The following is a 56089-nucleotide window of genomic DNA, read 5'->3' as shown; positions in this document are numbered from 1 at the left end:
TACTAGGAAATGGTGAAAACAAATCATTTCCTAATGTCAAGTAAGGTAAGAAAAACAAAAGAATAAACAACAATACAAAAATAATATTTCACAACCTTTAGTTGACTTGAAATTATTTTTATACTGTAATATTTGGAGTAAACATCAATGCCTAATATAGATTGAAATTTACAGAGGGTCGATCAATACAACCATTGACATATTCATTTATTTACGTGTACATGTGTATATAAATTTATTTCCTATGTAGCGTGTAACACGAGCTTTGATTGGTTACAGAGTTGAGTGTAAATTTCCGTTCACCCGACTTGAGCTGGGAATAAATAAAACGAGACGTCACAATGCATACTTTCTCTATGATAAAAACCAAATGACATTTGACCAAAAGATGCATTAAAGTACATATCGTTATCTTATCAATAAATTGAGACACAGTTGATTAGACTCTGATGTTTACAAGGAATTTTTATAGGTACTTAAAACTAAATTCGTTATCCATGCAGGTTCAATCAAGGGTGTATGGGGATTTACCAAGGGTGTATGGGGATTTACCCTGGGTTGTATTCCATACACCCTTAGGACTCAGGGTGTATGTAATAAAACCTGGGGTAAATCCCCATACATGCTTGATTGAACTTGGATAACTATAGTAATATATACATATATTGCAGAAACCATCACTTGCCCTCAATAAAGTGCAAGCACCAGGATTTCTAAAATATGACTTGAATAAAATACCACCAAAGTTAAGGAGGAAAGGCAATGTTTGTGCTGCAAACAGCAGTTCTGCTAAGTATGTCAAGAAATCAGCTCCATTGTCCACATTCAATGAAGACATGGTATTTTCTTTCTCAAATTAGATTGAAATTAAAATAACAATAGGCGAATTTTTCATTAGATTTACATTAAGAAGTTGTTGCTTATATATTTTTAAGCAAAATGAAGTTCCTCCGATTATGGAAGAAGTTTCTGTAGCATCCTGCAGTATTCCTATTGACAACTGTTTCAAACTTGATTGTCTTGGAATTGTTGAATCACTGTATTTTTGTCCGTGCAATGGCAGCATGACTGTATTTGCTCTGGCTGACTTCGATGAAACAACAAAGGAACTTAAGGTATACTTTAATATTCTTGCATTTAAAGATATATTTTTTAACGTTGGTAAACCAGCAGAAGATACTGATATTTTGTTCTTACTTTATCAAAAAATATATTTGTCCGAGACATTTTTCTGCATCCACTTGTCATACAATATATGTTTATGTTGATTTGTCAGATCTTTATGTTGATTTGTCAGATCTTTATGTCAACTTGTCAGAAATAATCCACCATATGGAAAGTATTTTTGAGAATTCCCCATAAATTTGAGAATTTCATAATGAAGATTGATTTTTCAGAAGCATCAGATACAAACTGTTAGAAGGAAAGCAGTCAGATTTGAAGGAGACACTCGATGGATTTGCTTCTGCTCCTGTAATCCAGTTCATGCAGAATTTGTGGATGCATTGTCTGCAAATCTACTTACTTCATCTAAAGGTTAAATATGTTATACTGTTAAATCCCTATTAACCGCTCCTTCCCCTATAACCCCCCCCCCCCCGGTCTTTTCCAATTGTCAGGAAATAAAGGTCCTCAGTACAGTGATTAAAATTATCTAGAATCGTATCAAAATTCTGCAAAAAAAATGAAACTTGTTTACTATCCGATTTCTTGTTGGAAAATGATTCATTAAGCATATCTTCATTTAAAGTAAAGTTGGACATTATATTGGAAATTCTTTGAATTTATGTTTTTTTTTCAAAATATTTTTTGAAGCTAAGATGTGATATATTACAAAGAGAATACCAAAAGAATTGCCCCCTTCTCGCAATTTTCTAAGCACCTGAGGCGGTTAATAGGGATTATATGGTATTTTAACTATTATTTAACTGGATTTAAGACCATGGAACATTAACTGGCAAGATTGGAAATATGCAGCTTACTTCATTTCTATCTGTTAAAATCAAAACATTTAATGATAGACAATGAAATGGGCGGGTACAATTCGACGCGGACGGCCGTGAAAACACTGGATTGCAATTCTAGTTTGAAATTCATTTTCACTGCAATTTTTTGTAAGAAAATTGTGAACACCTCTTAGATCCATAAAGTCTGTGAATTGGCACCTTCTCTGAAAAACCCAGCGGGGGGTATTTGTCCCTATTGGAAAGTTCTCGTTTAGTTTTGTCTTCAATGAAAAATGTTTGACAACTTATTTATTTCCAAGATCCTTAACACACCCCCACCCCCCACCCCGCACACATACATAAATTATACAGAAATCAAATATTTGTCCATTCACATATTTCTTTAAAACGCTGGACAGAAAATTCTGATTTATATATTATTTTCAAACTATACCGAAATTGATATTTATCTTCTGGGTCAATCAGTACTAAGGTGCCTTCTAGCGTAGCTGAGGTGGATTGGAAATGAATTTCAAACCAGAATTTCAATCCAATGTTTTCTCGGCCGTCCGCGTTGAATTGTACCAGCCCATTTCATTGTGTATCATGTAATATATATATAATAGAAATTTGTACCTGAATGAAACACTTCATTTTTAAATTTTCAGACTTCTCAGAAACGAGGTGTATGCATGTAAAAATGGTTGAAAAGTTCGCTGATGACTTTGATGATATTTCCCCAGATGTGTACTTCTCAGGTCAGTACATGTATCCTTTTCATTAAACTAATTGACACTATCTCTTAAACAGGTCGTGACCACTAGATTTTCTGACGTCAGCATAAATTTGCATGTAAATTAGCTATCTGTTTACTTTACCTACTGCTGAATGAGCCGCAATGCATTGTGGGCTACTACAAGTACCCAGCTGTGTTAAAAAAAGAGCAACTTGAATTGTCCCTAGGAAACTTATTTTCGATTTTTTTTTTTGAGATTTGTGAAAGAAATATTTAAAATGATATATAATCCTTCATTTCTATGCTCACATTTACAAAATTTGCTTTATGAAGCCTTATATCAACTTATAATACATCGGCCTAACCCCATTGTTCAAAGAGACGTAGGTGCTATCGTGTCGATAAAACATTGAGTTTTTTTCACGTGATATACGTGTACATAGTTTTAGCAGGTAGTATATAGGTCCTTGGTTTTAGACAACAGGAGAAGGTGTGCAATTATTATTTAACCCCTCAATATTATCAAAAAGTGTTTTATGTACATGCAAATGTCAAAGCGTTTGTACGGTATTCGAAGCAACTATTAATCATCTAAAACAACTCCAATATTAAATGTGAGCATGGATCAATGCCTTTAGAATATAATCTTTCAATTTTGGTCTTATAAAGTGATAAAGAAACTCTACAGTTTTTCCGGTGACGAGTTAAATATTATGCAGTAAACCGACGAAAACCACGTGTCGCCATTGAACCGTAAACACATAGTAGACTGTCATGCTTTGGGACTCATTCACTTGATTGGAGAAGGAGTGTGACGAAGGCATCGTCACGTGTTGAAAATTGCCTTCCATATAAGGTAGTGGTCTCGACCTGTTAAACACATAGTAAAACATGCTTGTAACAAACCAAAATCCTCCCTCTCTGGCACTCCTTTATAAGCATGTATTACTGTATTCTTTTTTATGTCTATTTATGAAACCTTTCATGATGAGAATGTAATGTATTGAGTAGAATACTGTAAATTCCTTATTTTTCATGAGTACATGTAATTATCGCAAAATGGCTCTTAAACGTCAAATAGAGAGAATATGTATTCGCGAGTGGACGGATGATCAAGAGAATTGACTTGGATTTCAGCACCATATCAATAAAAGCGAGTAATCTTATTTTGCGAGTGATGCATCTAGCGAAATTACATGATAATAATTCCAATCTTAATTTTATTTATTGATTTCCTGTGTTTTGATTGGACGAGAACAAATTCAAGAAAAAGTTTACACATCGATAAATTCTCAATCAGAACTACTTTCTTGACATAGCTTTTATTGTAAAAAAAAAATGAAACAAATCGTTACTTCTATTCTGTGTTTTAGCTTAACAATTACAGAAACTTGAAATTAAATAAAAACAAAACTGACGAAAAAGCTTACACATCGATAAATTCTCAGTCAGAACTACTTTCTTGACATAGCTTTTATTGTAAAAAAAATGAAACAAATCGTTACTTCTATTCTGTGTTTTAGCTAAACAATTACAGAAACTTGAAATTAAATAAAAACAAAACTGACGACATACAGGACTGACAGACGGGAATATTATGTTTATGTCACTGTCAGATCACGAGTGTGAATTTTAAATCTCTGAAATATTCGCGACGTTCCTACAAAACAAATCAGCTCAGTTCTCGGTAGCGCTGTGATAGGAAAGAGAAACGTACCTTAGACTCTTGCCTTATTAGCATCAAATTCATTTTTCTACACCCTATATTCTGTCCCGTCTTTGAACAAACCAGAGCAAATCAAGGTTGTCGTCGGTCTGCTTCTTTCGTTTTAGAGCGTCGGTCGTTATGTCAACATGTTCAAGGACTTATTTTTGAAGTCTACTTGTATTTACGATATTTGTTGACTTAAACAATATTCGAAGAGTTTTTATAAGCTTATTTTATTAAATGTTTTGACAATTAAAGTTGAACTTTCTAGACGTTCATCTCGATTGCGATTCATTTCCACATCGCGGCATGAAGTATTCCTACGCTGTACAGAAATAACAGTTTGTATGGAGGCTCCAAAGAGAAGTAATTATAAAACTTCGTAATTGGAATTATAAGAATTAAACGTTCTTTTTTCAGAATTTATCGATGTGTAAACTCATGCCTTTGTACTCACAAACTTTACATAAAAGTGCTTCGCATATTTTAGCAATCAGAAAAGCAAAATCGATGGAAAATGAAATCTTACTGGCAAATGCCAAATCTCACGGACAAATCTAATCAAACGATAAGGGTAAACAGGTCTCACTGGTAAAATATAGTGATCATTGTAATAAGTTACATTTGTAACCAAGCAAAACGTCCATTCCTTTTAAGATTTTTTTAAGATGATTAAATTGTATATTTAATAGATTAGTGTATTTTTTGTTACAGATGCACTCTCTATGCTTAGTTCAACATTTGGATGGAGGAACTAGCAGATATGGTATCAATGCAGATGGAATGTCGTATGTCAAATTTAGACATGCGTGGTACTCATATCTCGCTTTACTTGACATCAACTATGACCTGGGATTCCAGTGTGACATCTGTGGCCCATCACAAAGCACCATAGTCTGTGATAACACCAGCTTGTCTTTTCGCAAATATTTTGTTCAGTGGGAAAGCTTTAATGGAGCTGAAAAGACCACAACTTTGATGGAAGGAAGATAATTATCTAATAAATGTCAAGCACAGAGATAAATACCGGTATTAATCCTTGAAGGTATAAGTGGAGTAGACTACAATTTCATTTTTATGGAAAGTCAGTTTGTAATGCTGTAGATGCAATAGAATACTTTAAACAATTTATTACTTGCATCATGTTTTATATCGCTATCTCTCAGTTTGAAATCAATCCGCGGCATTTAATTTTCATGACAAGAAACATTCTCTACAAATACCAATTAAAATAATTGGTTCACATTCATTAATATTTGCGAGTTAATGGAGGTCACGAAATTTGCGGATATTTCTCCCACGCGAATGAAAGTTGGTTTACAGTAGAAATGTCTCTTTTTCTGTGATTTGATTTGCAGTGGTGGATGGTTATTTAATGGTTCAAATATCTATATCACCAGGGCTCTCGATTCTCTATAATTGGGGCCGTGTATGGGCCCCATTACCAATTCAAAAAAGGTACCTTTTTTCCCAATTGAATGTGTTAATTTTTCCAAAAGTTATTTCTCCCCAATCTAAGCCGAGGTCAATATTGATATTTTTCTGGTGAATAACAAACCATATTCAACATCAAAAGAGTCCATAATTGTTTTATTATATAGTTTGAATTTGAATAAATAAGACATTGAAGGCTGACGACGCCACTTTCATTTACAAACTTCCGTCGTTGAAAATCAAAAAAAGAAAATGTCCAGATTACAATTTGTAACTTCCGTGTTTTCCTTTCCGAGTTTCACTTTGTGTAAGACGTCCAATCTTTAAGAATAATTCTGTGATAGTTTTTTTTTCCCTGCTCTGAAACTAAGCTGGCTGCAGCCGTTGCAACCATTGTTTACAACGTTGTTTGAGATGTTGATTATGACGTCACAATGCCGCTGCATGCGCCCTGAATCTCCGGTGAATATGTAGTGTTATGAACTGTTTGCGCTTGTATAGATTATATAGGGAATATAAATAGACTATATCATAATACGACTTATATATTTTAAGCATTGCACACAAAAATATATTAAAAATCTTATTTCATCTAAAAGTTAGTAAAACTTCAGTCGGGTTTGATTGACACATCCTTGCACTTTCACAAATTTTAATTTTATTCTTAATACTTAGGAAAAGTGGCAATCTTGTTGTGTGTAAATGAAAAATATATTTGTGTCTTCTCTTCAATACTAGTCACAAAGGGAGAGTGGTAATAAAGAAGAAGAAATACAGACAAAGTTTAATGCAGTACTGTTTGGGAGTACCACCCCTGTGTGAAGCTGATTTTACCTCTATGAAGAAAAGCATCAGCAGTTGTTTTCCTCCATTAGGTCCTCTTCTCAACATAATGGAAAACATTGGATGTTTTGAAAGCTGCCCCCAGAGCATCGTCCCCTGTTAGAGCTTCTGGCCAGTCCATCACCTGCATGTGCTCTTATTCCATACAATACAGTTAATGAAAAGATCCTTTCTAAGATTTTTGAGTCTCCAAAAGACATATCAAGGGATGCAGAACTTCTGAACAGTATTCAAATTAACATTCCTTTACTTTTTGAAATACTAAGATCTGTGTCATTTGAAATTTCTTCAGAGTATAAAGAGATAATTTCCAAAGTATTTGCCAAATCCAAAGCTACATTTCCTAATCCAAATACATCAGACCAGTTTCATAATCCAAAGACTGAAGATCCTGTGACAAAGGAGGAGTTAGACAATGCCGCTCAGATTGCCTTTTTCCCAAAGCTTGAACCGATCCGTCAGAGGGGAAGGTATGCAGCAGACAAAGGAAAGTTTAATGCTGAAAGCTGTAGGAAAGATTCAACCAAACACCCAACATTACTGCCAGGGATTTTCACTGTCTTTTGTCAACATGGTATGTACCATTTAAAAGAACAATTTGTAATTAAAGTTGTTACTTTATAATGAGTTCTTTTCCCCAGAACCACTTCTTTGTGATAAAGAGTGTCATTTAACATTTTTATGCGCCCGGATCGATAGATCGGGGGCGCATGTTGTTTTTGTCCAGTCTGTCTGTTGTCAACTTTAACCTTCACTATAACTTTTGAACCATGAGAGAGAGAGACTTCATATTTGGTATGCATACTCCACTCATTCATTTCTTTCAAATGACACAAAGGTCAATGACCTTGTGACCTTGACTGTGACTTATATGCTAAAAATAGCTTTTTCGAACTTTGTTGCCGCCGGGTGCATAATGTTTCACAAACACATCTTGTTTTAATTTTTAACTTGGATGTAGGGAGTGTTTAATTTTATTTGTTATCCCTGTAGTGAGACATATAAAATGAATTAAGAAAAATATGCAGTGGTTATATTTATTGCAAAGATCATCTCTGTCTCTAAAAGATGGATATACTTTAAAGCACAAAGCAGGATATGACTTAAAGACATGGTCTTATTATACAAATGAACATGGCACTAAAACTGCATAACTACTTATATTTAAACAATAAAATGCTCTCTTTGGCTGTTAGGAAGGAAATTAATTTCGCAGCTGTTGCGGAAAAAAGCCTAAAATGTTTTCTGCATTAGCTACGGCGTTAATTCCCCTACTAACAACCAAAGAAAGACATTTTATTGACTATATTTATATCTAGTATATAAATAATCATTTAGAGTATGATAAAAAGATTAACTAGATACTTATTGCCTAGGCAATAACAGGTCTTCCGTTGTCTTGACTTCTTTGAAAAAAACCTCACAATCATCTCAATAAGATTACTCTAAATAATAACAAAAGTTATCTCAAGGCTTCCAAAGATATGTAGATACAGAAAAAAACAAACGGAATTACTTTTCTGTTTTCTTTATGTACTTTGTCATGAACGAAAGTGCTCCAAACGAATAAAATGTATAAAAATAATTTGCATGGTCATGGTATATTTAACATCTGCATTAGCCAAACATTTCTGCAAAAAGAAAAAAACTTTAAAAATTCACTTTTTTTGCATCGCTTTCTGTCACGACCGGAAGTGACGACACGATTTTTATATGATGTAGATACTGTATTAACTATAAGTTCTGAAAGTTTTTGACTTCAGTCATGTAGTGTTTTTTAGCATTTAGGTGAACAAAATCTCAACTTGAGGACAGAAAAACACGCGACCGGAAGTGCATTTTCCTAAGATGGTTGACTTCACACTAGACAATTGCAGTCTCAATAACATATGTAAAAATCATTTCAAAAACTTTATCAACAAGTGATAATTTTGGGAATGTTAAAAATCCCAATAACATAGTTTCTCTCTTATAACCGGAAAGAGAGAGACTTCATATTTGGTATGCATACTCCACTCATTCATTTCTTTCAAATGACACAAAGGTCAATGACCTTGTGACCTTGACTGTGACTTATATGCTAAAAATAGCTTTTTCGAACTTTGTTGCCGCCGGGTGCATAGTGTTTCACAAACACATCTTGTTTTAATTTTTAACTTGGATGTAGGGAGTGTTTAATTTTATTTGTTATCCCTGTAGTGAGACATATAAAATGAATTAAGAAAAATATGCAGTGGTTATATTTATTGCAAAGATCATCTCTGTCTCTAAAAGATGGATATACTTTAAAGGTAGACACAAAGCAGGATATGACTTCAAGACATGGTCTTATTATACAAATGAACATGGCACTAAATCTGCATAACTACTTATATTAAAACAATAAAATGCTCTCTTTGGCTGTTAGGAAGGAAATTGTTTTCGCAGCTGTTGCGGAAAAAAGCCTAAAATGTTTTCTGCATTAGCTACGACGTTAATTCCCTTACTAACAACCAAAGAAAGACATTTTATTACTTATATTTATATCATTTAAAGTATGATAAAAAGATTAATTATTGTATTATTGAACAGCCACTGATGAATAAATTTGTACAGGTGATATGCTTAGTCTTGTTCATGTACTGATAAACTGCAATGGTTTTCTTACGAAATGAAAAAATATTCAGTGGATGTAAATATATATAAAACATGGTTTTGAAATATAATTCATATTTGGGCAAGGAAAAGACAGCATGGTAGAGGGCGTTATTTGCTGAGCCCATCTTCATATTTTTGACCCAAGCCCAAATATTGTTTATATTTCAACATAGTTATCATGCATTATGTTTATCCTGTAATATTTTTATCTCACCTAAGATGAAGGCTCAAGTGAGCTTTCTGATCACCCATTGTCCGTCATCTGTCTAGCTGTCTGTCAGTCCCTCCACCTGTCCGTCTGTAAACTTTTCACATTTTCAACTTCTTCTCAATAACCACTGGACCAATTTTAACCAAACTTAGTACAAAGTATCCTTAAATGAAGGGGAGTTTAAATTGACAAAATGAAGGGTCTAGTCACCTTGCAAGGGGGAGGTAATCAAGAAAAGGCAAAAGTAGGGTGGGGTAATTAAAAAACCGTCTCCTCAAAAATCACTGATTTAGAAAAGATGAAACTTAAGTGGAGGCGTCCTGGGGCAGTGTAGATTATAATTTCTCTAAATCATGGCCCCAGGTGGTAGGATGGGGTCACAATAGGTTTTACAGGGAGGAAATCTGGTGAAGATCAGCGTGGCAAAAGTTACTCAATTAAGCGATATAGCCCATTTACCTCTTGTTTTACATTTGAAGTCCAGAACAAGCTTTTTTCAACAGACTTAAGCACATCGCTGCCATTGAAACTCCATTATGGCTCCATGGTCAAAACTTTGCAATGTATATGACATCACAATGTTTTTAGAATATTAGAATACATGCATGAGGCTTTATTAGGGCATTGACTGAATATAGCTTTTGTTTATTACGTAACCTTTATTTTTTTTATTTTATCTTTTTAAAGGAATTTGCTATGGATTCCAGATAATGGAGAACAACGAGTCACCCAATGTTCCATTTACCTTCATAAGAACGAGGTTTTTAACAGGTGTGTAGGTGTATTTATTGAGATTGACATATTTAGATTTAATACCATGAAGAAAGGCAGAGGAAGTAGAATTAAAAAATCTAGAATCAAGATTGTTTTTTCCCCCAAACATTTACTGGGTAATTCATATGCAATAGGTGATTGAAGCTTTTGTTGTGTATATAAACTAGTTTACAATTCTAGTGAAGATGATATTTCACTCTTACCTTATTTATCACCAAAAATTCTGTTTTTTATTAACAGCACCTTCTGTTGTGATATATGATAATGTCTGCAATCTGCATGCATACTTCTTGAACAGAGACCCTTTATTTGTTCAAAATACTACTTTTGCTGTAGACAACTTGCATTGGAGAAACCACAAGTGCAAGTCAATAAATTTTATGCTTAAATTACGGGAAGAAAGTACTAGTATATTATATTTTTTTCCTTTGACACTTTGAAATTGAACACGTAGATTGAGGAACTGCAGAAAATAGGAAATGTTGCTACTTAATGAGAAAATATAATCTACACAATCAATTTAAGGCCATGCAAAGTTAATTTCTTGGTTCTCATGCCTTTTTTTTTTAAAAAATGATGAGGGAGGGAGGCATTTTTTTTTTTACTTTTTATTGCCCCCAAAACATGATGAGGCAGCTTTTTACATTGTACGAAACCTAAAAAAATGATGAGGGAGGTGATTTGTTGTTTTTTTTTTATTGATTTAGCAATAAAAAAGGTCAATGAGGCACCCTCGGGAGGGCCTGAGAACAAAGAAATTTTTTTTTGGCCTAAACATTTAACGCTTTGTAATTCATTTAACCATTCAAAATGCAGAATTTACCTTTTGATACAACCAAGTATCGAACCTGCCAATTTCCCAGAGAACTGCCAAATAAGAAGGCATCACAAATATGTGATGTGAATCCTTCTTATTTTGAGTCAACATTAGCAAAGACAGGTATGCATCAATAACCTACAAAAAAATATAAATAAGGCTTGCATTCTAATTACGTTCAAACAAATATTCATGACATAACATAAAGACCCATGGCCATCTACACTTATCACCTATATGCAATTCGTCTTTCTCTTATTGATAATTCCTTTAGTACACAATATGAAATACTGTGGAATAATTTTAATTTGTGGGGGTCAATGTTTGTGTGAAAGCAAAATTTTTCCTGTTCGTGGGTTACTTTAAATATTATGGTTAAATGAATCAATATGTTAACACAATAAAGGTTTGTGGGGATGTAAATTCGTGGGTAAGGGTGACCTACGAAATCCACGAACATTGATCTCCCAAAAACAATGATGATTCTACAGTAGTTTTGAAAATTCTGTAAAATGTAAACCTCAGGCAGGGAAAAAAGTGAACCTAACAATAATATTAAAGTCTTCTAAATGATATCTTTTAAATACCTTATCATTTAACCAATTTTGGTTCTTAAGGGTATTGAAGTCGAGGACTTCCCCACACACATGGTATCGTGTCCCAGGCTTGATTCTGGGCACACCTCTTGGTGCAGAACCCAAGATTGTCTTTATAATTAAAGAGGGATCTGAAAAATGAATAGCAATTAAAGAGGTAGGAATCTTTTGTTAGTACTTTTAGGAATAATACTGTAAAATCACATATTTTCGAGGGGTCAAATTTTCGTGGTTTGAGGAAAATATATTGGTTCATGGGGATTTGATTTCGTAGTTGAGGAATTCTTCAGTACTAATATATGTGAAAAATTGCATTTCATGGTGAACATAAATTCGTGGGTCTCTTCATACCTTGAAAACCACGAAAATTAAACCCTCAGGAAAATTAGTGATTTTACAGTACACAGGAGATTGACATTTCAATACCTGTATCCTCTGTGCAGCTGTGCGAGGGGTTCTACAATAAGAAAGAACCGCTAGTTACAAAGGAGGATAAAAATCATAACATTTTAGATTTTATTAAAACCAAAAGACATAAATCTCCTAAGGCTAGGTATAACTACATTATATATTCACTTACATCAACATATTCCCCCTTTTCAGTCCTGGGATCTTCAGAAACGGGCTCCTAGCGAAAAAAAAAACAGAATTAACGTTCCACCAATTAAAATCTTCAATAATTAGCTATTCCTGTCAAAAAATAAATTCCATTTAAAGATTATAAACAACAATCTTAATTTATAGGTCATATACTTCAGATTTAAAATATTATTAAAACCAAGAAACATAAATCTCATAGGTATAAATGCATTATACATATTACACAGTAGAACAATACATATGAACAGCATAAATAATGCATAGTGTTAAGTATGAATGAATAAAGCATTAAATTTTATAATTCCAACAATTCATTTCTTACTCTGTTTGCAAAACATTTATATTTTCCAAGATTACATATTCCTTTAGTATTTGAACTTAGACAACAATTGAATTAATTTAAAAACACTTGGTTTAAATGGATAATAGTTTTTTTAAAATATATTTTTTCCTACTTCAACATCCATCTTGTCTTCTCTTTCTGCCAGACATGGCTCCTAGGAAAATAACATCAGAAGAAATGAAAGTGATTTAAGCCTGATTTTACAATTAAGGAATAACTTGATTTGAAGATCATTAACAAATTTCTTCATCTACAGTCCTTACATCAACATTTATCTTTTCTGTAAAACAGGCCGCCTACAAGAAACAACAGATGGATGAACATTTATTTTTCTTATTATATAAGCCTAATCTAAATGGCAAAAGAATTTTAAAATACCTTTTTATTCAATTTAAACAATAAAATGATTGTGGGCCAAATTCTAAGGTCAGTGTCAAAAGGTGAAAAATATTTATAACCTACTTAAGGGTCTGGGGCCCGTTTTACAAAAGAACTTAATACTAAGACCAAAAACTTCAGACGATTGTAAAATTTTGCAAAATTGATAATTCTTTTTGAAATTGTGTAAAAATATCTTTTCACAATCCTTTTAAAAAGGTTAAAAAATTTTTCGACATACTGTTAATAAAAAGTTACATGAATTAAATTTGGACTTAAGTCGTAAGTCCTTTTGTAAAACTGGTCACAATGAATACACCTGTGAAGTATGAAAGCCCTAGCTCCAACTGTTCAAAAGTCATGGCCAAGGTGAAGGCATGGTATTTATTTTTTGTAAAAGTGTATCAAACTCCAAGATCAAGAGGTTACAAGGTATATATTTGTGAAATATGAAAGCCATAGCCAAACCCACTGAAAAGTTATGGGCAAGGTTAATTTTTTTTGCAGACAGACAGACAGAAGGAAAGACAGGGCAAAACTATATACCCCCCAAATTTCGTTTACAGGGGCATAAAAACATCCCATAATGTTCTCATGTTAAAATTACAGAAGTATGCATGGGTATTGCATGTATATGAAAATTGCTTTTTGCCTGTACTGTATAACTTATACTGTAAAACTTGTACTGTATAAAGACACTAAGATGTACTGGTAAATCATATAATTGATGCATTAACTACCTGTGCTCTTTGAGTCTTTTCTGGCAAAGCTGGAAGATTTTCCCTAAAAATTAACAAAATACACTATAGCTAAAAAATATTACGGTAATGAACAAAGCTTAAAATGGAAGTTTGTTTGGTTCCTAATCACAGTTACTTTTGTTGCTAAAATGCTTCATTATGAAATGTAATACATAAAAACCAAGTGTCATTTAATGCTTTTGTAAAAGAAAGTAAAGGCTTTTGTTTGAAAGATGTAATAAAAAAACTTCAAAATTAAAAAGAATTCTCTTGTTGTCATTGGGTGAAACGAATAGAATGTCTTTAGGAAATATATGGTGATAACGAACATTATTCAAGCTCAAAAGTCCATAAAACAATACAAAATAGAAGCAGAGCAAACACGGACCTCCAAACATCAGAGGTGGGATCAGGTGCCATGGTGGAGTGAGCATCCCCTGCCGACCGGTCACACCCGCCGTGTGCTCCTTGTCATGATCGGGAAATAACGGAAAAATTCGTCGACAATTCATTGTGTAAATAATGGCTTAACAATTAGTATGAAAAACGTCAGTCAGCATTTGACTCAATGATAAATTGTATTTGCTGACAAGGTCATTGTATCGACCATAGAACTTACGAAATGATGACTTTAAACGAGACAGCTGATATTCTTGTCTCATCAACTTATTTGTCAATAATTTACATCGTTTTAGAAATTGTACATACGTAGAGCATGCTCTTGCGTATCGAATCAGCTGAGAGATATATACCCCGTATGCAGGTGATGAAGGTATATTGCTGCATAAGTATATTACTATTATACCTCGAATTGGACAATAAATCGAATGGTCAATCGAAATATTCTCTGTACCAGCTATCTTTTATCAGCATTCGCGTGTAAAAAGTAGAACGTACATGATTTATTCGAAAAGTAAACCCAACTGGATCTAAGCTGAATACACTGAACGGTCGCAGACAACTTTTTACATTAAACTAACGGTTTCCTTCACACTGAGCTTGTAAAATGTGTATTGAAAAAAAAATTAAACCCTCTCTGCATGTAATTATCTAAGGATGATGCACGACCAAGCTTTACGCACATTTCCTCTGAAATTTTTGTGGTTGCTTCCAAACTTTCTGTAATCCGTCAAATCTACATGTGACACATGAACGGCATCTAACGAAGGTGCGTTGATTTATCCAAAAAGCGACCCAAATGGACTAAATAATATGTTAACAAGATGTGTTTGTGAAACACTATGCCCCCGATGATAACACAATTCTTAAGTGGGACGTAGACTATAGTGCAATAGTTATGGCCGGTGTGAAAGTTTTTCAAATGTAGGTCAAAGGTCACAGTTGAGGTCACATGATCAAACATTTATTTACCAATGGAAAGGTCTTGTCATAATGAACACTCGTGTGACCACCTTAGCTTAGTATACACTATTGATTTAGGATAGCTATCGACATCTTGGTAGAGTTTATCTATGATTGGGCCCATTAGCTCATCAAAAGCATCCTCAGGTGTGTTTCTTCCTCCTGTGGAAGGTAAACGCTTCCTGACGATAATTTTTACATTCTCTCTATCCACATTTATTAAAAACAGCAAACACATTATGTAGGTTATTACACATGGAAAAATAAAACAACTGCTCATTATTAGTTTTCCAGTTTAAAAAGTGTGGAAAAATCAAATAGCAGTTTTTAATGAAAAGGAAAACTATTGAGAAATTTTGATAAATTGCTTGAAGTTTGACAAGATTTTTTCCTAAATCTAAGTGCATTGTGTGTAAAATTTAAATTTTATTGAATTGTTTCTTAATTACATTTATCACATTATTATGAATTTTTCTATTCAATGTACCAAGTTTACTCTGGAATTGATTTTATTTCTCTAAAATAGTTTTGGAGAGAATTATGATTGGGATCGAAATTCTGTATATTAAGTACCCAACTTTGATGATTCCAAATTTTTTTCTGTTTTTATTTTAAACAGTTGTTAAAACTAAGCAGGTGCATCCGGTTTCCTGTATTACTTTTTTTCATGTAGTAAACATGATGACCAATCACTATCTATCTGGGTGGTTCTTCTTATATAAGCATTTTTTTCTTTCATTTTTTCAGCTTTTACTGTTTTTCAAATACTAACTTATAACAACAGAGAATACATTATGCCACATGAAGACATAATTATTATGTATAAACAAGTCAGTGTATGTTGGTCTCTGCTAGCAATGTCCTAAAACTCTCAACATTTATAGATAAAATTACAAATTCATTAAGTTCTTTGACTCCCTCTAAATCAAATTACATGTATATGAAAGGAATATAAAGGATTTTGTTCAACTGCAGAAAATGATGCGGCTGCAACATTTGATTTACTGAACCATTATATGAGCAACAATATGATATTTTTAAATTGCATATTTAACAAATACGTCATGTTGTTCAACATACTAAACTAAATGTTTTAATATGAAAATTTCCAAGTTTATTCTTAAGAAATCAACAATGACCAATTTGCAAAAAGGTTTCACATGTTTATTAAATGTTAACAATTTATAAATTACATTGTACATTATACAAAGATGAAAATTGTAGAAGAAAAATTATTACAATATCAGTTCTTTATAATCATCATTCCATCCCATGCTATAAAAAAATGCTTTTTAAACTACAGTACTTTTCAAGCAGACATGCACATTCAAAATTCTGAACTTGATCAATTTAATATATGGACTTGTGGTGCATCTACTTTTGGATGGTTTCTGTTGTTTTCTCATATAGTACTTGCCACTCTAAATCTCAACTGGTATGCTATTCCCTTTGTTTACATAAGTTAATGAGCAATGTCGGACTAAAGTTCTACCTACACTATACTGTCACTAGCTTTTATGATGGTTAAACACAACAAAAGGCACCAGATTCACTGCTCAATGTGATTTTCGAAAATTCTTTCATTCATAAAGTTTGTTTCCTCATTTTTCACTAAATTTTGAAATTTGGACAGAAGAAAACCTCGACTGTTTGAGAAGACCAAAGAACTCTTCTGCAACTTGAACTTGTCTGAAAAATTAAATGCAGTGGCATATTACCCAGTATTTTAAACTCTGAATAAGCATAAAATTTAATATTATGAAACAATTTAATAACTTATCTCTAAAAAACATTTTTAAAGTGTTCAGCAAGATATTTTTTTCAACTGGTAGTTAAAATAAAATAAATATCTATACCCATTTTATAAAATGGGGTTCGCCTAATTCATAGGAAGGAATTCCGAGAAGAAAAAAAATTACAACCCAACTTTGAAATAATTTTGAAAAAGACCAAAAATTAAGGCACTTAAAGCTTAATGGAAAAAAAAACTTGCTTATTATTTTTGGTGGACATCAAAAGGGTTTTCCTCACTGTTAGCTTAAAAAACTACTTACTTGCACATGTTGCATCACATGAACTCCTTTTTTGTGAGAAGATAATTTCCATATTTCAGCAGGATTTCGGGAAATAAATCCATTAATGTTAGATATATAATTGTGTCTTGAAATAACCACAATCAAGTGTTACATAGGCTATGTTGTTGTTCTCAAATCGAGTGTCGCATGACTCGAATAAGTCCGCATTTCCTCGCCAACACGACTTTATGATTGAGAGTTTCAATAAAACTGCTGTTTGGCAACGATTATTTAAAGTGCGTTGTGTAACGCGAAGACCAATTTTCTTTGAAGTCTGTTATAAACTCTTGTGCATCTTTGATAACGCAGCCAAACTGTAAAACTATAATAATCCTGCCCAAATCCGCATATGACAACAGACAAGTTTCGAGCAACCTGAACCCGATCAAATTTGACACCCACCGTATCGCTAGATTTCAAAAAAAAGATGTTTAGTTTGAAGTTAGACATTCCTTAATTTTCAGTAGATTAATTAAACCAAAATAAAATGCCAAATTCGATGTTTAATCAATTTGATTCTGTTTGTTCGGCATCAGCGTACTTAACAACGGAGCGCCCTCAAGCGACAAATTAAGTCATAAATCAAGAACGATAACTTGAAATTCACTAATATTGGAAGTAATTTTCTAGGTAGTAAACGCTAGACTTGCAATTTTCCAAACTTTTTAAAATTTAAAATTATAATTTTTAAATAGCTGTTCCGTTGTTCATTATCACTTTCTCTCATAGCGTTTGCTGTTTTAATTTTTTAAGGTTTCAATATCCACACCATTGTATAGATTTGTACTACTCAAGTTCATAATATTTTTCAATATATTGCCTATTAAATTAGAACAAGCCTGAATATTTCCAAATCATTGAACATATGTAATATATATGTCCTGATGCATAACCATGTGAAGTTTCAAGTCAATTCTCAAACACTGACTTATCACGAAAATTTGATTTTGCCTGATTCTTACGTGGACCTGTACTTAATATTACTTGCAGTTATTACATGTATATATATGAATTCTACTAAGTAATGTAAATATTGCCCGTTACCTTTTCTGCTAAGAGAATTTAGAATTTTCCCGTCAATCTTCATAGCATTGGGTCCTAGTCTCTGCACTTGCTCTTGGATAATTGCATTTAATGGAGTCACAATTAAAACCTTCGAACAACATATCCTCAGTAAAAGTTCAAATATCAATGAATTACCATAACCAGTCGGTAAAATAATCATACAGTCGCTCGTTTATGACTTTTTTTTTATAGCAGCACTTTGTAATGGCTTCAGGAAATTAAATTCCGTCTTTCTTTCTTCATTTATTGCTATTAATCCAGTTTTGCTTTTAAAATAAAAATCTAAAATCTCTTCGAGCGCCTTCTGCCTGCACTCCATTACTCATGTGTTAAACTTTCAGCACTGGATTTACGCCAGTCTAAATATAGATTTTATCGTCAGTGCTATTTCCTATGACGCGTAAAAATGGCAGTGTTTACCTGTCGTTGGTTTTTTAGGGCGCTTGCGACCGTTAACCAATGTCAGGGTACCAGTCTATGAGACTCTTTCCTATTGGTAAATTCATTTATTTTTTGGACATCATAAATAAAGTGACATAATGAAAAAAGTTAGTTTGGGTCCATTTTGATTAATCAACGTGCCGTGTAACAATAGCATATTATAGTTGGAAGCTTTCAGGAACAAGAGGCCTAAGGGTCTTAACGGTCACCTGAGTAGAATATAATTGCTTACGACTGCCAAGAGTTGTCTTCTGCTTCTAACAATGAATTTATACAAAGAACCTATTCCTCTATCACACTTTGTTTTACGACTGCTAAGACTTGTTTTCGGTTCTAACAATGAATTGGTACAAAGAACCTTTTCCTCGTTCACACTTTGTTTTACGACTGCTAAGTATTGTCTTCCGGTTCTTACAATGAATTTATACAAGGAACGTTTTCCTCTTTCACACTTTGTTTTACAACTGCTAAGTATTGTCTTCCGGTTCTTACAATGAATTTATACAAAGAACCTTTTCCTCGTTCACTCTCTGTTTTACGACTGCTAAGAGTTGTCATCCGGTCTTTACGTCACTGTAATTGTTGTTCATTGATAAAGCTCAAATATACTGGTGATGATTTTATTATTTCATCAACGTTAGAACTGTAAAACAAATACAAAATTTATCAGTCGTTACATAACAAGGAAATCTGAAATTACAATTAGCACACAAACAGCACTAATATGACCTTTAGTGTAATGTGTAGACTAGAATATTCAATATTGTCAGCCAATTGACTAGTAGTATGTAATATGAATAGGAACTATACATTTATTTAATTCCTTACTGAAGCTCAATAAAATTATTACCAGTAACAATCAGAAAATACAACTTTGCTATTTCACTTAAAACATGTAAACAAACTTGGCGCTTTACCTTGCATTACAGTACAAAGGGGAATAACTCTAAGTTAATAATGACACAAAGTTTCATGTGCTCAACAAGTAATTTCACAAGTGACAATTTAAATAATAATGAAGTCTATTTAATAATAAGAACGGTATGGAATATCAAAGTACAAATTGCTATGGGATCAATTATTATCAATCAACATTTCACTACTTGTGGGTCAAATGAAATATATGGTGATAACGAACAGTATTCAAGCTCAAAAGTCCATTAAACAATACAAAATAGGAGCAGAGCAAACACGGACCTCCAAACATAGAGTTGGGGTCAGGTGCCATGGAAGAGTGAGCATCCCCTGCCGTCCCTGTCCCTAAGAATGTGTTTTATAATTAAAAGCTCTGTTGTAAGATCTGAATGCTTTCATTATATTTAGAAAAAAATGTGTTGTATCGCAGACATTCATACCGCTTTATGGTGATTAAAATATTGGGGTATATATTTTATGTCTGGAGGCATATTAGTTAGTTTGCGATATTTCTATTATTAAACGGCGTTTTATCATTAGCGGTTGCTACAAAGCACAGTGCTGTCAAAGTTTAAAGTACTAATAATGAATGTAAGAAAGAGTTCGTATAAGATCACCTTCAATTTATTATGGACCTAGAAAATGCATAATGCTCTATTTTCAATTGTTTAAGATTTGTGCAGTCAATATTTAATGAAAGGATGGCTGGACTGTCTGTCCTCTTTTATGAACCCGTTTAACGTCGGCGATGTGTATTTTTGTTGAGCGACTTTAGCGTGGGAGAGAAGCGATCTCGTTTAATTCCTTTGATGTTATGACAATGTAACGTAGTATTTAAACTTCTCGATAGGCCAAGCGCCAGCACGTCACGAACAGTGAAATCCTTAAGGTGTCATGCAAAAAGCTCTATATAATATCTTAGAAATAGCTATGTTTTTACGATGGTACATTTTTCAAATATTGTTAGATTTCGTCTTCTTCAGACTCAAAGTATTTTTTTGAAGTTTTTCAAGTTTACTTGTCCAAATTTTTTCATAACATTAGACTTACCAAGTTATCATGCCCTAAATCAATACCGAGGTATTTTACTCTAGTTTTCGCTATTTTAATGCCATCAATATATGTCTCATTGGCGTACTCGTTTATCAGTGAGCCAGTTAATAGACATTTTGTTTTTGTTAAATATATCTCGGTCCAGCAACTTTAAAATTCTGAAATTATTTTCAACGCTTTTTTTAAAGACTGTGTATTTCTGAACATATTTGTGCAATCACCGGCTTATCTTTAGATCATGAGTAGTAGTAACATTTTTCTGAAATGAATGTCCTTTGATATCATTGTCGTTTCTTACTTGAATAGCTAGTATTTCTAGTACAAAAATTAACCATTGAGCAGATAACGGACATCCTTAACGGATTCCTCTTCGCATTGTTTTATGATCCACCCATTATTTTACCTTAAATATAGGTGTATTATAAAGCGTTTCTATCATCTCAATGAAATTTGGTCCGAAATTGTACTTCTCTAAGGTTTTAAGCATAAAATTACATTTAATAGAATCAAAAACTTGTTCAAAATCAAGGAAAAGTAATATTCCTTCTAAATTTTTGTGAATATATTAAAAAACAAGCAAGATCAGTCGTGCATTATTGCCAATATATCGTCCTTTAATATATTCTCTTTGTTAACGTCTTATAATTTTATCGGATATCTTTTGTAAACAGTTGGCTAATACATGCTCAAATGTTCGAAAGTCAACATTAGTTAGACTTAGATGTCTGTAGTTCTTCAAGTTGTCGATTTCACCTTTTTTTATAAACTAAAGAAATTAACGCATTTCTTTGTGAAAATTATTATATTTCGTATATAAAACCGCCATTTCACATTCATGCATAGTAATTAATTCCTCGCACGCTTTCTTCTCGTTTTCTGAGATTTTTGGAAATTGAATATTTTCAGCTTAAAAATAGCTTAAAAAACAGCTTAAAAACTTACGACTTTTCAACTTTATACACAACCATTCCCCACGATAAATTGAAGTCCAGGCTTTTTGATATCATTGACAGCTGCTTTTTCAATAAAACTGAAACTCGTAAATTTACTTACCTAACATTGGTCATTTGCAAAATTATTTTGTTAAAAAACATTCTGATTGTACACACAAGTACTCTGAAGTTTACATTAAAAAGATGCTTGAGTTTCTGATTGACAATATCTATGTGGTATTTGGAGACCAGGTCTTCCAACAATCTATTGGAATTTCCATGGGTACCAATTGTGCCCCGTTATTAGCAGACCTTTTTGTGTATTCATATGAAGCAGAATTTGTCCAAAATCTTGTACGTGAAAAGAAGAAAACACTTGCTGTGGCCTTCAACTCGACATTTAGATATATCGACGACGTGTTGTCAATTAACAATGGCTATTTCCATTCTTATGTCGATAAGATATATCCTGGTGAGCTTGAGATAAAAGATACCACAGAGTCTGACACATCTGTTTCATATTTGGATATTTTACTTGAAAAAGACGTTAATGGTAATCTAACAACCAAGCTTTATGATAAACGTGATGACTTAAACTTTTAAATCGTCAACTTCTCTTACTTATGCAGCAATATACCTTCATAACCTGCATACGGGGTATATATCTCTAAGTTGCTTCGATACGCAAGAGCATGCTCTACGTATGTACAATTTCTAAAACGAGGTAATTATTGACAAACAAGTTGATGAAACAAGAATATCAGCAGTCTCGTTTAAAGTCATAATTTCGTAAGTTCTATGGTCGATACAAAGACCTTGTCAGCAATTACAATTTATTATTGAGTCAAATGCTGACTGACGTTTTTCATACTAATTGTTAGGCCATTATTTACACACTGAATTGTCGACGGATTTTTCCGTTATTTCCCGATCATAACAAGGAGCACACGACGGGTGTGACCGGTCGGCAGGGGATGCTCACTCCACCATGGCACCTGATCCCACCTCTGATGTTTGGAGGTCCGTGTTTGCTCTGCTCCTATTTTATATTGTTTAATGGGCTTTTGAGCTCGATTACTGTTCGTTATCTCCATATATTTCATTTCAAGATAAGCTTGAATATCTTGATCAGATATATCATTGCTTGTTTATAATTTTTCATAGAACTTGATAGGACAATCCATAATTCCTTTATTATTATCTGTTTGTTCTGTTTGATTTTCATCTTTTACCTTATTTATGGTATTGTTTGATTGTTGCTTTTTTTTCAAGATTTAACAAGTAAGAGCCTGCTTCTCCGTTTTCTATCCATATCGATCTGGATTTGATATAAACTCCGCTTCTAAGTCGTCGACCTCCATCTTCAACAGTCGTTTATTATACATGTTTTTAAGAGAATTTTTTGGATTCTTGTAGTTCAATAAAATTAATACACTTCTTATATTTAACTAATTTCTTCGAGTAATTTATACAGAAGTTTTTTGACATTTGTTTTAATATGTTCCCATTTACTTAACTGGTCTTTAACCACTTTAACTTCTGAATTTCTTCATGCATGAAGATTTTTTTTAACAAAATGTTTCATTCTGTAAGAGTGATATATTTAGCTGTTACCTGCACCTTTTAAATTTTCACATGGAAAAAAAAATGTAAAACTAACGGCTGGCAGGGCATGGCAAGACTCAAAATCTAAATGAAGACCTCTTCCTGTTGGGACCACTCAGATGGTGGAACACTCCTATCTCAGCCGCATTCTCCTAGAGCCAGAACTTTTGGATGGCGAAGTAAATGTTGTAGTAAGATCATCTTCTCATCAGTTAGTGTGCTGTAATGTTTTGGGTGTACTCCTACAGCGACTCTCCAAGGTCCTTGCAAAATGAATGATGTGTTCGGATGCGTCTCGGGTTCGCTATAGACAATGATCCCTCCAACAACTGTAACAGGAATAGTTGGCTTGGATGACACAAAGTTTAAATCACTATAGCAAAACATAATCTACAGTATGTCCCTTGTTAACTCCTCAGGTTTTCTTACTTGAACGATCCAAGTGAAAGTGGTTATCAAACACGGCAGGTAAATCGCCCTGTACGGCTACTTCCATGCCATCAGAAGTACTTCCCGTCTAGCAAAGGATACTCTTCCAATTCTGATGGCACTCCTGAGTCTGATTGATGTCGAAAAGGCTGAATATTTAACGAAATAGGGGTATTAGATAAAATGGGATTGCCAAATGGAATTGATATTTCACTGACTGGTTTAAAATGAAAAAAAACCTTCTGTTGACTTTGGTTGCATTTGTCCAAGAGCACCATGATGCATCTCCAAAACAACAAAACAGCTGGAGATTTCAGTGGGTGAAGAGTGAACTTTTCAGGCTCTTGTACCTCTAAAACCGACATGCCTGACGGAATAAATCTGAATGCAGTGGGTTAAGAGCAATTGTTGGAAGAATTTTACTTGCCTGATAGACTGTTTGCACTGCATCATCTAAGGTGGCTCCTCCTCCTAAGGCGGCTCCGGTAAGGCATCTTAATGCTTGGACACAATGACCAACATTGTTGAAATCTGTTGAAACCATCTGGAACATTGACGGCATGTGGCTCTTGGTGCAATAACGTCTTATCCTTTTATCCAAAGAAAAACAAGTTAAAAGCATGCAATACTCTAACCCAGACACTGTCAACTTTCATGGAAACCCTTGGAATATCAGGCCCCTTTCTTCCCAAATTTCGCTTTTTACACCTTCATCGTTTATCAGTTCTTTGATATGTTGAGCGCGTCTGTACTTTTTCACTCATATGGAGACGCCACCGCTTGCCGGAAATTCAGGGAAAAAAAACCCTTAATTATTTAGGAATATCATAAAACCTTACTCCTAAATTTAAAATTTATGGCCTAATAAAATTAACAGGAGCAAATGACGACGACAATTTAGTCTAAATGCCACTTAATTTCACTGCACTCGACCCATCCATCCAGGAACTGGACCCAAAACAACCAGCCTATCTCCCCACCCGAACCAAAAACATCCACCCAGCGGTCCTACCCGAACCCAAAACACCCAGTCAGCGGGACGCTCTACAATTACTTAGACTCATACAAATGTAAGGCTTGTGCTTAAAGCACGTTGTATGGTTTCATAAGATAGAGCATAATTCAAGAAAACATAGCATTATTCATTAATTGTAATATGTTTTAAATCATTTTTTGGTATTTCACTTGAATTGTAATATTTCTAGGACTTATAACATCTTGAAAACAGTCTTGCATTATAGTCATATCCATGCTGGGTAGTATAAGGCGCCTAGATAGGCGGGTCAACTGAGTGCACTTTTGGGCCCTGAAGGGATGGCCGGGTCAACTGAGTGCACTTTTGGGCCTCTGGGGCGATGGCCGGGTCAACGGAGTGCACTTTTGGGCCCTGGGGGGATATCCGGGTCAACAGAGTGCACTTTTTGGGCCCTGGGGGATGGCCGGGTCAACAGAATGCACTTTTAGCCCCCCTAACCAGCCAGGGTGTTCAACCTTTTACACCCCGGGGGGGGGGGGGGGGGTCAAAGTGCCTGAAAAAAAAAAAAAAAAAATCCATGTGAGATCCTACCTAGCCCTAAACTTGGCAGCGATTCAAATCTTGATTATGACGTCATTCTAGTCCTTCATCGCCTCTCTGGCTGCTTAATTTTGACACTTTAAAAACACAGCTGATCTCCAGCTGTTATTCTAAAAAGAAAAACAAGTCAATGTTAAAGTTTAACCTCTTTTTATTTAAGTATGATACAAAGTCAATTCTTCTTTTGAAGTTTCAGGGACTTCTTGACCTCTTCCTTGTGTTTTCTTTTCTTAGGCTGGTCCAGTGGAATCAGATTTTCTTTGTTCTCCTGATGTACAATAGCTTCTACAGGAATGTTTAATAAATTATCCTGTTTCTCCCCGAGACTCATGTTTTCCTGCGTCTTTTTTTTCCCTTGGGCTTGGGTGGTCTCTTCTCAGACAGTTTGTTTTGGTCACACTTATCCGCCCAATGTCCAAATTTTCCACATTTGTAGCATAGGTCTTTCTTGGGACATTCAGGCGCCCAGTGTCCTAACTCTTTGCAGATGAAACAGGGGTTGGTCTCTCTGGTTTTCTTTGGAGCTTCTGTGTCTGTGGGTTCTCTACCTTTGCCTTTTTCTTCTATTTTCCACACTTTATCCTCCAGTTGGGCCATTTTGTCTCTCAGGTCAACGAATTCACTCATGACTTTCTCTTCAAACTTATTTGCATTCACTTGCATCTTGTTTAGTATGTTGACTATCCCCTCTAACGTGTTGGTTAAAATACCAAAGTCCTCTTTGGTCATGGCCTCTGGGAAATTATACAATCATAAGTCCAGTCCTACAGGATCCTGAGTCTCTGGCATGGGGGCTATGGCATAGCCTTCAGGTGTCACATAATTAGGGTTGTCTTTGGTATTCATCATTGCTTGTGCCATGGTATACACGTCTGACTTCTGAAAAAAGTTATGACTGAAAATGATGACCCATACACTCTCTGCGCTGGTTTTTATACCTTTTTTTTAAAGGAAGGGGTCCTGGAAAAACCCGCACGCGCTCAGCACGTTCTGAGATCTGGAAATTCCTGAGATATGAGATGTGAGATCTGGGAAAAACCCACACGTGCTTAACACGTTCTTACTCTATTTAAGTCTATTGGTTTTTCCAAAGTGTAAAAATAAATTAAAAAAAAAAATTAAGTCTATTGGTTTTTCCAAAGTGTAAAAATAAATTAAAAAACAGGGGTATAAATAAGATAAATATCATGTCTTCTGTTCATAATCAATTGTCATGTCAAAGCAATACCACTCTTTGATTTTAGAAGGCTATGATTTGTTAATGCAATGGATAGAACAACACGAACAACCTCTCCCTCCCGAGGCAGAACAAGTGTTTCAGAGAGCCACTACCATCATAGAAACCATTCAGGACTTATGGTTACAATGTCTGGCCCTGTTACATCCTCCCAACCTGGGGAGACTAGCTACACTGCATTTTCTATGTCAACGCATGAAAGAAACTCTGCCCCAGAAATGGTATGGGTTAAGCCTGACCCACTATCTCGGAAAGCCTTACACTTTTTTATGCCATCCCCAAGCAAGGAAAGTGATTTTACTCTGCCAGGAAATAGAATCGATGGAGAAAATATGCATTCAATACGGGATGAAATATCTGGAAATTTCAGAGATACTAAGAAATGTGTGACTTTTAATACAGACTTGAATGAAATTCATTATTTACCACCCGAAGATCGGAAAAGTGAATGGATGGCTCTAGTAGCCGATCGAATAAGATTTCAACGCAGAATTCAACATTTGGAACAATTGTTAAACAAAAAGAAATAAAAATAAAAGAATGAAAAGACACTAAGCTTTTTGTTTGTTTGTTATTATTTTCTATACAAATGTGACGTCATCATGTATCCGTTAGACTCTGAGTCTATAAAATCCTGGTTTATTTAAAAATCTAAACTTTCCCACTGCAAATAAAGTGTATACAATTTGTTTTTAAACCAATCTGATTCTATTCATCTCAAAATTTTTTTTCTGAAAAGGTCAGGATCGAAAAGATTCTTATATTCCCTATACAAGTCTTATACATTGATTTTCTGAAAATGGCTGACCTTTGACCTCCCTTGTGTTTATCCCGAAACCGACGCTAAGTTTATTTTTACACTTGTAACGATTCTTTTGATCTGAAAACTATACCGACACTCTTCCCTAAGTTCAATCTTATTGTGTGCAATAAGTTTTCTTTGTGTTACACTCTAAAAAGTCTAAAACGACTTATTTTATGTATTCGGGTCAGTCAAGGTTAACCCTTCGCTTCGGCATGAATGAGCCTGTTCTAAACAAGGGAACAATGTCATGTATGAAAAATACTGTGAAATCATTCTCAAAACTTACCTTCATTCTTTTACTAGAAGGTTTGAATGTATATATAATCCCATAATATGTTATTTACGCCAATAGAGGTATTCACAAACACAAATAACACAATTTTGATTTTTCCATGATTTTCTGAGCTCTTCTTCATCCGGGCTTTTAGGGTGCTCTCTTTTCGGCTCGCGATGTGTGTGTATAAATACCGACGCTGATCAGCTGTTAACTGTCATTCGTTACCTAGCTGATTTCGGCCATACAACGAAACCATCATGTCTCTGTTTACCGAGAACATTGCCATACAACCTGGGGTGGAGGTCATCTTGCAGATGGTTGTGAGGAACCAGGACACCGGGGAGGAGTTTGCCATATTTAATATGGGGCGGATTCGTGTGGGAGATCTCAACAGCTTCATCGCCACCAACACCCGGAGATCCAGACCCACTCCTTATGCCAGGCCATCACCAGCAGCAGAGCGCAGAAGGGAGCCAGGGCCCATTTATCATCCGCGGCCAGAGGAGGAGGGAAGGAACTTTAACTTACCAGACACTCCGGAGTCCCCCCCTTCATCGCCAGCCAGAGCGCTCCACCGCCTGCTCAACGGGGTTTCACCACCATCACCACCTCAGGACCGGGCGGTCTTTCAGGGGTGTATCCCCTTGTGGGGGATGGAGGCTGCTGTGGCGGAGGGACACTGCATACTATGTCTATGCGACGACGAGCTCTCCAACTTCGTCTGTGCTCGATGCCGCCAGAGGCCAGCATGTTTCCTCTGTGCGGCCCGACTCATCGACCGAGGAGAGGGCTGCCCCCTCTGTCGATACGGGTGCCCAGAGCCCGTTGTTCCTGGCCCTCCTCCCCCTCCAACACCCAGGAGAGTTTGGAGTCCGAAGTGACAGAAGAGACAATGGGATACCGACAGGCCGTGGCCGAGGGCGACGTCCCAGGGAGTAAACCCTGAAGAAAAAAAAACAACAACGGTCCTTTTAAGGACCAAGTCCCAGGGAGTAAACCCTGAAGAAAAAACACAACAACGGCCCTTTTAAGGGCCAACCCAAATTTTACGAAAAGATACCTTTTTGATACACGGTTATAAAAGAAACGTATAATAACACCAGAGGTCACTGTTTTATTATTATTATTATTATTTTTTTTTTTTTTTTTTTTTTTTTTTGCTAAACTCATAAACACTTAAAATAAATTATTTTTTTTTTCTTGTCAACTCATATTATTTATTTATTTATTATTCGATTATAACAACAACAACAAAAAATCTAGACTTTCTCCCCATGTCCAATAAAAAAAAAAAAGTAAATACACATGAAATACAGTGATTTTCTCAAATGTTTACGGAATGTGTTTAAGTACGACCTAATTTTATGTGTTTATGCCGCCATGATACTCTCGCGGCAAGTTTTTTTTACCCCTTCCCTGTTCAAGGCTTGTAATCCACGGTGTAGGTAGTTTAAAGTTTTTTTTACACATTGTTTATTGTTGTGATTTTGTTATCCCTCACCTATATGTTTAATGTCAGCTATGCTAATGAATCCAGTTCTGTATCATTTTGAGATAATGGTTTGTCATGTGCTTAAAGTATGGTCTGCTATTCATGTCATCATTTATGGTCGATAGTAAATAAGTCTGTATTTGTCTTTTAAAAAAATATATTTTAATGAATGAAATTTCATTGATTCGAGTATAAGTTAGGTCGTGATATATATTACTCTTTTTCTTTTTCCATTACATTTAAACATGCATTGTTTCATGTAGTATTCTGACATAATAACAAAATGGATTTATTTCTACAGTCCTCAACATGGAAGATATGTTTTTTAGGTTCCTAACCATCTATAATCAAGTCTCTATGAAGTGAAGCCTGGGCTGTGCTCTTCCTTTGGAAAAATACACAGTTAATCATCCAACATAGAAACAAACAAAACTTTGAAGTTTTCAATGAGATACAAATTTTAATTCTGTTTTTACTATACATGTTTATATATATATATATATATATATTTTTTAAAAAATGGAAAAGTAAAAGATAATTGATAATGTAAATTATAATACCATAGTTGTTAAAGATAGCAGGTTTTTTTTTATCTCCAAGTGCTGATGATTTTCTGAATTTTTCCATTTAATATTGACATTATATTACAGGGGAAATGAAAAACTACTGTGAGCCAAACTGGATGATCTCATGGAATTAAAAAATTCCTAGTGTTTCTACTGGGCCCCACCCAAGGATCTGCTTATGAGTGCATCAGACTGCTGTGGACCTTCTCCTGTTTTAAATATACTTTTGGAGGCTGGAGCATGGCACTTCATTCCTAAAAGGTACTTTCAATATCATCACGCCTACCCATATATTTCAAAAAGATTTATTTTATATCACATAAAACACACACACACACAGTTAATGTTTATGAAGAATGTACACATGTTTGTCATAAGTGTGTACAAATTGTTCAATATAATGTCTATAATGAGTCCAATTTCCTCCAGCTAAGCCACATTCAATCTTGTAAGGAAAAGCAAAAGTTTTATAAGGTAAATTTCCCAATTCTTGTAAACAGGCTTGAAACCATTGCTCTCTATTTTGTGGGGTGTCCTGATAAGTGGAGATTCTTTTAGGTCTGTGACTTGCTCTGCCATAATCCCATTGAACTAATAAACAAATGACCACAGGTGTTTGTGAGGAAAACACCTTATGGTTCCTGGCTTATCCCTGTCCTCTTCTAAGGCTAAATTTCTAGACCCTAAAGGTCTGCGGGTGGCATACAAATTCACTTGAGGATATTTATCTGCTATACTTTGACTCAATCCATGAGCTCTGACTGTTAAACAGTTACATTGATGTACAATAGCTTCTAGAGGAATGTTTAATAAATCACCCTGTATCTCCTGGAGACTCATGATCAAATGAGGCTATTTTTTTTTTTTTTTTTCTTTTTTGATATACCTTTTTCTGTCTATATTTAGTATCATGGGGAAAACCCCTTTTTAAAAAAAAAACAAAAAAAAAACAATAAGAACAGATTTTTTTTTTTTAATTCTTTATTGATAACAACAATTAATTACATGACATTTTGATAGAAACATTGACAAGTTTGTCCATGACCCGTAGGTCTTTTATGATAAGTGTCTTTAAACCATTGAGCTACATAATGATCTCTTTGTAAAGCTGTACTATGGGCAAAGGGAAATAACCACTCGTCTGCTTTCTTTCTCAACTTGTGTCTTTGATGTAAATAATACACGCAATATTGTCCACACACATCGGTCTTCCAATCTTGATATCGATACGGATTATAAATCCATTGGTGAGCATGACGCTGGATATAGTCTTGAATTTCTTTCTGTAAGGGAGGAAATCCATAAGAGTCAAAATATTCCACCACTGGACTGCTCACGTACAGACACACCCAGTGTTCCCCAGGTTGATCTTGAGGATCCGTATTCACCACGATGGCTTTTTCTCCAAGTCTTAATTGATCCGGTAATATATCTACAGGGTACACTCCACCAAAAGAACTCTTTAATTCTCTGGATAAGACTTCTCTCAACTGTCCCGTATCCATTAGTAATCAATACTCACTTCTCTCTGTTTGTTAATTTCTAATAGGTTATCGAATTCTGCATACACCACACAATTTAAGGTGTTCAACGTATTGTTCGTAAATTGGACTTCTACTGTCAGATTTCCGGTTTCTATGATGTGGAATTTGTCCGATTGCGCTTCTTGATCTTTAGTGAAATCCCAGCCCCACAGAGTGTATCCGTTTTTATACTCTTCTAGGGTGATGTCCGGAGCCCAATCTTCTCCTAATTTTCCCAAGGCTTGATATAAACTCAGATAAGATCTCAGATATAAATCTTCATTGAAATTGGGCTCAAAACAACGAGTACTCATGGTCTCTCCATTGATACTGACATCTAATTTCTTAATCCCAAAGTTTTGAAAATGAAACGGATTTTTAGTTTTATCTCCGTTAAAAGCCGCATTCTCCACAAAGCCTAAAATGAGACGTTTAGGCATCTGGCCTTGAAACAGATGATCCGTAATCTTAGATTGAGTTCCTATCAGTATGGTAAAGGTTTTCACTTCCACTCTTCTCAATGGATATTTAGCTCTATGAGTGTTCAAACTTTGATTAATGCCATTCATCATGACGGCCGTGGGTTTGACTTTTCTCACCCACAAGACCATGTTCAATATTTTCATTTTTCCCGTACTTCCTGCTTTGATCATCATATAGAACTGAGGTCTAGCTCGATTAAATCTCAAACGGACGTCTACTCCATTGGGTAGAAATCGGTCTTGTTGAAATAAATCCAGATGTAAACGATCAAACAAGGCTATTTTCTTACTATCATTGATGGCCTGGTGACGTTTTCTAAATCCTTCGTTTTTAGAATTGGCCGGTAACTCTGGGACGATAGGTTCGTCAATGACCACAGTATCACCACTTACACCCTTTTTTACATCAAATGTCTTATTTTGAGTCACTCCAAGGTGTGCTACCCCCACTTCCTCCATGTGTCCTGCCGTATCTTTTTCCCACAGACTACAAGCTCTCATCTGTGTCATTAAAGTTCTGGGTTTGTAAGAAAGTAATTTCTCCAGATAAGCTTTGTAAGGATAAGTATCGGTTCCTGGAGTCACTATTTTCCCATTGACATTGAGATCGATTTCCGTAAACAAGGAATGTAAGATATTATTCACCGGGGCGCAAGTAGTGCCAGCCCCAGTCAGATTAGTACCATCGTCTTTGGTAAATTTACACACCATTTGAACATACGTTTGAGATAAATCCAGATATTGATCTCCTTGTCCTTTAATTTCAAATTCAATGGGAGCCGTATCCGAATCTAAAGTACTAGAAATGGGGTAATATTCTTCCCATTTGGAGTCTTCTAAAGCAATATTAGTCGGGGGGACTTGGAACAATTGTAAATTGTTCATCCCACACGCACAGGAATCTGGTTGCAACATGATGTCTGTCTACTAGGATTGATTTTTCACAAATGAAGGTCAATATCACTCGACTCCCCTATTTATAGTCTCTCAATCAAAGATATCTAAAGGACGTGTTTTCTTAGTCTGAATTCCTCCTTGTTTTTTTCTTTTTCTCTTAGGACCTCCTCGGGCTAACACAGGTGTCTTTTTTCTTCTTTTCTTGCTACCTCCTAGATTCATTCTTTGTTTCACCATTCCTGAAGTATTTTTCAGGGCTTGTACTCCGTGAGTTTTGACAGCGTCTTTTAAGGATCTCTTATTTTCTAACACGTCTAACCCCGTTCTAGCAGCAGCCGTCAAGGCATGTTTAGCTCCCGATTTCAGTAAATCCGTAAAAAATCCTCTGCCTCTCTGTCGTCTTTTTCTTCTTATTATTTTAATCACCATTCCCGATCCCCTCTGTTTTTTCATTCTCTTTTTTCTTCTTTTCTTAGTACCTCCTAGATTCATTCTTTGTTTCACCATTCCCGAAGTGTTTTTCAGGGCTTGTACTCCGTGAGTTTTGACAGCGTCTTTTAAAGATCTCTTATTTTCTAACACGTCTAACCCCGTTCTAGCAGCAGCGGTCAAGGCGTGTTTAGCCCCCGATTTCAGTAAATCCGTAAAAAATCCTTCCCCTCTTTGATAGTTTTGGGGTTGATAATAATAGGCAGGGGTGGGGGTGGTTGCTGTTGGCCTCCTCCAAATAATCTTCCTATTAAGGGAGCTGCTACTTTAAACAAGGATCCTAAAATACCGTGTCCTTTTTGACGTAATAAACCTCTATGATAGACAAACTGTCCGTGTCCTCTTTGTCTCAATAATCCGGGATGATACTGCATGTTTCATGACTCGTGTCAGACTGACTTAAATGCACTCCAGGGACTCCTTTTTATATCCTCCTGTCTTAAGGTTGAATACAATACAGACAGCATATCAGACAAGTCATCACTCCCAATAAGATGTAACAAAAAAAAAGATGTACACTCATCTCAGTACACTTTTCTAAAATGAGGTTTCACGACCGATTTTCCATTTAAAAAAGGCATGGGAGTCCCTATAGGAGTCATGATATGAATCTCAATGCTATCGAAATGTTTTTTACTCAGTTTCAAATATTCCGCTCGAACCGGTTCCCATTTAGCTTGTTTTTTATCTTCCAGATTGAGTGTACAAGGAACCACTCTTAATAATTTCAAGGCATTGGATCCTACCGTCTGGGGTTCAATCAAGTCACAATACACGTACATGGATTTCAGATTTTCATATAAATCTACGGTATTGTTACCCATGTAACTAACGTTGATCCATTTGGTTTCTGTATCGTTCTGAAGAATCACCTTCTTACTTTCTATTCCTAGCTTATAAGCTAAGGCTGTGGGGAAACGAATGCATAAGGGATATTTTTTCAGTTCTCTCCCCGTAAACTGATACATCACTTTATCATATTTGTCATGATAGGTTAATTTCATGGCATACTCTTTTTTAGAATCACCCTCTTTTTTAGAATCACCCAAAAACTTCTATAATTTTTTCAAAGTTCTTTCCAGTCCAAGACTGATTTCACTTGTTAAAGCCATGGGATGAATGTAAGGCCCCGGTCTAAAGTGAATTCGCTTAATTTCCATCTTCTGGTCTTTCGTTATGAGATTACCAAATTCAGTATGGTCCCAATCTAACAGTACAGGACATTCGCTTAATGGCATCGCCTCTATGGTTTTCATTTTAAATCTATCCCATTTAAACACATTAGGTTCTTCGACTTTTGGAGCATAAAACTGAGGAAGCAGGATGTCAAAATAAGCTTCCTCTTCTGTGATGTTTTTCAATGAAATGGGATACATCAATTCTGTTAAAGCCACTTCCCATTGTCCATCTGTTAAATCTACTGTTTGTGGCAATAAGGTTTTAAATTGAGCAGTCGTATTACTCGGAAAAGATTGCATGGACCTATCACTGGGTAAAGTCATGTAAAAACCACTGCTCTCGGCCATGTTCAGTGAGATACTGAGACAAAATAACTTAGGACCCTTCTATTTATAACAACACTTTTTTTTGTTTTTTAAAAATTTTATTGAGTCTATTTTTTTTTCTTTTTTTTTTTTTTACACTTCTTCTTCTTCTGATGATGATCTGTAATCAATCACTCTGTCTAAAACACCAGGTCCTTCCTTTTCCATATTGTCTTTGATCTGGGAAAAGGGGATGCGACAATACACGTACTGTTTAACGTCGTGATAATCTGAAAATGTCAGTTCTTTTTTCTTCATCTTGAAAAAATGTCTCACACACTCTGCTATGTCGGAGTACCAGAGACTTTCGTTCAGAACCAGGGTCATCGGTGTTGAACGATTCATAGGATGAGTACAGCTGACCCATTTATATTGCTCGTAATGCTGGTTGAATTTCACCCTCACTCTAGTTCCTTTAGGATGCGGGATTTTGACTCTTTTTTCCAGCCACACGTTTTCCAGGGAATGTCCTGGATGATTTTCAAAGAAATCCAGGATCGCTCCTAGTTTAGTTTTCATCCACCCTCCTTGCATGTAAATAAACTGAGTGACGGGGCTCTCACAATACCAACGATACTGCATCTTTGAAAACACGTCTGACTTGGACACTGAACTTTTTCAGAATGAATGATATTTTTTGGGTCATACCTCTTTATATAACCTTATCCAATCTATTTTTAGCATCTCAGGAAAAACCAAACAACAGTTTTTTTTTTTGATTTTATGATTTATTTCCTTCATATCTACATAATGGACAAAGTCTGTAGCAAATCTTGACGAAGTTCTCGACACATTTCACACAGCATGGATACTGTCGGCATTGTTGGCACTTCCATCTCCCCTCCGTATTTTCCTCCCAGCAGGTCAGGCATTTCTTTAAGGCTCTCTTCCTGGTCACTTTGACCCATAGGGGCACCATATTCTCTGCCCCGTACTTCCATGTGAAATATTTCACGCACCAGCTACATCCACAGGTCTCCATGGAAGGGGTATCATCCACAAACCAGTGAGGAAAAGCCATTTCACAATGCTCGCAAATTCGATAAGTTCTGTGATGCCATCCGGGATAATCATACACCGTAAATGTACGCTCATGGATCATCTCCCTATCACAGTAATGACAGTAATACTTTTCTACCTCAAACAAATACTTCAGTCTCCACATAAAAATCATGATGAAATGTGGTGGTGGTGAAATTTTTTTTTTTCAAAAAAGCTCAGCTTTAAAATACCTTTGGATCTGACTATTTATAGTCGCTTTGTGAAATTTAAAAAAAAAAGCTCAGCTTTAAATACCTTTGGATCTGACTATTTATAGTCGCTTTGGAAAAACCCACACGTGCTTAACACGTTCTTACTCTATTTACGTCTATTGGTTTTTCCAAAGTCAAAAAATAAATTTTTTAAATCTATTGGTTTTTCCAAAGTCTAAAAATAAATTAAAAAAAAAAAAAAAAACCAGGTTTTTACCAAGGGCATAAACTTGGCACCGATTCAAGTCATCAAGCTGCCTATTGTGACGTCATCACATGTATTCAGCTGAGAAAATAATAGCTGCAATAATGTAGCCCTCTCCGATTTTTTTAATCTGATATTTTCAGGAGAGGGCTACAATTCCACTGCATCTCCGTAATGGTGCAAATATATTTTTTAGATACGGGCAACTGCAGGCAAAATAAATTGTTTTTGCATTCAACTTACTTCCAAGAAGACGGAATTTTTATTCACTATCAACATCATAGCCCATTATACGCGAAAACCAAGTAAAATAAATATGCGTGTTTTCCAGTCGTTCACCTCAGCAGCCATGACAGTTCTCGCGTGATGTACTGAGACTTGCGCTTGAAATTTAGAATCACTTGATAATGTAAATGTCGGTGTTGATAAATGTTTGTGTTGTATGATATCACTAAACATCGATAAATAAAAGCATTCCATGTGATATTTTTATCATAAACAGTGATATATATGCTTATAATAAGGGAAATCCATACAGATCCGCTCCCCTAGATCCCAAATTCTCATTGGTTGTCCCAAAATAAAATCGATCAAGGTCAGTAAACATGGCGGATAAATTCAAGTTGTGATGTTGACATACATGAAAAATAACCGATATACGGATTGTTCTGTATATTTTTGGATCAGTTCATGTCTTGCATAACTACATTTTATGAGTTCAGGTAAGATATGTTAATAAAATACCCACTTTCTGATAATTTGAGCCGAAATCTGTGCGGTAGTGAATCACTCCCGCACTTGCACCATTACGGAGATCCTAAGGAGTTGTAGCCCTCTCCCCAAAAAAAAAAAATAAAAATCGGGAGAGGGCTACATTATTGCAGCTAAGAAAATAAGACCTGGTTTGTTTATAGTTTTTTTATTATTATTATTATTATTATTATTGTTCAAATCGACACAAGGGACAATTTCTGTAAGAAAGCCGTATAATGGACTTGTAACACTTTTCACAGCAGGGATATTTCATACACTGTTGACATTTCCATTTTCCTTGGGTGTTTTCTTCCCAGCAGGAGGGGCATCTTTCGATCTTGGTATTTCTTCTCATGCGCTTAGCCCAACGTGGCATCATAAAATCAACCCCATATTTCCACAGGCAATATTTCAGGCACCAATCACAGCGACAATACCACAAACTAAGGGGATCGTCTACTTCCCAGTGAGGTATACGTTCTTCACATTCATTACATCCCCAATACCAACCAATAAGGTCGTCGTCACTGTCATACTCAGGTAATCTGCTGATCTCTCTCAACTGGCTATAACAATGAGGACAGGCACTATTTTCTTGGTGAAGAAAATACGACATTCTCCACACAGAAGGCATGATTGAAAAATGAACACAGTGAACTCAAAGCTAAGATTTATATATACCTTGGGATATCTATTTTTAGTCGATGCGGAAAAACCAACAACACCAGAATTTATTTATTTTTTTTTTCTTAGGTTTAATTCACAACAACAACAACATTAAATTAACAAACATGGAATACTTTTGCATAGTTCTTTTTGAATAGGAAAAGTTCTCCTCATGTACAAATATTCTGTTTCACAAGCACAGTCCATGATGTCGTATCCTTCTCTGAGCACTTTGATTACATAATCTTTGATACAATCTCGGACTTCTTCCATCCATTTTCCTTGAATCCAGGTCCTTGCTGGTGCCTCTGTTTTGTGAGCCAAGACGTATTTGACTTTCCATTTGAATTCCTGATACTGGGGTCGCCATGACCCTAATAATAATACTATGAGTGGTGCACATTCATGGTCCGGTAATTTGAATCTCTTATACAGGTACACATCATTGAGTCCTGTTTCTCCCGGATTCTTATCCATGAAATCTTGGATGCATTCCTCTTTGTTTTTCATCCATTCTCCTTTTTTAGTGGAACCTGTATGCTCTTGCATTTTCCAACGATACTCGGAGCTTAAAAATTCCATGTTGCTCTGTCCTCAGTCAGATCAGAAATGAAAAAAAATCTTTGTTGTTTCCCCATTTTATATATACTCTGTGGTGTATTTATTTATTTATTTATTTTTTTTTTAAAGACATTAACTCTGTGCATTGGTGGTCTTCTTAGGGGTAGGTGTATGATGAATCATCGTAGGACTAGGCATGATATAACCCACTGAGGAACTGACACATACCATCCAATATTCTCGATTAGGATCGTGTAAAGCTAACATGACCACACTGGTGACGATGAGAGATACACAGATCAATAATTGTGCGAAATAAACGATTTCTTCTCGAGGAACATTCTCTCCACAAAATTTCCAATGAGGAGTTATTTGATGAGATCCGTTTGGGGAATCCATGAATCGAAACTAGGGGGATATCCTTTCCACCGAACTTTGACTTCTTGAATGATTTTTTTTCCCTACGCGTCGCTTTTTATACCCCAAGATTTCCTCCACTTCGTACACGTCGTCTTTTTTAATGATCTTTTGTAATTCTTTCTCGTAAAAAGTCCCTTCTAATTCCTGTCCGTTATAATCTTGCACTCTATACACGTAAGGATACCTTCCAGGAACTCTTAGAAATGGTAAACAGTTCTGTGGTCCAGTTAGGTAAATATCCTTTTTCAAATGTGCGTTTGGCTTTACTGATGCGTACCCGATCTCCTTCCTTAAACTGAGGTTTAAGAAACTGTTTCCGATTTGATTTCCCATATAAAGTTTTCCAGACTTTTAACACATTAGAAGCATTCACTTGAGCTGGTGCTCTTTGGATACTGCGATGATAAGTGTGATTGTAAGCATACACTAAATCCGGTAAGATCTCTAAATACCGTCTGGTTTTATGACGGGTGAAATAGCGCCACATGCGTGCTTTGAGAGTTCTCTGAAATCGTTCCACGATACTGGCTTTAGTGTCCGTATTACGAGTGGTAAAAAAATGAATGGATTTAAAAGCCTGTAAGAATTCTCGATTGGTAAATTCTTTTCCTTGATCCGATTGAATGCGGACGGGACGTCGACCTTCTTGTTGAAAAATCTCTCGTAATCCTCGAATCATTTCTTTTCCCGTTTTCTGTTTTAAAAGCACCACCCAGGCATATTTAGATAAGACGTCAATGGCACACAATAAAAAAGTATAACCGTTATTGTGTTTCTTTAAACTGGACACATCTGCTAAATCTAATTGCCATTGTTCGTCTATATCCGTCACTCTAGTCTGTTGTCTCTGGAATTTTCTGTGAATGGGTTTATGTAAGGTATACGCATCTTGCTCTTTTAACCATTCTCGTATCTTTTTCAAGGAAATCTTATGTCCCAGACTTCTGACCTGACGATACAAAGCTTGTATTCCTCCGTACCCTCTTTTAGGATCATAATAAATCTCTTTTAAAATGTCTTCCACTGGTTTCTTTTTCATATCTTATTTAGGTAATTGAAGCCAATTTTCGTCGATCTGTTCTAATCTCTTTTTAGGTAAACTTGGACTGAATTTAGATTTTTTGATGGCCTTCGCTATATTTAACAGAGGTCTAGGAGTGGATTTTTTTATTCCTCTATCTCCTACAGGTCTACTAATAGGGGTCAAAAATGAAGAAGCATCTTTAAATCCACTATCGCCCTCGTCCTCACTATCACTGAAGATACTTTTAGGAGTACTGATTTTTCCAGGTCTCTGCATGGCTTTTATAAGGTTTCCATTGCTCACGTATTCCAGAGGAGTACGCGTCTCTTTTAAAGCTTGAGCAAATTCATCTAATCCTTTAGGAAGGGGATGGTTTTTACGAGAACGAGATCTCATACTATCAGCCATTAAATCCACAATGTTAGAATCGGGAACTTTTTGACCTCGATAACTAATTTCACCTTCTTTATTCCAACTCAACACCTTGGTTTTCTTTAAATGATTTAATAATAATCCAGCTTTTCTTTTCATGTTTTTATTCACTGTTTCAAGGATTTCATCTTCAATCTCACCTGGGGCTGCTGGTGATGCTGCTGCTGCTGCTGGGGCTGGAGCTGCTCCTGCTGCTGGAGCTGCTGCTGGAATTTTCGGTTTAGAAATAGGTTCCTGTCTAGCTTGTTGTAAATAATTCCTATATCGATGAAGTTCCTGGCCATATAAAGCGACTTTTTCTTCTGGGGTTAAATCTTCACGTCTTGTAATCTCGTCCAATTCCTGACCTAAACTGATGGTTGATTGAAATTCCGGAGGTTTGGGTAATTTTGCCTTGAGATCGTTCAATAAGACCTCGGGAACTAACACCATTTTACGACTCATTTTCCTAGGAGGGAAGAAGCTGCTCCCAAAAGTAAAGGAGCGGCTGCTGCTAAGAGAGGGATGAAGCCTCCTTTTTGCTGGACTAACAAAGCTCGTCGTCTCTGGATAGATTGAGGTTTGACCAGTCTCCTGAAGATGTGTTTCTTAGGAGCTAGTTTTCGTTTATGAGCCGAACTGAGAGGTAACACTCCTTTTAATAGGTTATACACGATCTCGCAGATTTTGAGAATACAATCTCCAGAACAATGTTTTAGAATACGCGTCTTTAATGGAGAGGAATAGTGATGGTCAGATAACACTCTTAAAAGAGGCCAATGAGGTTTTAATCGTGTAGAACAGCAAGTCCTTCTTTTCTTCTTCTTAGCCATCCTGGGGTTAAAATGAGGACATGTCCCAGGTTTCTCTCCTTTTTTATACTCTCAAGGAGGAGGAGCATACATGTCGTGTTTGTCCTTCTCGTGTTTGTCTCTATTTTTCTGGATGACGTAGATTTTGGAACAATATCGACATTTATATCTCATTCCTTTAGGAAGTGTAGGTGTAGAAGCGGTCAGAGGTTGAAAGCGTGCTATTTTAGGAGTGTGAATGGGGACTTTAATTCTAGGAGAGGGAATTCCCACATTGACTCGAGGAAACACTTCTAAATCGGTAGCTCTTTGACTGCCTATGGGCCCCACAGGACGATCCATTCTCATTTCAGCTTGTTTCTTTAATAACTCCCCAATAGTTTTTTGTCTTTGTTCCTTATAATACTGATTGATTTCGTTTTTTAGACTTTCGGGCATGGCTTTTCGTTGAGCTGGAGTTTTGGGAGTCGTTTTTTTCTTTCTACCACCAGGGGCTTTTCTTTGAGTAGGTTTGCTCTTTTGAGGTTTTCTCTTCTTTCTGGTCTTTTGAGCTGCTCCTCCTAATTGATTTCGTTTTTTAGACTTTCGGGCATGGCTTTTCTTTGAGCTGGAGTTTTGGGAGTCGTTTTTTTCTTTCTACCACCAGGGGCTTTTCTTTGAGTAGGTTTGCTCTTTTGAGGTTTTCTCTTCTTTCTGGTCTTTTGAGCTGCTCCTCCTACTCGGACCATCCAGTCGGGAAACACTCTGTTTCTTATTATCGACTCGCACTACCACACTTTTCAAACGACGAACACGTCGTTTCTTAGGTGCATTCCATTTAAATAAATGACGAATGATGACTCCGCCTAGAAATCCGGCTCCTCCGCGTTTTAAAATGGCATTTTTTCTGTCTTGATCACTCGCCGACTTATCGGCTATGATGCTTAAATCTTGACGATGATTATTAATAAACTTTTGAGTCTGTTTATTGATGGGTAAGACCCCACGTATCAAATTTCGAGCTCCCATAGCAAACCAATTCAATAAGGCTTTACGCCCTAATTCGATTAAATGGGCTCGCTTGGCAGGATCTCGTTCCCGCTGTAAACGTCGTAACGTTTTCACTAATTTACTCTTGGCCGAGAGAGGTCGACCCATGACGACTGTATAATGATAAATGACAAGTGTAATGTTGGTACATTTTTATTTATACTCTTGTGGCATGTGTATAGTCAACAATTCAAACAATCGACTTCTCAATCTGTTTTCGTCTGGGGTCTGTGGATTCAAGTCAACCAGGAGATACCCGTGAGGAACACTGGTGGCTTCTTGATAGGCCGACATCAAATGTGGTAAGGCTAACTGTCGACTCAAGACACTGATTTGAGATTTGTCTCTGGTCTCTCCATTGATACTGACATCTAATTTCTTAATCCCAAAGTTTTGAAAATGAAACGGATTTTTAGTTTTATCTCCGTTAAAAGCCGCATTCTCCACAAAGCCTAAAATGAGACGTTTAGGCATCTGGCCTTGAAACAGATGATCCGTAATCTTAGATTGAGTTCCTATCAGTATGGTAAAGGTTTTCACTTCCACTCTTCTCAATGGATATTTAGCTCTATGAGTGTTCAAACTTTGATTAATGCCATTCATCATGACGGCCGTGGGTTTGACTTTTCTCACCCACAAGACCATGTTCAATATTTTCATTTTTCCCGTACTTCCTGCTTTGATCATCATATAGAACTGAGGTCTAGCTCGATTAAATCTCAAACGGACGTCTACTCCATTGGGTAGAAATCGGTCTTGTTGAAATAAATCCAGATGTAAACGATCAAACAAGGCTATTTTCTTACTATCATTGATGGCCTGGTGACGTTTTCTAAATCCTTCGTTTTTAGAATTGGCCGGTAACTCTGGGACGATAGGTTCGTCAATGACCACAGTATCACCACTTACACCCTTTTTTACATCAAATGTCTTATTTTGAGTCACTCCAAGGTGTGCTACCCCCACTTCCTCCATGTGTCCTGCCGTATCTTTTTCCCACAGACTACAAGCTCTCATCTGTGTCATTAAAGTTCTGGGTTTGTAAGAAAGTAATTTCTCCAGATAAGCTTTGTAAGGATAAGTATCGGTTCCTGGAGTCACTATTTTCCCATTGACATTGAGATCGATTTCCGTAAACAAGGAATGTAAGATATTATTCACCGGGGCGCAAGTAGTGCCAGCCCCAGTCAGATTAGTACCATCGTCTTTGGTAAATTTACACACCATTTGAACATACGTTTGAGATAAATCCAGATATTGATCTCCTTGTCCTTTAATTTCAAATTCAATGGGAGCCGTATCCGAATCTAAAGTACTAGAAATGGGGTAATATTCTTCCCATTTGGAGTCTTCTAAAGCAATATTAGTCGGGGGGACTTGGAACAATTGTAAATTGTTCATCCCACACGCACAGGAATCTGGTTGCAACATGATGTCTGTCTACTAGGATTGATTTTTCACAAATGAAGGTCAATATCACTCGACTCCCCTATTTATAGTCTCTCAATCAAAGATATCTAAAGGACGTGTTTTCTTAGTCTGAATTCCTCCTTGTTTTTTTCTTTTTCTCTTAGGACCTCCTCGGGCTAACACAGGTGTCTTTTTTCTTCTTTTCTTGCTACCTCCTAGATTCATTCTTTGTTTCACCATTCCTGAAGTATTTTTCAGGGCTTGTACTCCGTGAGTTTTGACAGCGTCTTTTAAGGATCTCTTATTTTCTAACACGTCTAACCCCGTTCTAGCAGCAGCCGTCAAGGCATGTTTAGCTCCCGATTTCAGTAAATCCGTAAAAAATCCTCTGCCTCTCTGTCGTCTTTTTCTTCTTATTATTTTAATCACCATTCCCGATCCCCTCTGTTTTTTCATTCTCTTTTTTCTTCTTTTCTTAGTACCTCCTAGATTCATTCTTTGTTTCACCATTCCCGAAGTGTTTTTCAGGGCTTGTACTCCGTGAGTTTTGACAGCGTCTTTTAAAGATCTCTTATTTTCTAACACGTCTAACCCCGTTCTAGCAGCAGCGGTCAAGGCGTGTTTAGCCCCCGATTTCAGTAAATCCGTAAAAAATCCTTCCCCTCTTTGATAGTTTTGGGGTTGATAATAATAGGCAGGGGTGGGGGTGGTTGCTGTTGGCCTCCTCCAAATAATCTTCCTATTAAGGGAGCTGCTACTTTAAACAAGGATCCTAAAATACCGTGTCCTTTTTGACGTAATAAACCTCTATGATAGACAAACTGTCCGTGTCCTCTTTGTCTCAATAATCCGGGATGATACTGCATGTTTCATGACTCGTGTCAGACTGACTTAAATGCACTCCAGGGACTCCTTTTTATATCCTCCTGTCTTAAGGTTGAATACAATACAGACAGCATATCAGACAAGTCATCACTCCCAATAAGATGTAACAAAAAAAAAGATGTACACTCATCTCAGTACACTTTTCTAAAATGAGGTTTCACGACCGATTTTCCATTTAAAAAAGGCATGGGAGTCCCTATAGGAGTCATGATATGAATCTCAATGCTATCGAAATGTTTTTTACTCAGTTTCAAATATTCCGCTCGAACCGGTTCCCATTTAGCTTGTTTTTTATCTTCCAGATTGAGTGTACAAGGAACCACTCTTAATAATTTCAAGGCATTGGATCCTACCGTCTGGGGTTCAATCAAGTCACAATACACGTACATGGATTTCAGATTTTCATATAAATCTACGGTATTGTTACCCATGTAACTAACGTTGATCCATTTGGTTTCTGTATCGTTCTGAAGAATCACCTTCTTACTTTCTATTCCTAGCTTATAAGCTAAGGCTGTGGGGAAACGAATGCATAAGGGATATTTTTTCAGTTCTCTCCCCGTAAACTGATACATCACTTTATCATATTTGTCATGATAGGTTAATTTCATGGCATACTCTTTTTTAGAATCACCCTCTTTTTTAGAATCACCCAAAAACTTCTATAATTTTTTCAAAGTTCTTTCCAGTCCAAGACTGATTTCACTTGTTAAAGCCATGGGATGAATGTAAGGCCCCGGTCTAAAGTGAATTCGCTTAATTTCCATCTTCTGGTCTTTCGTTATGAGATTACCAAATTCAGTATGGTCCCAATCTAACAGTACAGGACATTCGCTTAATGGCATCGCCTCTATGGTTTTCATTTTAAATCTATCCCATTTAAACACATTAGGTTCTTCGACTTTTGGAGCATAAAACTGAGGAAGCAGGATGTCAAAATAAGCTTCCTCTTCTGTGATGTTTTTCAATGAAATGGGATACATCAATTCTGTTAAAGCCACTTCCCATTGTCCATCTGTTAAATCTACTGTTTGTGGCAATAAGGTTTTAAATTGAGCAGTCGTATTACTCGGAAAAGATTGCATGGACCCATCACTGGGTAAAGTCATGTAAAAACCACTGCTCTCGGCCATGTTCAGTGAGATACTGAGACAAAATAACTTAGGACCCTTCTATTTATAACAACACTTTTTTTTGTTTTTTAAAAATTTTATTGAGTCTATTTTTTTTTCTTTTTTTTTTTTTTACACTTCTTCTTCTTCTGATGATGATCTGTAATCAATCACTCTGTCTAAAACACCAGGTCCTTCCTTTTCCATATTGTCTTTGATCTGGGAAAAGGGGATGCGACAATACACGTACTGTTTAACGTCGTGATAATCTGAAAATGTCAGTTCTTTTTTCTTCATCTTGAAAAAATGTCTCACACACTCTGCTATGTCGGAGTACCAGAGACTTTCGTTCAGAACCAGGGTCATCGGTGTTGAACGATTCATAGGATGAGTACAGCTGACCCATTTATATTGCTCGTAATGCTGGTTGAATTTCACCCTCACTCTAGTTCCTTTAGGATGCGGGATTTTGACTCTTTTTTCCAGCCACACGTTTTCCAGGGAATGTCCTGGATGATTTTCAAAGAAATCCAGGATCGCTCCTAGTTTAGTTTTCATCCACCCTCCTTGCATGTAAATAAACTGAGTGACGGGGCTCTCACAATACCAACGATACTGCATCTTTGAAAACACGTCTGACTTGGACACTGAACTTTTTCAGAATGAATGATATTTTTTGGGTCATACCTCTTTATATAACCTTATCCAATCTATTTTTAGCATCTCAGGAAAAACCCAACAACAGTTTTTTTTTTTTGATTTTATGATTTATTTCCTTCATATCTACATAATGGACAAAGTCTGTAGCAAATCTTGACGAAGTTCTCGACACATTTCACACAGCATGGATACTGTCGGCATTGTTGGCACTTCCATCTCCCCTCCGTATTTTCCTCCCAGCAGGTCAGGCATTTCTTTAAGGCTCTCTTCCTGGTCACTTTGACCCATAGGGGCACCATATTCTCTGCCCCGTACTTCCATGTGAAATATTTCACGCACCAGCTACATCCACAGGTCTCCATGGAAGGGGTATCATCCACAAACCAGTGAGGAAAAGCCATTTCACAATGCTCGCAAATTCGATAAGTTCTGTGATGCCATCCGGGATAATCATACACCGTAAATGTACGCTCATGGATCATCTCCCTATCACAGTAATGACAGTAATACTTTTCTACCTCAAACAAATACTTCAGTCTCCACATAAAAATCATGATGAAATGTGGTGGTGGTGAAATTTTTTTTTTTCAAAAAAGCTCAGCTTTAAAATACCTTTGGATCTGACTATTTATAGTCGCTTTGTGAAATTTAAAAAAAAAAGCTCAGCTTTAAATACCTTTGGATCTGACTATTTATAGTCGCTTTGGAAAAACCCACACGTGCTTAACACGTTCTTACTCTATTTACGTCTATTGGTTTTTCCAAAGTCAAAAAATAAATTTTTTAAATCTATTGGTTTTTCCAAAGTCTAAAAATAAATTAAAAAAAAAAAAAAAACCAGGTTTTTACCAAGGGCATAAACTTGGCACCGATTCAAGTCATCAAGCTGCCTATTGTGACGTCATCACATGTATTCAGCTGAGAAAATAATAGCTGCAATAATGTAGCCCTCTCCGATTTTTTTTAATCTGATATTTTCAGGAGAGGGCTACAATTCCACTGCATCTCCGTAATGGTGCAAATATATTTTTTAGATACGGGCAACTGCAGGCAAAATAAATTGTTTTTGCATTCAACTTACTTCCAAGAAGACGGAATTTTTATTCACTATCAACATCATAGCCCATTATACGCGAAAACCAAGTAAAATAAATATGCGTGTTTTCCAGTCGTTCACCTCAGCAGCCATGACAGTTCTCGCGTGATGTACTGAGACTTGCGCTTGAAATTTAGAATCACTTGATAATGTAAATGTCGGTGTTGATAAATGTTTGTGTTGTATGATATCACTAAACATCGATAAATAAAAGCATTCCATGTGATATTTTTATCATAAACAGTGATATATATGCTTATAATAAGGGAAATCCATACAGATCCGCTCCCCTAGATCCCAAATTCTCATTGGTTGTCCCAAAATAAAATCGATCAAGGTCAGTAAACATGGCGGATAAATTCAAGTTGTGATGTTGACATACATGAAAAATAACCGATATACGGATTGTTCTGTATATTTTTGGATCAGTTCATGTCTTGCATAACTACATTTTATGAGTTCAGGTAAGATATGTTAATAAAATACCCACTTTCTGATAATTTGAGCCGAAATCTGTGCGGTAGTGAATCACTCCCGCACTTGCACCATTACGGAGATCCTAAGGAGTTGTAGCCCTCTCCCAAAAAAAAAAAAATAAAAATCGGGAGAGGGCTACATTATTGCAGCTAAGAAAATAAGACCTGGTTTGTTTATAGTTTTTTTATTATTATTATTATTATTATTATTATTATTGTTCAAATCGACACAAGGGACAATTTCTGTAAGAAAGCCGTATAATGGACTTGTAACACTTTTCACAGCAGGGATATTTCATACACTGTTGACATTTCCATTTTCCTTGGGTGTTTTCTTCCCAGCAGGAGGGGCATCTTTCGATCTTGGTATTTCTTCTCATGCGCTTAGCCCAACGTGGCATCATAAAATCAACCCCATATTTCCACAGGCAATATTTCAGGCACCAATCACAGCGACAATACCACAAACTAAGGGGATCGTCTACTTCCCAGTGAGGTATACGTTCTTCACATTCATTACATCCCCAATACCAACCAATAAGGTCGTCGTCACTGTCATACTCAGGTAATCTGCTGATCTCTCTCAACTGGCTATAACAATGAGGACAGGCACTATTTTCTTGGTGAAGAAAATACGACATTCTCCACACAGAAGGCATGATTGAAAAATGAACACAGTGAACTCAAAGCTAAGATTTATATATACCTTGGGATATCTATTTTTAGTCGATGCGGAAAAACCAACAACACCAGAATTTATTTTTTTTTTTTTCTTAGGTTTAATTCACAACAACAACAACATTAAATTAACAAACATGGAATACTTTTGCATACTTCTTTTTGAATAGGAAAAGTTCTCCTCATGTACAAATATTCTGTTTCACAAGCACAGTCCATGATGTCGTATCCTTCTCTGAGCACTTTGATTACATAATCTTTGATACAATCTCGGACTTCTTCCATCCATTTTCCTTGAATCCAGGTCCTTGCTGGTGCCTCTGTTTTGTGAGCCAAGACGTATTTGACTTTCCATTTGAATTCCTGATACTGGGGTCGCCATGACCCTAATAATAATACTATGAGTGGTGCACATTCATGGTCCGGTAATTTGAATCTCTTATACAGGTACACATCATTGAGTCCTGTTTCTCCCGGATTCTTATCCATGAAATCTTGGATGCATTCCTCTTTGTTTTTCATCCATTCTCCTTTTTTAGTGGAACCTGTATGCTCTTGCATTTTCCAACGATACTCGGAGCTTAAAAATTCCATGTTGCTCTGTCCTCAGTCAGATCAGAAATGAAAAAAAATCTTTGTTGTTTCCCCATTTTATATATACTCTGTGGTGTATTTATTTATTTATTTATTTTTTTTTTAAAGACATTAACTCTGTGCATTGGTGGTCTTCTTAGGGGTAGGTGTATGATGAATCATCGTAGGACTAGGCATGATATAACCCACTGAGGAACTGACACATACCATCCAATATTCTCGATTAGGATCGTGTAAAGCTAACATGACCACACTGGTGACGATGAGAGATACACAGATCAATAATTGTGCGAAATAAACGATTTCTTCTCGAGGAACATTCTCTCCACAAAATTTCCAATGAGGAGTTATTTGATGAGATCCGTTTGGGGAATCCATGAATCGAAACTAGGGGGATATCCTTTCCACCGAACTTTGACTTCTTGAATGATTTTTTTCCCTACGCGTCGCTTTTTATACCCCAAGATTTCCTCCACTTCGTACACGTCGTCTTTTTTAATGATCTTTTGTAATTCTTTCTCGTAAAAAGTCCCTTCTAATTCCTGTCCGTTATAATCTTGCACTCTATACACGTAAGGATACCTTCCAGGAACTCTTAGAAATGGTAAACAGTTCTGTGGTCCAGTTAGGTAAATATCCTTTTTCAAATGTGCGTTTGGCTTTACTGATGCGTACCCGATCTCCTTCCTTAAACTGAGGTTTAAGAAACTGTTTCCGATTTGATTTCCCATATAAAGTTTTCCAGACTTTTAACACATTAGAAGCATTCACTTGAGCTGGTGCTCTTTGGATACTGCGATGATAAGTGTGATTGTAAGCATACACTAAATCCGGTAAGATCTCTAAATACCGTCTGGTTTTATGACGGGTGAAATAGCGCCACATGCGTGCTTTGAGAGTTCTCTGAAATCGTTCCACGATACTGGCTTTAGTGTCCGTATTACGAGTGGTAAAAAAATGAATGGATTTAAAAGCCTGTAAGAATTCTCGATTGGTAAATTCTTTTCCTTGATCCGATTGAATGCGGACGGGACGTCGACCTTCTTGTTGAAAAATCTCTCGTAATCCTCGAATCATTTCTTTTCCCGTTTTCTGTTTTAAAAGCACCACCCAGGCATATTTAGATAAGACGTCAATGGCACACAATAAAAAAGTATAACCGTTATTGTGTTTCTTTAAACTGGACACATCTGCTAAATCTAATTGCCATTGTTCGTCTATATCCGTCACTCTAGTCTGTTGTCTCTGGAATTTTCTGTGAATGGGTTTATGTAAGGTATACGCATCTTGCTCTTTTAACCATTCTCGTATCTTTTTCAAGGAAATCTTATGTCCCAGACTTCTGACCTGACGATACAAAGCTTGTATTCCTCCGTACCCTCTTTTAGGATCATAATAAATCTCTTTTAAAATGTCTTCCACTGGTTTCTTTTTCATATCTTATTTAGGTAATTGAAGCCAATTTTCGTCGATCTGTTCTAATCTCTTTTTAGGTAAACTTGGACTGAATTTAGATTTTTTGATGGCCTTCGCTATATTTAACAGAGGTCTAGGAGTGGATTTTTTTATTCCTCTATCTCCTACAGGTCTACTAATAGGGGTCAAAAATGAAGAAGCATCTTTAAATCCACTATCGCCCTCGTCCTCACTATCACTGAAGATACTTTTAGGAGTACTGATTTTTCCAGGTCTCTGCATGGCTTTTATAAGGTTTCCATTGCTCACGTATTCCAGAGGAGTACGCGTCTCTTTTAAAGCTTGAGCAAATTCATCTAATCCTTTAGGAAGGGGATGGTTTTTACGAGAACGAGATCTCATACTATCAGCCATTAAATCCACAATGTTAGAATCGGGAACTTTTTGACCTCGATAACTAATTTCACCTTCTTTATTCCAACTCAACACCTTGGTTTTCTTTAAATGATTTAATAATAATCCAGCTTTTCTTTTCATGTTTTTATTCACTGTTTCAAGGATTTCATCTTCAATCTCACCTGGGGCTGCTGGTGATGCTGCTGCTGCTGCTGGGGCTGGAGCTGCTCCTGCTGCTGGAGCTGCTGCTGGAATTTTCGGTTTAGAAATAGGTTCCTGTCTAGCTTGTTGTAAATAATTCCTATATCGATGAAGTTCCTGGCCATATAAAGCGACTTTTTCTTCTGGGGTTAAATCTTCACGTCTTGTAATCTCGTCCAATTCCTGACCTAAACTGATGGTTGATTGAAATTCCGGAGGTTTGGGTAATTTTGCCTTGAGATCGTTCAATAAGACCTCGGGAACTAACACCATTTTACGACTCATTTTCCTAGGAGGGAAGAAGCTGCTCCCAAAAGTAAAGGAGCGGCTGCTGCTAAGAGAGGGATGAAGCCTCCTTTTTGCTGGACTAACAAAGCTCGTCGTCTCTGGATAGATTGAGGTTTGACCAGTCTCCTGAAGATGTGTTTCTTAGGAGCTAGTTTTCGTTTATGAGCCGAACTGAGAGGTAACACTCCTTTTAATAGGTTATACACGATCTCGCAGATTTTGAGAATACAATCTCCAGAACAATGTTTTAGAATACGCGTCTTTAATGGAGAGGAATAGTGATGGTCAGATAACACTCTTAAAAGAGGCCAATGAGGTTTTAATCGTGTAGAACAGCAAGTCCTTCTTTTCTTCTTCTTAGCCATCCTGGGGTTAAAATGAGGACATGTCCCAGGTTTCTCTCCTTTTTTATACTCTCAAGGAGGAGGAGCATACATGTCGTGTTTGTCCTTCTCGTGTTTGTCTCTATTTTTCTGGATGACGTAGATTTTGGAACAATATCGACATTTATATCTCATTCCTTTAGGAAGTGTAGGTGTAGAAGCGGTCAGAGGTTGAAAGCGTGCTATTTTAGGAGTGTGAATGGGGACTTTAATTCTAGGAGAGGGAATTCCCACATTGACTCGAGGAAACACTTCTAAATCGGTAGCTCTTTGACTGCCTATGGGCCCCACAGGACGATCCATTCTCATTTCAGCTTGTTTCTTTAATAACTCCCCAATAGTTTTTTGTCTTTGTTCCTTATAATACTGATTGATTTCGTTTTTTAGACTTTCGGGCATGGCTTTTCGTTGAGCTGGAGTTTTGGGAGTCGTTTTTTTCTTTCTACCACCAGGGGCTTTTCTTTGAGTAGGTTTGCTCTTTTGAGGTTTTCTCTTCTTTCTGGTCTTTTGAGCTGCTCCTCCTAATTGATTTCGTTTTTTAGACTTTCGGGCATGGCTTTTCGTTGAGCTGGAGTTTTGGGAGTCGTTTTTTTCTTTCTACCACCAGGGGCTTTTCTTTGAGTAGGTTTGCTCTTTTGAGGTTTTCTCTTCTTTCTGGTCTTTTGAGCTGCTCCTCCTACTCGGACCATCCAGTCGGGAAACACTCTGTTTCTTATTATCGACTCGCACTACCACACTTTTCAAACGACGAACACGTCGTTTCTTAGGTGCATTCCATTTAAATAAATGACGAATGATGACTCCGCCTAGAAATCCGGCTCCTCCGCGTTTTAAAATGGCATTTTTTCTGTCTTGATCACTCGCCGACTTATCGGCTATGATGCTTAAATCTTGACGATGATTATTAATAAACTTTTGAGTCTGTTTATTGATGGGTAAGACCCCACGTATCAAATTTCGAGCTCCCATAGCAAACCAATTCAATAAGGCTTTACGCCCTAATTCGATTAAATGGGCTCGCTTGGCAGGATCTCGTTCCCGCTGTAAACGTCGTAACGTTTTCACTAATTTACTCTTGGCCGAGAGAGGTCGACCCATGACGACTGTATAATGATAAATGACAAGTGTAATGTTGGTACATTTTTATTTATACTCTTGTGGCATGTGTATTGTCAACAATTCAAACAATCGACTTCTCAATCTGTTTTCGTCTGGGGTCTGTGGATTCAAGTCAACCAGGAGATACCCGTGAGGAACACTGGTGGCTTCTTGATAGGCCGACATCAAATGTGGTAAGGCTAACTGTCGACTCAAGACACTGATTTGAGATTTGTCTCTGGGATTTTTAAACAACACTAAATAATGAGCATTCAAACTAATGGTGCGATGCTGTGGTGCCCGATCAAATAAGTTCTGAGTGATGTAAATCACACTGGTATTCCGATGATGCGCTTTACGGGTAAACCAATCCACGATCGATTCGATGGCTTTTCCTCCCATCATGTCGTCAAAAATGAGTAAGTGAGGAATAGTTAAATTGGCCACTAATTTCTCATCGTCTTCTGGAATATTTCGAATGAAGGAGACCCGATCTGTTAAAGTAGTGTAAGCAGGTTGCCATTCCCGATAACACCAGACAATTTTTTGTGGCATGGGGGTAATCCAATGTAAATTTTCCACCAATTTCTTGACAAATTCCGTTTTCCCCGATTTAGAAGGTCCTGCAACCACCATGGTAAATTCGTGTTTCAATTGAAAAGACGGGAGTGTCTCGTCAGGTTGCATGATGACAAATGAAGAGAAAAATAGGGTTTCAATCCTTTTTATTCATAGTCAACACAGAAATATACGCTGGGTTCTCTTCACATCGGCTCGACAGATGGGGCAATACCGGAAGGTGGGAGCACATAATGAACAGCAACATACGTGTCCGCAAGGGAGTAAAGCCATTTGTAATTCTCCCTCTAAACAAATGTGACATTTTCCTGTTGCCTGGATCTCTGTACAGGTTTGGTCTAGTAGAGGTTTGATATGAGGTGAAGGTTTGTATCCCACCCGGAGTAAATGGTTAATGAATACATTCATCACCCACTCACGTCCTTCATAGGTATTGATGTAAGGACAATTAGGGTTCCAATAAGCATGTTCTACATAAGGATCGTCTGTAGGTTCCCAGCAGTTTAAAGTCATACCACAATGAAAACAGATGGTCTTATCACTCACTCCTCTGTAATAAAATCCGGCTTTGGCTAGGTCGGGTATTAATCCTTTTAAAGACTCGGGCCATTCATCATCAAAGGTAGCTTTTCTCTTTAATAGCAGAGCATATTTAGGGTAAACAGGAAGGTAGTCTGGCTCCTTATCAACACCAGCCATGACTGAAGTGTTAAAATATTTTCCCCCCTTTTTATAACCCCTCATTTTTGGGGGTTTTCCCCATAAAATAACATCAACATTTAAAATACAGTTTTTTTTTTAATAACCATAAGGTAAAGTGTTATAATCTTCCATCAATTGTCTCTTATCATAGACAATTCTGTATTGTTTTTCTAAAGGTATTGTCTTGACTTCATGTTGACGAGTCCTCTGTATTTTGTAGGGATACGAGACTTGGATTTCATCAATTTCTTTCTGGAGCATTTTTTCTAAAGTCTCTGGTGACACGATCTGAGAGGCCCGATAATTGAGAGTCAATCCTTTGACTTTACACATGGATTTTCCCTTGGCTGTGAGGTAAGCATAATTTTTGGGGCCTCCTGACATGAATTTGATAATGTGGTCCCCGTCTAATTCGTCGGTCCATTCTCCTAAACTGTTGCCAAGGGTAGGATTAAATTGTCCCTCCTTATGTTGGTATATGATACTGTCCGTGTCGAAATAAAGGACTCGATCTCCCAAAGGTTGTAAAGTCTCGTAGAGATGTAATCGGGCATGGGCGGTAGTGAAACAGGCCAGTACCACGTTTCCGAAGGGACACTCTTCCACAAATTCCTGTTTCTCTTGATAATTGACCAGCATCATGTCCGATTCGGCCTGCTCTTTATTTTCTAAGAGTTCTATCCCTTTGATGTCAATGGTCGAATCTTGTAAGAGTTGTTGTAATTCCTCTTCTTCGGTCAAGTATCGAGTTTTAGGTAATAACAGGCGTTGAACGAATTTTCCCCACAAGCAATTTAAAAAGAGTTTGGCTATCGTTCTTCGCACCGGATTTTTTTCTATACTTAACAGGTCCATCCTGATCCCTTCTCTGTCTAAGACTTTACGAATGTAATCTAGTTTCTGTTCCTCCGTCTGACAATCAGGTGGGAATCCAGAAGCTTCCTGTTTGATCTTTAAGAAGGTATCGATGTAAGATCTGAATAAATCTCGACTGCTTTCTGAAAAATGCCAAACTTCGTAAATCCGCTCTAAGGTATATCCCATGTGATTTTTAAAGAAATAATGCATTTTCACTACAGATTCACTATATTACCAATAGAGCCCCCCCCCCCCCCCCTTCACCACCGAGAAACACCAGAGCCTCTCATTCTGGGACCAGAAGTTTCAAGTTTGCTCATCATAAATAATCACTTTGTTTAACTGCTTAACATTAAGGAGCAGACAGGATTATTTAATAGAATTAATGCATTTTCACTACATTATCAACAGCCCCACCCTTATACCAGCACATCTGACCCAGGGGTCATGCAATTCATTGCTCTGGAAGGAGCACTCTTGCTCATCATAACTATATACTTAGCTTCTTTGCTTTTTAACCAGAAGCAGAAAAGAAATTTTGATTTTTCACTATATAATCAATAGAGCCCCCCCTCCCCCTTTTGACCAGAACCCTTGATCTTGGGGCCATGAAATTTACAATTTTAGAAGAGGCATCCTTGCGTATCATAACAATGTACTTAGTTTGTTTAAATAGTACCCAGGGGCAGAGAAGAAGATTTTCAAAGAAATAATTCACCTTCACTGTAGGAGCTATATAGCCCCACCCTAGCACCAGAACCCCTGTCCCTGGGGCCATGAATTTCACAATTTTGAAAGAGGTGTCCTTGTTTATCATAACAATGTACTTAGTTTGTTTAAATAATACCCAGAAGCAGAGAAGAAGATTTTAAAGCATTAATGCATTTTCACTATATAATAAATAGAGCCCCGCCCTAACATCAGAACCCCTGACCCAGGGGCCATGAAATTCACAATTTTGGTAGAGTCACTTTTGCTTATCATAACTATGTATTTAATTTGTTTCAATAATACCAAGGAGTAGAGAAGAAGATTTTTAAAGAAATAATGCACTTTCACTATATGATCTATATACCCCCCTCCCCCCTGACCCTGAATTTCACAATTTTGGTAGAGTCACCCTTGCTGATCATAACTCTGTATCTAATTTGTTTCAATAATACCCAGGAGTAGAGAAGAAGATTTTCAAAGAAATAATGCATTTTCACTATACGATCTATATAGCCCCACCCTAGCACCAGAACCCCTGACCCTGGGGCCATGAATTTCACAATTTTGGTAGAGTCACCCTTGCTTATCATAACTATGTATTCAATAATACCCAGGAGTAGAGAAGAAGATTTTCAAAGAAATAATGCACTTTCACTATATGATCTATATAGCCCCACCCTAACACCAGAACCCCTGACCCTGGGGCCATGAATTTCACAATTTTGGTAGAGGGCTCAATGCTTATTACAATCATGTCAACAGTTTGACTGCTTGATGTCCAGGAGTAAAGAAGAAGATTTTTAAAGATTGCATTAATTTTGATGGTTTTTGCCCCACCCCTCAGGCCCCAGGGGGGCAGGGAACAACATGAAATTCACAAATTT

At 36.4% G+C, this 56089-nt stretch overlaps 4 protein-coding genes and 1 pseudogene across 4 annotated transcripts; 1 reads left to right on the top strand and 4 right to left on the bottom strand.

The window, feature by feature from the left end:
• The first annotated feature begins 4907 nt into the window (after positions 1–4907).
• On the top strand, positions 4908–12965 carry LOC133199816 (uncharacterized). The gene is made up of 5 exons (XM_061335644.1): positions 4908–4964; positions 5105–5284; positions 6743–7241; positions 10203–10286; positions 12937–12965. The coding sequence occupies exons 1-5, from the start codon at positions 4908–4910 to the stop codon at positions 12963–12965; spliced, it is 849 nt and encodes a 282-aa protein (XP_061191628.1).
• A 10264-nt stretch (positions 12966–23229) lies between these two features.
• Positions 23230–24202, bottom strand: LOC133199815 (uncharacterized; annotated as a pseudogene).
• Positions 24203–31097: 6895 nt separating this feature from the next.
• Positions 31098–32513, bottom strand: LOC133199814 (uncharacterized protein F54H12.2-like). Its single transcript, XM_061335643.1, has one exon. The coding sequence runs from the start codon at positions 32511–32513 to the stop codon at positions 31098–31100; it is 1416 nt and encodes a 471-aa protein (XP_061191627.1).
• A 9302-nt stretch (positions 32514–41815) lies between these two features.
• LOC133199813 (uncharacterized protein F54H12.2-like) lies at positions 41816–43093 on the bottom strand. The gene has a single exon (XM_061335642.1). The coding sequence runs from the start codon at positions 43091–43093 to the stop codon at positions 41816–41818; it is 1278 nt and encodes a 425-aa protein (XP_061191626.1).
• A 9997-nt stretch (positions 43094–53090) lies between these two features.
• On the bottom strand, positions 53091–53633 carry LOC133199812 (baculoviral IAP repeat-containing protein 7-B-like). Its single transcript, XM_061335640.1, has one exon. It carries the CDS (start codon positions 53631–53633, stop codon positions 53091–53093), a length of 543 nt encoding a protein of 180 aa, XP_061191624.1.
• Positions 53634–56089: the final 2456 nt, after the last annotated feature.

This window comes from Saccostrea echinata, unplaced genomic scaffold, assembly GCF_033153115.1.
Source record: "Saccostrea echinata isolate AGI-Se365-2 ecotype Australia unplaced genomic scaffold, CSIRO_AGI_Sech_v1 ptg000036l, whole genome shotgun sequence".
In the NCBI taxonomy this organism is placed as follows: domain Eukaryota; kingdom Metazoa; phylum Mollusca; class Bivalvia; order Ostreida; family Ostreidae; genus Saccostrea; species Saccostrea echinata.
Note: the sequence above shows the minus strand (reverse complement) of the source record. Positions and strands in the feature narration are given on the sequence as shown.

What these genes read in the sequence shown, in the direction of transcription:
- LOC133199816 (XM_061335644.1), top strand. Translation starts at nt 4,908, where the DNA reads ATGAAATCTTACTGGCAAATGCCAAATCTCACGGACAAATCTAATCAA. An exon ending in GCCCATCACAAAGCACCATA is followed by an intron (nt 5,285 to 6,742) that starts GTCTGTGATAAC and finishes ATGTTTTGAAAG; the next exon opens with CTGCCCCCAGAGCATCGTCC. An exon ending in CACTGTCTTTTGTCAACATG is followed by an intron (nt 7,242 to 10,202) that starts GTATGTACCATT and finishes ATCTTTTTAAAG; the next exon opens with GAATTTGCTATGGATTCCAG.
- LOC133199814 (XM_061335643.1), bottom strand. Translation starts at nt 32,513, where the DNA reads ATGTTGCAACCAGATTCCTGTGCGTGTGGGATGAACAATTTACAATTG.
- LOC133199813 (XM_061335642.1), bottom strand. Translation starts at nt 43,093, where the DNA reads ATGTTGCAACCAGATTCCTGTGCGTGTGGGATGAACAATTTACAATTG.
- LOC133199812 (XM_061335640.1), bottom strand. Translation starts at nt 53,633, where the DNA reads ATGGCTGGTGTTGATAAGGAGCCAGACTACCTTCCTGTTTACCCTAAA.